Source organism: Oncorhynchus mykiss, chromosome 10 (genome assembly GCF_057628025.1).
Source record: "Oncorhynchus mykiss isolate SJ-2025 chromosome 10, ASM5762802v1, whole genome shotgun sequence".
Taxonomy (NCBI): Eukaryota; Metazoa; Chordata; class Actinopteri; order Salmoniformes; family Salmonidae; genus Oncorhynchus; species Oncorhynchus mykiss.
The window spans coordinates 34,608,323-34,666,437 of NC_143031.1; the positions used below are offsets into that span (position 1 = coordinate 34,608,323).

At 41.0% G+C, this 58,115-nt stretch overlaps 4 protein-coding genes and 1 pseudogene across 6 annotated transcripts; 3 read left to right on the forward strand and 2 right to left on the reverse strand.

Annotated features, from left to right (window-relative positions):
- The first annotated feature begins 6,062 nt into the window (after positions 1–6,062).
- On the forward strand, positions 6,063–19,184 carry hsd20b2 (hydroxysteroid (20-beta) dehydrogenase 2). Of its 2 annotated transcripts, XM_021618165.3 has the most exons (11): positions 6,063–6,426; positions 8,139–8,185; positions 8,312–8,387; positions 8,506–8,616; positions 10,349–10,416; positions 12,196–12,240; positions 14,267–14,301; positions 14,400–14,481; positions 18,004–18,069; positions 18,180–18,329; positions 18,479–19,184. In XM_021618165.3, exons 1-11 carry the CDS (start codon positions 6,258–6,260, stop codon positions 18,614–18,616), a joined length of 987 nt encoding a protein of 328 aa, XP_021473840.1. In that variant the 5' UTR covers positions 6,063–6,257; the 3' UTR covers positions 18,617–19,184. The 2 variants fall into 2 exon arrangements, with proteins under 2 accessions (XP_021473840.1, XP_090042545.1); XM_090186419.1 differs by lacking the exon at positions 18,180–18,329 and having other exon boundaries at positions 6,097–6,426.
- Positions 19,185–20,204: 1,020 nt separating this feature from the next.
- Positions 20,205–26,989, forward strand: LOC110533705 (P2R1A-PPP2R2A-interacting phosphatase regulator 1). Of its 2 annotated transcripts, XM_021618168.3 has the most exons (9): positions 20,205–21,671; positions 21,787–21,871; positions 22,069–22,125; positions 22,339–22,385; positions 22,457–22,511; positions 22,672–22,739; positions 22,858–22,913; positions 23,015–23,099; positions 23,204–26,989. In XM_021618168.3, exons 1-9 carry the CDS (start codon positions 21,571–21,573, stop codon positions 23,316–23,318), a joined length of 669 nt encoding a protein of 222 aa, XP_021473843.3. In that variant the 5' UTR covers positions 20,205–21,570; the 3' UTR covers positions 23,319–26,989. The 2 variants fall into 2 exon arrangements, with proteins under 2 accessions (XP_021473843.3, XP_090042546.1); XM_090186420.1 differs by lacking the exon at positions 21,787–21,871 and having other exon boundaries at positions 20,878–21,671.
- Positions 26,990–27,128: 139 nt separating this feature from the next.
- bacc1 (BPTF associated chromatin complex component 1) lies at positions 27,129–42,315 on the reverse strand. The gene is made up of 6 exons (XM_021618169.3): positions 41,992–42,315; positions 41,767–41,861; positions 28,673–28,774; positions 28,158–28,384; positions 27,823–27,927; positions 27,129–27,679 (listed from the first exon to the last, which is right to left on the reverse strand). Exons 1-6 carry the CDS (start codon positions 42,010–42,012, stop codon positions 27,615–27,617), a joined length of 615 nt encoding a protein of 204 aa, XP_021473844.1. The 5' UTR covers positions 42,013–42,315; the 3' UTR covers positions 27,129–27,614.
- On the forward strand, positions 42,052–57,236 carry rnasekb (ribonuclease, RNase K b). Its single transcript, XM_021618171.3, has 3 exons — positions 42,052–42,585; positions 53,049–53,131; positions 53,294–57,236. Exons 1-3 carry the CDS (start codon positions 42,508–42,510, stop codon positions 53,436–53,438), a joined length of 306 nt encoding a protein of 101 aa, XP_021473846.1. The 5' UTR covers positions 42,052–42,507; the 3' UTR covers positions 53,439–57,236.
- LOC149980002 (uncharacterized) lies at positions 54,719–55,520 on the reverse strand (annotated as a pseudogene).
- Positions 57,237–58,115: the final 879 nt, after the last annotated feature.

Genomic DNA, 58,115 nt, shown 5'->3' on the forward strand with positions numbered 1-58,115 from the left:
AGTACTGAGTAAAGGGTCTGAATACTTATGTACATGTGATATTTCAGTTTTTGATTTTTAATAAATTAGCAAACATTTCTAGAAACCTGTTTTTGCTTTGTCATTATGGGGTATTGTGTGTAGATTGATGAGTAAAAAAAAAATCATCAATTTTAGAATAAGGCTATAACGTAACAAAATGTGGAAAAGGTCAAGGGGTCTGAATACTTTCCGAATGCACTGTACCTCGTAATAACTTAATGCTGTTGTATAGGTATTGCACTGGACAGCCCAACTTGCTTGGTACCAAAAATAGTGACAGTACAAGACGGTGACTTTATACTCTGTCTCTGTGGAAATGTGCAGCTTACCTGTGCAAGCAGCAGTGAGACACTCATTATCAACTGTCCTCTGAGTGGCTAGGGAAATAGAACATTACAGTGAAGAGGGTCAGTGAAAATCAGGAAGGTCTATTGTAAGTAAAGGGCGCTTCTACTCTTTAAAACGTCCAGGAACGTGCCTTTTCATTGGTTGCTATATCATCCACATTTAAGTGATTCCTTGTGAAGATTCATACTGTTATCCTAAAAAAAACATAAGTATCTTACGAATCAAGGAACCTGGTTCAAAGATCGATTACGAACTACTTGATTTACTTAAAAAATGTATCTATCAATATGCAAGCATACCAATGACATACAATAATGTTTCATTACCTTTTAATCATAAGTCCCAACCGAAAAAAAAAAACGTCAGCTCCTCTTCCTTTCTCTGCCTAAATCCACTGTGACAGAACAATATGTTGTTTTGTTTTTCATCTCACAAAACAAGGGGAAATCCAGGACTTAAAACGAAAGTTACTTGATATGGCCATTCGATTTTCACTTTCACTTAGAACAGGGATGGGCAACTGGCGGACCCGGGGCAATTTCACAACAACAAAAAATGTCAACGTATTATTATTATAAAAAAATTTAGGAACTCAGTCGGGGTCTCAGCTTCCTGTTGAGAGTTAGAATAATAGAATACACAAGGTGCATTAGAACTCATTCAATTAGCCCATGTCAGATATTTTATTTTGGATTGGTAAATTAGTCTAGCAGCCAGCTATCTAAACTAGTAGTAAGCATGGTCGAATTACCAAGCGGGGTGGTGCCCAATGATCCTCACTTATTATATTAAAAACTGCAAACATTTGCCTCCATCCTATGGCAAAATGTGTAGAATTGCAGGAAATTAGCTGGGAAACTGCACATTTATCTCTACACCCCGTGGAAAAATAAGTACAATTCCATGACATAACATTGCTAAATCTTCTCTCCGCCCAATGGTAAAATGTTCAGAATTATAGCAAACTTGCTTTAAAATGGCAAAATGTTATCTACACCCCTGTCACGACTTCCGCGGAAGTTGGCCCTTCTCCTTGTTCGGGTGGTGTTCGGCGGTCGACGTCACCAGTTTTCTAGTCACCATCGATCCATGTTTCAGTTTCGTTTTGTTTTGTCTGTATTACACACACACATGGTTTCTATTACATATCACGTTCCTTATTTAACCCTCTGAACATGAATTGTAAAAGTGGCATTTGCTCTTTCCATGGATTTTTAAAAGCGTAGTTGCCTCTTCCTCTATGGAGACATATATTCACACTTTTTCAAAAGTTTGGGGTCAGTTAGAAATGTCCTTGTTACTGAAAGAAAAGCACCTTTTTTGTCCATTAAATTAACATCAAATTGATCAGAAATACAGTGTAGACATGGTTAATGTTGTAAATGACTATTGTAGCTGGACATGGCTGATTTTTAATGGAATATCTACGTAGGCGTACAGAGGCCCATTATCAGCAACCATCACTCCTGTGTTCCAATGGCACGTCGTGTTAGCTAATCCAAGTTTTTCCTTTTAAAAGGCTAATTGATCATTAGAAAACCCTTTTGCAATTATGTTGGCACAGCTGAAAACTGTTGATTAAAGAAGCAATTAAACCAGCCTCCTTTAGACTAGTTGAGTATCTGGAGCATCAGCATTTGTGGGTTCGATTACAGGCTCAAAATGGCCAGAAACAAATAACTTGTGTCTGAAACTCAGTCAATTCAATTCAGTCTATTCTTGTTCTGAGAAATGAAGGATATTTGTTTCTGGCAATTTTGAGCCTGTAATCAAACCCCAAAATGCTGATGCTCCAGATACTCAACTAGTCTAAAGAAGGACAGTTTTATTGCTTATTTAACCAGAACAGCAGTTTTCAGCTTTTCTAATGATCAATTTGCCTTTTAAAATGATAAACTTCGATTAGCTAACACATTGTGCCATTGGAACACAGGAGTGATGGTTGCTGATAATGGGCCTCTGTACACCTATGTAGATATTCCATTAAAAATCAGCTGTATCCAGTAATAGTCATTTACAACATTAACAATGTCTACACTGTATTTCTGATCAATGTTATGTCATTTTAATGGACAGAAAATGTGCTTTTCCTTAAAAACAATGACATATCTATGTGACCCCAAACTTTTGAACTGTAGTGTATTTTGTGTGCAGTGCATCACATACAGATGTAGGATCTTAATTTGACCAGTTTCGTCGCAGGAGTAAAATAATCCTGCAGCAGGAAGATTTGATTACTGTCAAAAAATCATTTCTAACGGGAAATCAGTTTTCATAGACTACAGTAGGTTATAATTTAGGTGTAGCCTATGGCTGTATTTTGAATACACTTGTATGTTGTAGTGGAGATCAATATATATATTGTGTGTTATCAGTGGTGGAAAAAGTAATCAATTGTCACACTTGAGTAAAAGTAACGCTACCTGATATAAAACAGAAGTGAAAGTCACCCAGTAAAATACTACTTGAGTAAAAGTAAAAAAATATCTGGTTTTAAATGTACTCTGGTTTTAAATGTAGTTAAGTACAGTTGTGGAAAAAGTAAATAGTAAAAGTAAATGCTATACATCAAATTCCTTATATTAAGCAAACCAAACGTTTTTTTTATGGACATCAGGGGCACACTAAAACAATCAGACATCATTTACAAACGCAATATTTGTATTTACTGTGTCTGCCAGATAAGAGGCAGTAGGGATGACAACACGTTATACTGATAGATGAGTGAATTAGACCATATTACTGTACTTTCTGAACATTCAACATGTAACTTGTAGGCCTACTTTTGGGTGCTAGGGAAAATGTAGTGGAGTGTAGTGGAGTAAAAGTAAAGGCTGCCAAAAATATAAATAGTAAAGTGAATTACAGACACCCCCAAAAAACGAAGTAGTACTTCAAAATATTTTTTACTAAAGTTACTTCACACCACTGTGTGTTATTAAGCTATATAAAATTATGGTTGTTGATGTGTATTGCTGCATTTCAAATACATGTTTGTACATTTGAATGTCGCAGTAGTAGGACCTACAATTGTAGGACATTTATTATGTCTGATACTTTAGCATTCGATTGAGAGAGAGAGAAAGAGAAAAAGGTTTTCACTGAATTTATGTAAATCACGAGGCTCATTTGAATTTCCTTAAGCTCAGAAAAAATCATAGTGACAACAGAGTGATCAAATTAAGATACCCCAACTGTGACAATATCTGACACCTCAACTACTGGCACCTAAACAGCTTGTTGAGGTGCCAGTAGGCTCCCTATCAGTCTCTCTGTTGGCTGCTTCTAGACTGAGGTGCCAGTAAAGGCAATTCTGCTGGCTCCCTCTAGTGTTATATAGCATATATGGTCAGATGTTTCGATTTTTTGGGGGAGTGTTAAAACATACAATCTACCTGCAGTAAAGCCGCTCAACATTTACATTACATTCAGTCATCTAACTTGACTCCAATTCAGAGCGACTCTCCCTCCATAACTGTTTTTTATTTTTATATTGACTTTATTTTTTACTTTTATCTTTGACCGTCATAATGATCTAACTTTGATTCTTATAGTAACAGGCCTACATAGCATTGTGCTATACTGTATTCATTTGACTGAACAGAGCTTCCATTTGTCATTCCATTATTTCCATACATTTATGCACACTCAATACTGCAACAACACTTGGAATGTTATGTAAAAGCCCTATCCAAACTATAGGATTGACATCTGATTGTTTGAGGGACAGGGACTGGCAGTACAATCAGATTCTATCAAATTCTCTCGCTCAACATGAACTGCTCCACTAACATGCACCTATAGGCTCCAGTAGAAGCATTGTCAAAACTTGAAGAATAGCCTTTCCCTATTCATTCTTCTTCATTAACCTTTACCCGAGTGCAAACGTTCTTTTTTCAAATATAGTCCTTAACAAATGTTTCATGTCAACCTTTTGCAGGGGGCAGAGGGTATCCATGTTTTAAAAAGATGAAACATCTCAATGATATTAGTAGGCCTACAAGTGTATTACCTTATCATAAACCAAAGATTGTGGAGGTTATTATAAAACTATGTAGATTGCATGGAGGGGAAGCACACAGTTTGTACAGTGAACAAACCCTAAAGCTATCACAGGGAATGTACATTACTGAGCAGCAGAGGAGAGACGTCACACTCTCAATTATGATAATGAACACTTACTCACGCACATTTTTAGCTTATCTATAAGCATAACATAAACATGTTGTTTTTAAACATCACCACACACAACGAGTTAATCTGCCAGTATAGCGTTTGGTCATTTATCTGCATAGGACAAGCAAGTGATACAAAGTACATAACAAGCACAGCCTCTACAATGGAGCCACGCAACTTACAGATAACTGATTGCTTGTTACACTGTATTGATAAGACTGCAATGCCAAATTGTGAACTTTTTGAACATGACATAACGTTAGCGCATTGATGCGAATCACACTGCTGCTCTCTCATTTAGCTATTTGCGCCTTACGGAGTGTGGTTGTTGTGGATGGTTCTTCACAAATCTAAATGTGTATTTAAACCCAATAATGGTTGAATTCAAGAAGTTTAAGCTGCCAATGAATCATTGTTTTTGAAACCAGTGGACAGCCAGTGAAAAATGCGATCTTGCAAGAGCTGCATAGTGCGGATCCAAGCCTATGGAATAAAAACGGGGCTTTTATTGCTCAACCTAATTCATGCTGATAACAAAAATATCCATAGGCCTAATGGACATATTCTCAAACTTGCACACTTTTGATAAACTTAAACTGGCAATCTGTAATTGCTACATTTTTGGGGGGGATTTATAAATTATATATACATTACCGGTCAAAAGTTTTAGAACACCTACTCATTCAAGGGCTTTTCTTTATTTTTTACAATTTTCTACATTGTAAACTATGAAATAACACATACGGAATCATGTAGTAACCAAAAAAGTGTTAAACAAATCAAAATATATTTTAGATTCTTCAAAGTAGCCACCCTTTGCATTGACGAAAGCTTTACACACCCATAGCACTTATTTTTCAACTCGAATCAATCAATAAGCCCAATCAGTCCTCCATGACAACAGAATCATAAACAACAGAGTAGGGCTAGCTAATAAGTCCTTCGTTTTGGGGTCATGCTCAGGTAAAACAATTTGGCTAATCTATACTTCCATATTTCCAAGTCCTATTCTTGAAGGTCAAGGGGTATAACATTTATTGGAATGACTGGAATTCTGATAGACTTAGGTTTTTAATGTAAAGATATAATTTAATCGTATGTGTAGTAGAAAGCGATGGGTTAGAAGAAGCCACATAACCAACCCATAAAGTACATTTTAACATCAATATATATGGCCAGCTATGTAAACTTTAACAGTGATTTATCCTGATTTATCCTGCAGTAGATGTTGTTCAATTGGTAACATACATTTCTTGTCTGATTGTTGGAGTGTGTCCCTGGCTATCTATAAAGTCAAGAAAACAAGAAAATCGTTTGGTTTACTTAAAATAAGGAATTTGTAATTATTTATACTTTTACTTTTAATACTTAAGTATATTTTTGCAGTTACATTTTACTTTTGATACTTAAGTATATTTAAAACTAAGTGTTTTTAAACTTTTAGACTGAAGTAATAGTTTACTGGGTGACCTTCATTCTTACTTGAGTCACTTTACGGTGCGGAAAAGCGTCATACTGCTTTTGCCTATTGATTTGCTGAGATGACGCACCAGGAAATATTCCTGACCAATGCGCCGATTAGATCAAGATTCTTGGGCGGAGCGTTGCACGTTTTATGTCTAAGTAACCATGTTTATTTCTAATTTAAAACCAGCCAAAGTTCATATTTTTGAAGAACTGTCTGCTGAAGTGTGAGTGAAATTTGCCCAGACATGGATACTGTATCAGACTCGATGCTTGTGAGGGGACTGGTGTTCATAGGTGGCTTCACAGTGCTGTATTACATGCTCAAATGGTCCTGGATTTGCTGGTGTGGATTCAGAGTGTATGTGCTGTCAAAGGTTTGGCAAACTGATTTAAAGGCATATGGACAATGGGCAGGTAAGGCAGGCTACATGCTATGTAAAGGAAGCTATTTTTACAGTAGACTGATATTTGTTTATTTATGAAAATAAATGCATTCTCTTTTTAGTCATAGTGATGGCTATTTTACATGATTCTTTAGACATTCTCTACAATATAAAAAACAAATTACTACAGTAGACTGAGGGTGGGTTAAACCAACATGTATTAACTCTTAAACTGGGTTAAATAAAAGTGTATCTATTAATATTGTTGCACCAAATGTTAAACCTAGTTTTAAATGAATCCTAGTTAAATAACATCATTCCTCTAATCTACGTTTAGTTTTCACTTTAAACCTAGATGAATTGTAAGCCTGTTGCTAAATGAATTTTTAAAAATTATATACATTTAGATTGGAGATTAATTCTAAACTGCCACTTGAGGTGGTTTAACTGATTAAATGACAGCATATCTACTGCGGAGAGACCAAAACGAGTTCCTCAGAGAATAATTAGAGACCTGTTGAGTTTTCTGATAATTAACTCATCAGTGGGCTATTTACGTGCCCATTTTGTACAACAATTGAATTGGGGTTTATGATATGCCCAGCCTTGGTACGAATGATGATGTTACGCAACATGCTGTAACGGGCCTGACAACGGTAACATTTTAGTGAAGTAGTGTAAACGTTAGTTTTAACATGCATTATAGGCATTGATATTTAACAGTTATTTATGCTTACTAAATATTGGTGGGTCAAGTTGTCCGTCGTCATCATAGGGGTTATGGAGAGGGGCAAACTGCTGAGGAATCATCTCGCATATCTTCTGGGAGGATCAATTCCATTGGACGGAGGCCCCCCTCCGGTCTGAAATAGCCCCCGCCTCTCCTCTGCCGCATCCTTTTTGGCTTTCGCCTTTAATTGTTTTCCAGCACGCTTTCATCCAATTTGGGTCCCTCTTCTCTTTAATCCGTGCCGATCCATTACATTTGTCGCATAAAATGGCCCAGGCGTCTTCCTTCTTTTTGACAGTCGTGTTGTCTGTCTTTGTATCCTCCAGTATGTTACTAAATTCCTCCATCAGCTCCGACAATAGGCGGCTAGCGGACAAATAATAAATGGGTCATTAACGTTAAGTAATGACAATAATAAATAATACAAAAAACAAAACCTAGATTAATTTAAACCATGTTGGTGCAACCCACCCGGAGTGTATCATGTTTCCCCTGTGCACATTACCCTAGCCCTGTTCAATGGAAGACTGAGAGAGGCAGGTCACATTCCAATTTACAGCTCACTATTTTGCCCTGTGCACAAGATGATATCTGCTGTTAGGTGGAACAGGATTTGTGTGGGCAATGGTCCACTTCAGTCTCATTTGGAAACTTAACTTTCCTGTTGGTTATTGCAGCACATCTTTTTTAATTTTTGGCAGCAGTTGAAGAAAAGTTGTTGCCAGTGCTTGACAAAGGCCACTATAAAACAATTTTACAAGTATCTGATGACAAAGGATAGTATGCTTCCACCGAGCAGACCAGGATTGCAGCATTCCTGCCAGCATTGTGAAAGAAAGGAAGAGAGAGAGATCCTTAAATATTCCTCCATCCTGCAGTCATACCCAATGTCCGACCTGACCTCTCTCAGAGACCTCTCACTGCAGAGGATGAGGAGACACAACAATAGTAGTAATATGTAATTATGGAAGTCTGCGGACTAACTCATTCTGACCATGATCTCCTTTCTACAGTTGTCACAGGGGCTACCTCAGGGATTGGCAAAGCTTACGCAAATGAGGTGAGTCTTTACTGATTCTCGCCTGTGTACAGACGAGATTGAAGCATGCATAAGCATGTAATTCAAGTGCTTTGTAAAATGAGTGTTTACTCACGTAACAGTTGCCTTTCTTCCTGGACACTACAGTTGGCCAGAAGAGGTCTGGACATTGTACTGGTCAGCCGGTCAAAAGATAAACTCCACATTGTCGCCAAGGAGATTGGTGAGTGAAGGGCTGAGATGGAAAAACATAACTAAATGAAGAGTTGAGGTACAAAAGATCAATATGCAAATGTAATTGTCCCATTATATGAAATTGTACGTCAATATGTTTGTTCCAGAGAGCCAACATGGACGCCAGACTCAGATCATCCAGACAGACTTCACAGAGGGCCATGACATCTACCCTGCTATAGCTGAGGCACTACGGGACCTGGACATAGGCATCCTGGGTAGGGAACCTATGGCAATGATATATAGGAGGAAGAGAACAAGGAGTCAAAAAGGGGACGACAATCAGGAAATGAAAAAGGAACTAAAGCTAGTCTGCAATTAAATGTAGATTGTGCTCTTATTACCGTCAACATACAGTGCCTTCAGAAAGTATTCATACCCCCACATTTTGTTGTGTTACAGCCTGAATTCAAAATTGATTTGAAAAAACACAATACCCCATTATGACAAAGTGAAAACATGTTTTTAGACATGTTTGCAAATGTATTGAAAATAAAATACAGAAATATCTCATTTACATAAGTATTCACACCCCTGAGTCAATACATGTTAGAATCACCATTGGCAGTGATTATAACAGTTACTTTTTCTGGGTAAAGTCTCTAAGAGCTTTGCACACCTGGAATGTAAAATATTTGCACATTATTATTTTTTAAATTCTTCAAGCTCTGTCAAGTTGATTGTTGATTATTGCTAGACAGACATTTTCAAGTCTTGCCATAGATTTTCAAGCTGATTTAAGTCAAAACCGTAACTAGGCCACTCAGGAATATTCAATGTCATCTTGGTAAACAACTCTAGTGTATATTTGTCCTTGTGTTTGAGGTTATTGTCCTGCTGAAAGGTGAATCTGTCTCCCAGTGTCTGTTGGAAAGCAGACTGAACCAGGTTTGCCAATGATAAGCATACCCATAACATGATGCAGCCACCATGATGCTTGAAAATATGAATAGTGGTACTGAGTGATGTGTTATGTTGGATTTACCCCAAACAACACTTTGTATTCAGGACAAAAAGTTCATTTCTTTGCCACTGGTTTTGCAGTTTTATTTTAGTGCCTTATTGCAAACAGGATGCATGCTTTGGAATATTCTTATTCTGTACAGGCTTCCTTCTTTTCACTCTCATTTAGGTTAGTATTGTGGAAAAAGTACAATGTTTTTGATCCATCCTCAGTTTTCTCCTATCACAGCTCCTTAAACTCTGTAACTGTTTTAAAGTCACCATTGGCCTCATAGTGAAATCTCTGAGCTGTTTCCTTTGTCTCCAGCAATGGAGTTAGGAAGGACGCCTGTATCTCTGTAGTGACTGGGTGTATTGATACACCATCCAAAGTGTAATTAATAACTTCCCCATCCTCTAAGGGATATTCAGTGCCTGCTTTTTTTGTTTAAATATCACCCATCTACCAATAGGTGCCCTTCTTTGCGAGTCTTATGAAAAGCTCCCTGGTCTTTGTGGTTGAATCTGTTGTTTTAAATTCACTGCTCAACTGAGGGACATTACAGATAATTGTATTTGTGGGGTATAGGGATGAGGTAGTCATTCAAAATCATGTTAAACACTATTATTACACACAGAGCCCGTGCAATTTATTATGACTTGTTAAGCACATTCTTACTCCTGAACTTATTTAGACGTGTCATTACAAAGGGGTTGAATACTTATTGACTTGAGACATTTCAGATTTTCATTTTTAATCAATTTGTAAACATTTCTAAAAACCTAATTCCACTTTGACGTTATGGGGTATTATGTGTAGGCCAGTGACAATGCATCTCAATTTAATCCATTTTAAATTCAGGCTGTAACACAACAAAATGTGGGAAAAATCAAGGGGTGTGAATACTTTCTCAAGGCACTGTAGCTTTTCTCTCTTTCAATGGATGTTAGTAGTGAAATCTAATACTCAATTACATAGAAATATATTCTGACACTCCTCATTTACAGTTAACAATGTAGGCATGAACTATTCTGACAAGTTGGTACATTTCCTGGACATTCCCAACCCTGAGCAGGTAGGATTCACACACACCCCCACTCACAATAATGGTCTATGTATACAGTTGAAGTCGGAAGTTTACATACACTTGGGTTGGAGTCATTAAAACTCGCTTTTCAACCACTCCACAAATTTCTTGTTAACAAACTATAGTTTTGGCAAGTCGGTTAGGAGATCTGCTTTGTGCAGGACGCAAGTAAACTTTCCAAAAATTGTTTACCTACAGATTATTTCACTTATAATTCACTGTATCACAATTCCAGTGGGTCAGAAGTTTACATACACTAAGTTGACTGTACCTTTCAACAGCTTGCAAAATTCCAGAAAATTATGTCATGGCTTTAGAAGCTTCTGATAGGCTAATTGACATAATTTGAGTCAATTGGAGGTGTACCTGTGGATGTATTTCAAGGCCTACCTTCAAATTCAGTGCCTCTTTGCTTGACATCATGGGAAATGAAAATAAATCAGCCAAGACCTCATAAAAAAAAATGTAGATCTCCACAAGTCTGGTTCATCTTTGGGAGCAATTTCCAAATGCCTGAAGGTACCACGTTCATCTGTACAAACAATAGTATGCAAGTATAAACACCATGGGACCATGCAGCTGTCATACCGCTCAGGAAGGAGATGCGTTCTGTCTCCTAGAGATGAACGTACTTTGGTGCAAAAAGTGCAAATCAATTCTAGAACAGCAGCAAAGGACCTTGTGAAGATGCTGGAGGAAACAGGTACAAAAGTATCTATATCCACAATAAAACGAGTCCTATATCTACATAACCTGAAAGGCCGCTCAGCAAGGAAGAAACCACTGCTCCAAAACCGTCATAAAAAAGCCAGACTACGGTTTGCAACTGCACATGGGGACAAAGATTGCACTTTTTGGAGAAATGTCCTCTGGTCTGATGGAAAAAAAACAGAACTGTTTGGCCATAATGACCGTTGTTATGTTTGGAGGAAAAAGGAGGGATGCTTGCAAGCCGAAGATCACCATCCCAACCGTGAAGCACGGTGGTGGCAGCATCATGTTGGGGGTGCTTTGCTGCAGGAGGGACTGGTGCACTTCACAAAATAGATGGCATCATGAGTAGGAAAATTATGTGGATATATTGAAGCAACATCTCAAGACATCAGTCAGGAAGTTAAAGCTTGGTCGCAAATGGGTCTTCCAAATGGACAATGACGCCAAGCATACTTCCGAAGTTGTGACAAAATGGCTTAAGGACAACAAAGTAAAGGTATTGGAATGGCCATCACAAAGCCCTGACCTCCATCCTAAAATTTGTGGGCAGACCTGAAAGTGTGTGCGAGCAAGGAGGCCTATAAACCTGACTCAGTTACACCAGCTCTGTCAGGAGGAATAGGCTAAAATTCACCCAACTTATGTGGGAAGCTTGTGGAAGGCTACCTGAAACCTTTGACCCAAGTTAAACAATTTAAAGGCAATGCTACCAAATACCAATTGAGTATGTCAACTTCTGACCCACTAGAGAATGTGATGAAAGAAATAAAAGCTTAAATAAATAATTCTCTACTATTATTCTGACATTTCACATTCTTAAAATAAAGTGGTGATCCAGACTGATCTAAGACGGAATTTTTACTTGGAATAAATGTTAGGAAAACTGAGTTTAAATGTTTTTGGCTAAGGTGTATGTAAGCTTCCGACTGCAACTGTATATATCATGTTTTGTGTGCCATTTTGATTCTAACAAGGTAATAATGTACTATGGTTGGATTTATAGCTTCAGTTAATAGTTGAGTTCATTTGTGTTTTCATTCCTCCCTAACACAGAGAACCACCCAGGTGATCAACTGTAACATCCTCTCTGTCACCCAGGTGAGATGATCTGTCAGGACTTATAGACTCTTATAGAAGTTCTATGCATGGTGACACGATCGTTTGTAGAAACGGACCAAGGCGCAACGAATGTTGAGTTGAATTTATTAATAGTGAAACTTAGCAAAAGCAATAAACAATAAACTAATAACGAAATGTGACGACAACGGAGTGCTGACATACAACTACCCATAATCAATATCCCACAACCCACAGGTGGAAAAAAGGCTTCCTAAATATGATCCCCAATTACAGACAATGATTACCAGCTTCCGCTAAAACAAAACTAGAACCCCACATGGAAATAATAACCTAGACTAACCCCCCAGTCAAACCCTGACCTACTCCACCATAGAAAATAAGGACTCTCTATGGTCAGGACGTGACAGTACCCCCCCCCCCCCCCCAAAGGTGCGGACTATGGCCGCAAAACCTGAAACCAAAAGGGAGAGTTAGGGGGGTGTCTAGTGTCGGCTCTGGTACAGGACGAAGAACCCTCTCATCCCGCGGATCTGCCAGCATTGGAGGCGGCTCTGGTGCGGTACGAAGAACTCGCTCATCCCACGGATCCGCCAGCATTGGTGGCGGCTCTGGTGCGGGCTAAAGAACCCGCTCATCCTGCGGATCCAGCCATGGACCCAGGCTGAACACTGTGCCTGGACTGGTCCTAGATGACGAGGAAGGCTCCTGCCATGGAGCGGACTGGGGAGGCGCACTGGAGGCCTAATGCTTGGGGCCGGTACAGGTGGCACCGGACTGGTGACACACACTTCAGGGCGAGTGCGGGAAGTAGGAACAGGACGCACTGGGCTGTGGAGGCACACTGGAGACCTGGCGCGTAGAGCCGGCACAAATTGTACCGGAACGATGACACACTTCGCATGGCGAGTGCAAGGAGCTAGCACAGGACGTACTGGGCTATGGAGGCATACATCTGGGCGAGTGCGAGGAGCAGGCACAGGACGTACCGGACTGGGGAGGCGCACTGGAGGCCTGATGCGTGGGCCTGGCACAGATTGCACCAGACTGGTAACACGCTCCTCCAAACGCCTGCGTTGCTGCATACTCCTCGCCAACTCCATTCTCTGGTATGCCTCCTCGCATTGTTCCATTGACTCCCAGGCGGGCTCTGGCACTCTCCCTGGGTCGACCTACCACCTCTCTACCTCCTCCCATGTTGTCACTGGTTCACACCTCGGCTCCGCCCACCACCCCATGTGCCACCCCCCAAAAAAAAGGTCTTTTTGGCCTTTCCTTGTGGCCGAGAATCCCAGCCTCGTCGCTGTTCTCCCTTCTCTCCTTGCGTCCTCTGTGACTCCTGCCAAGGAAGGATCTCCAGTCCTTCCATTATTTCCTCCCAGGTCCAACTTATTTTCCCCATTGTAGCACGCTGCTTTGTCCTGGTGTGGTGGGATAATCTGACACGATCGTTTGTAGAAACGGACCAAGGCGCAGCGAATGTTGAGTTCCACATAATTTATTAATAGTGAAACTTAGCAAAAACAATAAACTATAAACTAATAACGAAACGTGACGAAAATGGAGTGCTGACATAAAACTACCCATAAACAATATCCCACAACCCACAGGTGGAAAAAAGGCTACCTAAATATGATCCCCAATTAGAGACAACGATTACCAGCTGCCTCTAATTGGGAATCATACAAAATCACCAACATAGAAAAACTAAACTAGAACCGCACATAGAAACAATAACCTAGACTAACCCCCCAGTCACGCCCTGACCTACTCCACCATAGAAAATAAGGACTCTCTATGGTCAGGACGTGACACATGGTCCATGTCTTGGTTTATGTTTCTAAACTAGTGTATGGCTCATACAAAGTCATAGCTTTTAATATTTGGTCATTATGTAAAAAATATAATGCTAACATTTAGGAGATTAACGTTGGTGTTGTTGAACATGATGATCATGATGCAGATGATGATGGTGATGGGGGTGAAAGAGGATTCTAGTGATTATGGAGATGTTGGTGATGGTACTGATGGTGTTATCATTCCTCAGATGACCAGACTGGTTCTCCCACGCATGGTTGCAAGGTACATATGCATCATGGTGATATCAATGAAACGTGAATCTTATTAATGATTTCAATCTATGGAATTGTCCCTTTATTTACCTGTCCTGTCTTTCCCAGAGGGAACGGTCTGATCATCAACATGTCTTCAGAGGCAGGTGCTCAACCACAACCCATGCTGTCTCTCTACTCCGCCACCAAGGTGCCACTCCCTTTCACTTAACTTTCTCTCACTCAAGCATACACAATGTATCACACACATACACGCTCAACCTCATGTACATACACTGAACAAAAATATAAACGCTACATGCAACACTTTTACAGAGTTACAGTTCATATAAGGATATCAGTAAATTTAAATAAATTCATTAGGCCCTAATCTATGAATTTCACATGACTTGGCAGGGGTGCAGCCATCGGTGGGCCTGGGAGGGCATAAGCCTACCCACTGGGGAGCCAGTCAGAATGAGTTTTTCCCCACAAAAGGACTTTATTACAGACAGAAATACTCCTTAATTAAAACCCCCTCCCCCCTCCAACGATCACGCAAGTGAAGAAACTGAATGTGGAGGTCCTGGACTGGCGTGGTTACACGTGGTCTGCGGTTGTGAGGCCGGTTGGACATACTGCAAAATTCTCTAGATCGACTTTTGAGGCGGCTTATGGTAGAGAAATGTTGTGGAATATTCTAATCAAGTGAGAGAGACTTTGTCAGTTTTTCAAACAATCATCTTTATTCAATATCGATTAATTATTGCAATAATGAGGCTGGTCGACCCAACACCTTGAGTGTTGGACTGAGAGTCTAACCTTTACAAAAAATGCTGTTTCTTATATAGCTGACACTAAGAATGCTGGTTATAGCTGACACTAAGAATGCTGGTTATAGCTGACACTAAGAATGCTTGTTATAGCTGACACTAAGAATGCTGGTTATAGCTGACACTAAGAATGCTGGTTATAGCTGACACTAAGAATGCTGGTTATAGCTGACACTAAGAATGCTGGTTATAGCTGACACTAAGAATGCTGGTTATAGCTGACACTAAAAATGCTGGTTATAGCTGACACTAAGAATGCTGGTTATAGCTGACACTAAGAATGCTGGTTCCACACCTCCCATGCAGATTGGGGGCACCATAAGACATCTTGGGTTCATCTGGTTATCTGCACCTGATATTTGTTCTACTCCTCCAAGTTATCTCTATCTCAAGTCACACACACCACATCTTATCTATGGAATGCAGGCTGTCAGCCCAGAGACATATGTCTCACATGCACCACTAATCATAGAATGGAATGTGGCTGTTTAGTTTTCATCACCAATCAATTGTCAGCTCAAGCTATCTCTAGTAAAACCCATGTCCTCGACACCCAGACTAGCTGCAGGAAGCTAGAGTAACCATAAAAACATAGCATTAGTAGGACAGAAATGTCTTACTGTTGTTAAGTATATATTGTTAACTATTAAAATCAAACAAATCAGGTGAATACGTAATTCCTCTCATGGAAATTAACATTCAATTCTCTGGCAACAGCTTTGGTGGACATTTCTGCAGTTAGCATGCCAATTGCACACTTCCTCAAAACTTGAGACATCTGTGGCATTGTGTTGTGTGACAAAACTGCACATTTTAGAGTGGCCTTTTATTGGCCCAGGCACAAGGTGCACCTGTGTAATGAGCATGCTGTTTAATTAGCTTCCTGATATGCCACACCTGTCAGGTGGATGGACAATCTTGGCAAAGGAGAAATGCTCACTAACAGGGATGTAAACTAATTTGTGCACAGAATTTGAGAGTAATAAGCATTTTGTGCATATGGAAAATGTCTGTGATCTTTTATTTCAGCTCATGAACCATGGGACCAACACCTTACATGTTGCGATTATATTTTTGTTCAGTGTATATACAGTTGAAGTCGGAAGTTTACATACACTTAGGTTGGAGTCATTATTAATTGTTATTTTTTAATTATTTCACTTATAATTCACTGCATCACAATTCCAGTGGGTCAGAAGTTTACATACACTTAGGTTGGAGTCATTAAAACTTGTTTTTCAACCACTCCACAAATTTCTTGTTAATTATTAATTATTAATTGTTATTATTAATTATTTTACTTATAATTCACTGTATCACAATTCCAGTGGGTCAGAAGTTTACATACACTAAGTTGACTGTGCCTTTAAACAGCTTGGAAAATTCCAGAAAATGATGTCATGGCTTTAGAAGCTTCTGATAGGCTAATTAACATAATTTGAGTCAATTGGAGGTGTACCTGTGGATGTATTTCAAGGCCTACCTTCAAACTCAGTGCCTCTTTGCTTGACATCGTGGGAAAATCAAAAGAAATCAGCCAAGACCTCAGAAAATAAATTGTAGACCTCCACAAGTCTGGTTCATCCTTGGGAGCAATTTCCAAACGCCTGAAGGTACCACGTTCATCTGTACAAACAATAGTACGCAAGTATAAACACCATGGGACCACGCAGCCGTCATACCGCTCAGGAAGGAGACGTGTTCTGTCTCCTAGAGATGAACCTACTTTGGTGCGAAAAGTGCAAATCAATCCCAGAACAACAGCAAAGGACCTTGTGAAGATGCTGGAGGAAGCAGGTACAAAAAAATATATATCCACAGTAAAACGAGTCCTATATCGACATAACCTGAAAGGCCGCTAAGCAAGGAAGAAGCCACTACTCCAAAAACCGCCATAAAAAAGCCATACTACGGTTTGCAACTGGACATGGGGACAAAGATTGTACTTTTTGGAGAAATGTCCTCTGGTCTGATGAAACAAAAATAGAACTGTTTAGCCATAATGACCATTGTTATGTTTGGAGGAAAAAGGGGGATGCTTGCAAGCCAAAGAACACCATCCCAAACGTGAAGTACGGGGGTGGCAGCATCATGTTGTGGGGGTGCTTTGCTGCAGGAGGAACTGGTGCCCTTCACAAAATAGATGGCATCTTGAGGAGGAAAATTATGTGGATATATTGAAGCAACATCTCAAGACATTAGTCAGGAAGTTGAAGCTTGGTCGCAAATGGGTCTTCCGAAGTTGTGGCAAAGTGGCTTGAGGACAACAAAGTCAAGGTATTGGAGTGGCCATCACAAAGCCCTGACCTCATCCTATAGAAAATTTGTGGGCAGAACTGAAAAAGTGTGTGTTTGAGCAAGGATGCCTACAAACCTGACTCAGTTGCACCAGCTCTGTCTGGACGAATGGGCCAAAATTCACCCAACTTATTGTGGGAAGCTTGTGGAAGGCTACCTGAAACATTTGACCCAAGTTAAACAATTTGAAAGCAAAGTTACTAAATACTAATTGGGTGTATGCAAACTTCTGACCCACTGGGAATGTGATGAAAGAAATAAAAGCTGATTCAATCCATCTCTCTACTATTATTCTGACATTTCACATTCTTAAGTTAAAGTGGCGATCCTAACTGACCAAAGACAGTGAATTTTTTACTATGATTAAATGTCAGGAATTGTGAAACTGAGTTTAAATGTATTTGGCTAAGGTGTATATAAATGTCCGACTTCAACTGTATATGCCATTCAGCAGATGCTTTTGTCCAAAGCGACTTACAGTCATGCATGCATACATTTTACATACGGATGGTCCGGGAATCAAACCCACTATCCTGGTGTTGTCAGTGACATGCTCTATAACAGCTACAGAGGATCAATGTTATCCATTCTTTTCTTGGCAGATTTTTGTAACATATTTTTCCAGATCTCTGAATTCAGAGTACAAGTCACAGGGAATAACAGTTCAGGTAAAATACTGTAAGAATTTTGTATCACTTGCACTCCTGTTACAGTATCCTTCCTTGCATCTTTGTGTTTCTTCCAATCGCTTGTGCTTTCTTAATTTCCTCTCCTTTAGTGTGTGGCTCCCTTTATGGTGTCCACTAACATGACCCACAACTTGCCCCCCAACCTGTTGTTGAAGAGTGCCAGTGCTTTTGCCCGTGAAGCTCTGAACACAGTGGGTCACTCTAGCTACACCAGCGGCTGTGCCTCTCACGCTCTTCAAGTAGGAACTCCTCTTATCCACTCAAATATTCAAAACAAACTACTCTATAACGTTTTTGTTACCTTAGCCAAAAATGAGCCATGCAGAATATACTATTAGACTATTTTATGTGATTGTAAATATCTCGGTCTCTCTTTGCCATCTCACAGAACATTGCTCTGTCCATTTTCTTCCCTGATTGGCTACGCCTTTCATCCTACTGTGTGAAGCAGACAGAGAAATTTGCACAGAGCATGGAGAAGAAAATTGATGAAATGACAGAACGTTCTGCGAGCAAAGAGGACTAAGGAGTGCAAAGGAGGTTGCTACTGAAACATTTGTGGTGCTTTAAAGAGGTCATATTGGAAATTGATATGAGAAGTTTTACTTCATATGTAGACAACTAATTGATCAATGTTACTGTTTTTGCATTGACTGCCATTGAAAGGTATTGGTAATAGGAAATAGATTGTGTAATGTTGATGTGATGTAAACAAGCTGACCCCAAATCCATCATGAACTATATAGCCTGAGTGCAGCAGAGTATGATCTGTGGGAGACGCAACTCTCAAACAGGCTTCTATAGTACATATATTAGCTATATACTTATTAGGGATATAGACTACAACATTACAACTGAATGCTTGAACATATGCATGTTCTGGTTGATTTGGACTTTTAACATAGTACAATTTTTGGTATCAACCGTCACATTTTTGTGATCTTGATTTTCTTAGAAATAAATAGAAAGACAGTTACTTTTGTTTATTTTATTGCCTTTTGCCAACCCATTCACAAATGGCTGTCAAATTGTTGTTACTGAGTAACATATGTGTAAAGGAAACAGTATGTTATAAAAACACATGTTTAATGTAATTACTTTGGTTTTTGACATTTTCTATTGAGTCATTTGCTTGGACAGAGTCCTTATTAACTCACAAGCAGCCTGTCTGGCACTCACTGATCAGTCCACAGACTCTAGAGAACAGTCTGTGTGGCACAACCTGAGAACAGTACATTCTGAGCAGAGTCAGAAATATACAGTAACTTCATAGGACTGTAAAGAGGAAACTATTTCTGCTTAAGCACAAACATCCCACCACAAGTTGTGAAATATGTAAGCTTTCATATAGCGCCAACTACATGCCTCTAAATTAATTAATAGTTTTCATAGATACCAAACTCCTTGCAGTAACATTCTGTTTCCAAATCTGTCCATAAGAAAAGCATAGCAAGACAGCATAAAAATAGAAATCATTTTTCCAAGTAACAAATGAATGGCATGATCCTTAGCATTTGGTAGAAGGGTGATGCATTATAAATTAGACTACTGTATTTTCTAACTAAAAAGTATGTTATGTAAAGTAGCTCATATTGTAAACATTTAGACTGCCCTTTCTATCATGTTCAGGATGAAGTTAATTACATGACATTTTGATCCCATAAAACACACAGTGACACTCAAAGCTCAGTGCACGTGACTGGGGTGAGACCCTGAATCAAGAGTGTTGGGCCTAAACCATAAGTCACAGCTTCCAGCTGACTGAGATATGTGTGTGATTGGCTGGAGTGAGCAGGGGGGCATGGTAAATACAGGAAGCGGACAGCAGCATCAGCACTGTCCTCCTGGAAGTCCTCTGAAAGGGCCTGGGCCGGCTTCGTCAGGCCCTCCAGCTCTGGGTCCTGTGTCTGTTTCTGTCCATAGAGCTGCACCACAGAGTCCCATGGCACTATCTTGATGGAGGCCCTGATCCTCAGCTTCCTCAACAGCTCCTGGTAGGTCTCCTCTTTAACCACCCAAGCCTGGTCGCTGGATTCTGCCTCCACACACAGGAATTTTCTCATTCTTGCATGGCGCCATCTGCTGGCCATATTGATAACACACGCCATCTGCAGCAGGAAGAGACTGCACAAGTCCACGGAGGCTGCAGACGTGCTGCTCAGCTGCAGCAGGTTGACGGGCCACACTTCGATGATCCTCGCGGCCCGTCCGTCTTGGTCCCCATGCCCTCTCCCTGCAGCTGGAAGAAATGGCGGGCCAGACACACGTTCTTACTCATCTTGATGGCATCCGAGATGATTCCCACATACTCCTCTGACGTGAGCCAGCGTGGGCTCTCCACATGGCAGACCGGGGGAAGTGGGCTTGCAGAGAGGGCAGATCCACCCTAAAATCACCCCCACCAGACCCTTTTGACTCACAAAAGGCAGGGTCTTAAAGTATAATCACAGTTATCGTGAACAGTGTGGTCTATTTATTGTTTGTGTTTAACTTTATTTGTGTGATCACCAGCCAACGAAGACTGGACTTTAGGGGGAGTGTCCTGTGATAATTAGCCAATCCATAAAGAGGGTAGAATGTTAATGAACCTCCCTTTCATCTGGTCTACATACAATACTGTATGTCCTCTGACACTGCACATTGCTTAATCTGACACCCTCACACATCTTTGAACTCTGTATTCATTCACAGAACATCTCCCTCCCTCTCGTCAGAGGAGTAGACAATGTCCTCATGCAGCACTCCAGCCTTCTCATGTTGCAATGAATCCTCTTCGCGCAATATTCTATCTAGCCAAGGAGAGGCGCTGTAATCACAGATGACGAACTACCTCTAATTGTTGGATGACTATGTTGTAAAATCTTTCAATTAGTTATATTTCGATATAGTTCAAATGTTGGGAGATTTGGTCGATTGCGCAATTAACAACTTAACCGGAGGATGCACCACTTCAACGACCCAAAACCAAAGGTTATATTGTTGTTGAGGACAGTGCCGTTTTATTCTGACTGACTGGTTAGCTGCTAGCCAACAGTTGGAGTTGCTAGCTACCCAGCTAGCTAATCTTAAAAAGTCACGTCTCCAGCTAGCCTGCTAACCTAATTTACGTTAACATTTATTATAAGGGATATATCTCGCTAGTTTAGTGTTTTTCAATGCGTTGTTTGTTTAGCCTTTGTGCAACCATATGAATTGGGTTTCTAGGTGTTTTATTATAAGGTTAGCTTGCTAGCTAGCTACGAATAGTCGCTTGCAGTAACTGGAGCCAAAAGTCTGACTTCATTTAACAAAAATGAGATAGAAGGAAGACACCAAGTACATTTCCCGCTGATTTTAGCGGCTCTGAATTGGATCGAACGCTTTGTGTGTGAGGCCTGCAGGTCGGGCTTTCACCGAGCTAGATTAGGGCCGTACGCCGCCTGTGAACACTCTTAGGCCGACAGCTCGCGCTGCTAGGCTGGAGGCCGGGGATTTCAACAAATGGAACGAATGGAAGTGGACCAGTGCGCAGGCGCAACTATCGGGAGCGGAGGAGGGGCCCTTCGTAGATCGAACAGCGCCCCCATGATCACAAGTGTCAGGTCAGTGAAATTGATATTCTCTTTGAGTGAATGCAACTGTATGTCATTTTGTTTTTCATGTCTGCTTTGGAATGACTGAGTTTTATTGTATTGTTTGTTTCCCTCCGTGTAACAGTGATGGTATGACAGTGTTCAGTCCAACTAGTTCAGCCCGGTATCGGCGGAGCAGTGTCTCTGTGAATCCCAGTTGCCCTTATCGGGTGAGTGAGTGAGTGAGTGAGTGAGAGTGTGTGTGTGTTCTGTCTGACTAAGTTGGTGTTGAAATGCCTTCAGTGTTTTCTGATCTCTCAATCTCCATGTATTTCTGTCTGTCTCTGGTCGCCTTATCATTCAGTATTCTGTCAGTTACTCCGTCAAGAAGAGGCCGACAATAATACCTCCAGTCTTGTTTCCACAGACCGTCCCCTTGTCCCCTTTCTCATTGGGTGGTGAGAGACCAGACCACAAAAGGCAGGTGAGGACAAGGTTAGGGATATTTGTGCAAATGCCTGCCTCTGAGTAATGATGCTGGTTTGAGTGTTTGCTTATGCATTAGCCTGTGTGTTAGTACAGTTCTGTGTGAGGTTATCTTATGTGAGTGCTCACATTGGTGTTTCAGAGTGTGTGCAGCATGCTGTAGTATGTGTGGTGTATGACCACTGACTGGAAGTTTTTATTTTTGTTCCAGGTTGAGAATATGGAGATGACACTCAGGGGGAGTCTTCAGAGACTAAGGTATGGTAGTAAAACGCTGTACAAATGCACATACATACACACTACTATGTTTTCTCTCTCTCTTGCTGTAGTGCTTCAAACCTGGTCCCTCCTCCTGTCAGTCACTGGCATGACCATTCATCAGGGGTGAGTACTCCCTCTGTGTTCTGCATGTGACTGTAGTGCTTTGTCATACCAAAGCATGGACAGAGGTGTAATGAATGAATGATTAATAAATAGATGGAGGCTTCTGACCATTATTTATTTATTTATTTATTTATTTATCTTGGTCCTCTGTCTTTCACAGGGATTCCATTCACAGGACAGTGGTGTCACACCCAATTCGTCCCCTAGTCCAACTCGAAGGTTTAGGGGGTAAGTTGAGTTCCACGCTGTATGGCAAACTAAATTGAGTGCAGATTCATTGCCATCCTATGATTGTGGACTGACACTGTGTCCACACCATCTTAACACATAATGTGTCCCCCACCAGGCCTACAGTCAGTTCTACTGTGAGATGGCCTGCCCTGACTCCACTGAAAAGGAAAGGTAAGAACGGTGCTTCAAGAATAGTGCTTACTTTGCTCAGTCTTGGTGTGTGCGTGTGTTTGTCTGTGTCCTCTCCTCCATCCTGTTGTTCTGCCATGTAGGAGGAGTGGAGTCTGATGGCCCCCCCAAGAAGCTGTTTGTTGCCGGGGTAACAGAACCTGCTCACCGGACTAGTTACACAGTCAGGTGAGAACTAGAAACATACGCACACAAACACACTCTTGTAAATATGGTGCTAGCTGCATCTCTGTTAACCTCTTTCTATATTTCCTTCTTTCCCCCTCCCCCAGTGTGTCCCAGGCGTCAGCAGACTCTCCTACAGGTGGTGTGTCTGTGTGTGATGCCAGTCCCCAGGGTAGTCCACTGTCCCTGTCTCCTCCCCCCTCTTACCAGCCCAACATCTAGACACCCCAACACTAGGAGCCTATCATAGACCAGGACTACAGTCAGCCTGTCAGGGCCCTGGATCCCTCTCAACACAGCCCCACCCACCCAGTCCACCTACAGAGCCTGGGAATCAACTCAGTAAGCCTATCAGAACCTTAGTTTCTACGCAATTTGCCTATCAGGGAGCACTCCTCTCTCTCAAACCATCAGAGCCTTGGGGAAACATATTCCTTGGCTCCTGAAGTAATCAGATCTGGATTTGTAATCAAGATAATATCTAGATGTTATACAAAGACTGGCACTCGTGCTTTGTTAATCAAAAGGTTGCAGGAAATGCCTTGCTAAAGGAGTTGGTGACCAGCGCATTGTAAGGTATTGTCAGGGTGAAGAGATTGTGATGACAATGGGAAAGAACTTAGAAAATAATGGACTTCTGGACTCACTTTTCGCTGTAGTTGACATGTGGGTTGTGTTGTGATAACCAATGTCAACTATGGTTGTAATTTTCCTTGTTGGGATTTTCTTTTTCTCATATCCAGAGGTGTTACTGGTACTGTAAAACAGAATGACTTCCAATAGTCTTCCAATAGTCAAGGAAAGGCCTTGTCTGAAGTTGTGTTCAGGGGTAACGGTGAGGGAACGTTATATCCCACTGAACGGGACCCAATGGTCCAGTATTCTTTGATAGTCCAGAAGTTAGCGCTCAAACATGAGACATTAAGTCACCACAGCGGACTGCCGAGCCGGTGTATATGTGAATAGTGTATTGACATGTGAATATGAGGATATAACCAGGGCTGCCTTTATGGCCCCTCACTTTCTCTGGCTGTGGGGGTTTGTACTGTAAATATAGAATCCCCAAGCAAAGCTCTGCCCAGAGGACCCTCCCAATCCTGGTCCTTAAGGGCCCAATCCTAATGATTGTTCTGCGTGGATACTGGTAACTCAAATTTGAGCACAAATCTGTCATTAACATGACAGAGCAATTCCACTGTATCAGAGTGACACAAACCATGTTTCCATCCACAGTTTTTATGCCAGTAAAGTCATATTGTCTAAAACATTTTTTTTTACGGCAGCTGTGATGGTAACAGGATGTTTCAGTACAATTTCCTAAATGCCGACAGATAATTTGTTAATTCGACATGGGATCTTTTTGTCTGTAAAATAAATTATGCGAGAAATGGCTTTATGCGCTAATATTGATAAAATAACCATCATATCGAAGTAAACTTGGAGTCACACGATGACGTGTTGTCCTCCCACTACAACTCAGGGAAACAATGCAGTTTATTAGCCTACAGATGAAATAAGTTATGAACTTCACAGGGTGGGGAAAGTGCACAATGTTCCTTTGTAATAAATATCGAGAGAGTCTTATTCTGGTGACATGATGATCGATACTTGACTGCCATTTTGACAAATAAAAATATTCTGGCTCTTATCCATAATAATCTCATCATGTAGACTAGGCAACCTGCATTGTATTGGCTAGAGCGCAGGTGCCAAGACCAGAGTAGGCACATTTGCTATTTAACACAACTGTTTGTGACCAAAGTATTGGTAGAGGGAAAACTTAAGCGAAAAAGTATGTTTTGTGTGCACTGTTATCACACACTGATTATTATCGGTCAGTTTGGTGGAAACACCACCGTATTTTAGAATATTCAAATGATAATCTGTCACCAATTGGATGGAAACCTAGCTACAGACTCAGATTTTTCTATTTAAAATGTCAAACACCATACAACTCTATGCACAAGGACTACTTTGAACAATTTCACCAGAAAATTTTACAACACATTTACTTGACGAAGGAATCACCTCTTGACAGGTGTGTGTGTGTTCTTTAGTTAGATAGAAAGGACCAGGACTGGGGATCTCAGTCCTCTGGGTAGAGCGTGATATTACCCTTTTTCTATATGAGTACTTTAACAGAGGTAGTCTGTGGGGTGTTAACATACATTTTTCCCATGGATTACATTGCTGACCGGTCTTATTCAAATTCTGTAAAGTGGTATGGTTATACATGCTCAGTACCCTGGTAGATAGATAACATAAGTGACATCAAGGGCATATCATGCTGTTTGGGTTGATGTAATTTATGGGAAAGTTATGTGGTTTTTAACTGACTATGTGACCTCCAGACCTTTTGACTTGTGAAATATATAGTCTATATAAGCTGCAGTGTCTTATACAAAAACAGAATGTTATCGACAGTAACTGTAATACTCTTAATTCAAATACCCTTTCCAGAGCTGAGTTTTACTGCAAGTCTCCTTTTTGTAGACCTAATTTCACAATTTTGCACAGTATTAGTTTCACATTATTAATCAATATTGCTGTTACACGGATGGGATCATATCCTGATTTTAAGACATGCTGTTGCTTTGTATATTTTGCTTCATTTGCTCATTTCTCATCAGGTTACTGTCTCTGTCCTGTCTCAGAGATGTGCTTGGGTCAGCAAGGGTTGAGGGTCATCTGCTGATCTTAACCACTGATTTTAGATTAGGGAATTTTGTTTTTCCTTAGTGACAATCAGTGAATTTGGAGGGAAATAAAAACCTCCAGTTCAAGTTATATTCATGTTCACTTATTCTCAAGACTGTAGTTATATTTTGACTGCATACATTGTTTAGATTGACAACCAGCATCACAGCTCCATTTCTCGCCAAGGTGTATGATTGAGATCCTAGTGTAGATGATCAACTCACGTTGCCAAAGCCAAATTATTACCTTTTCATACTCATTGTACAGAGAGACCAGCTTTCAGACACATGTATTCGATACTCTTTCCTAATTATGGGGAGATATCCTGTAAATGCATACTGAGTCAAATGACATGAACATCCACAGAAGATGCTGATCTGTCTGATATAGCTAACTCCATTTTAATCTGCGGTTAACCTACAAGTAAAACTTGCAATCAAATGGCACTAACATTCAATGGTAGTTTCACCAATCCCATCCTTGTTGCAGAAGATAAACTAGAGGGAAATAAATACATTTGGACATGATCTGAAGCCAAATATAAAATATTTAAATAATCTGTTGATGTTCATTGTAGTTGACCCACAGGGTTTGCATGCCTTATCAGCAGTGTTTCCCAGTGTCCTGTCATATGAGACCACTGCCTGTAGGAGATAAGCCTGGGTCTGACCAAGGTGACATATCTAGGAGACAAACAGAAGCCACGTCTGGCCGTCTCAATTGCAATACTTCAACAAGGAGACCAGCTGGTTGTTGCGAGGTCAGTTATACACACTTGTATTGCCATTTACTGATTATTTTATTGTTTCCTTTTCATTATTGTTGCTGTTGTCATTATACAAAATATCACATTTAAAAAAAAAAATGTGAACAGCCACAATCTTAAAAATGATTGTTTTCCAAATATGATATGTCAGTGTTAGAGGGCTCCTTTTACCCTTTTTATTTTTATTTTTTTACTGACAATAGAATAAAACAGAGAGAAGTGAGAAAGGGAATTAAAGCACATTGCCAGAACATTCAGACAAGTATTTTCAAACTGTAAATAGCTTTGACAAGTCTCTACATAAAGAGAAGATTGTATTTTTATGGAACTGTAAGCACAAGAAAGTGAGAATGTACACCTTTTAAATATTGTATTATATATATATATATAAATAAATATCATGATAAAGTCACTGTATTATTTTAGAAAACTTGTGGACTTTCCTTTGTCTCCATAGATAATTTGATTTGGTCACCTGTACATTTCTGCTATCTTTTTTTTATAACAGCCACTAGATGGCAGTCAACCGCTACCCTCTATCACATTCTTCGAGCCCAGTGAAACAGACACAAGATATTAATATTTTACTACAAATCAACATAAGAGGAATCATGTCATGCACAACCATTGTGAACAAAATGAAATACCAGTAATAGCTGGATAGCTGGTGTCTTGCATTTATAAATATCAACCAGTGGTAGACAACATGTACACTCACTCTACGTTACACGATGGACATCTGCACTGAAACACCATTTCTCTCTGGAGATCATGAACAGCATATGTAGCTGCAATACACTACTTTGAAAATTAGCAGAGCAAATAAATGTTACAATCCAAAAAAGCTATACATCACAAACTAGGTTTGTGAGAAACAGCCAAATAGAAATGACTGAATAGAGAAGTACATGATGGGGAGAGGGGTCTGTTCATAAAAATACACATCTGCTTAAATGTGTCCAAAAAAGCTCTGTAACAAAGATACTAACTGTAGTCTGCTCTCTGGTGATATAGGGACCAAGTGTTTCCAACCCAATGGTACAGTGGGTTAGAGGTCAGCGAGACAGGAGAGGCAGGTCACTGGAGTTCATGATTAGGCTGGAGTCCAGGTTGAGGCTTTCTGGGAAAACAAGATGAGCCACATAGATTTAAGACAGAACTGATGAAGACACTATTCAGCTAAATACCTTGGACTTTGGCATAATGCCACAATGTGAACCATGTTGATTGAGAGCCAGTGATGGAGCAGATATTATCATTCACCTTGATCAAAGTTGAGCTTCTTGGTGTTGGAACTATCTCCCAGTCCTTCAATGTCCACCAAGTCACTGTTCACATCAGAGTCATTCAGAGCACTGAGCGTCACATCTACACACAGACAGGGAAACATGTTAGTAAACTTGCACATACATTCAAGTCAGCCAATGTTTGCGGTAAACGCATCACAAGTATTGATTCGAAAAGGGTTAGCATATTTCAAAAGAAATGTCTTTGTCTTTTGACTATGGATGAAAATCGAATAAACTAAAATCAGTATACAAGCCATATTCATTACAATCCCTGCCCAATGACGTAAAGGCCTGTATCATTCCACTTACCTGCTGTTTTCTGTTTCTTGATGGCAGTGGGCATAGAGGAGCTCTGCAGCCCTGTAGTCATGACAACCTGTGAGGTGGGCACTGCGATGACAGTGGGGGCCACGGGTGCTAGTGCGGCTGCCATGATGACTGTGGTCTTCTTGGTGATCTTTTTGGGGGAGTCGGAGGAGAGGGGCACCCTGCTGTCCTCATATAGTTTCCTCTTCACTGTTGTCTTTATCTGGGCTCTGCATAAAACAGAGGAGGCAACAGATTGGTTATGTGATTTTCATACAGGTTTAAACATAGGATGTATGGTAAACAAGGTCATTTGCCAACAGAGATGTCAGGAGTTGAAGTCAACCCCACCAGATGTCTTCTTTAGAAAAAAGGCAGTAAAGATACAAGATCAATGGATGAAAGATTGTAAGAGTGGGTGCAGTATGATGAGATAGAGGGGGAGAAAGAAAGATTGAAAGTGTGGCGGGATAGAATAAACATGGATTGCAAGAAAGAGGGGACAGAAGGATCCTTACACAGTGCGCTCCTTAATCACAGAGCTGATACTGTTCAGATCATCACCGAAGCGCCGCACAGCTGACCGCAGCATCTCGACCTCCGTCTCTGTCCATTTGGCTCTGGGGAGAGGGGCATAGTAATGGGAAGAAGAAAGGAGAAGAGTCAGTAGGAAGGTTTCCATTGACCCAGATTTATCACCCCCAAAAAACATTGCCGTGCGTAATGGAAACGGCAGATACAAGACACATTTTCTAAAGATCGGCAACATTTTATCCATTCGACGGGTGGATTTTTCCTTTGTCAAACTTTCTTAATTGCGACAAATGACGACGGAAATTGTTTTTCAAATAAATTATGATTGCCGAATCATTTTAAGGGTAGGCGGGGCATGTGATATCACATAACTATAAAGCTCCACATTTAATTCTAAAGCCAACTACTTGCAAAATCCATTTTACAACTATAAATAAATTGTTTCTTTGTAGGGCTTAAAATCTATTACGGACTACAAAAGGGAAACCCAGACGGGAGCTGCCCAGTGACGCAAGCCTACCAGACGAGCTAAATTCCTTTTATGCTCGCTTCGAGGCAAGCAACACTGAAGCATGCACAAGAGCACCAGCTGTTCTGTATGACTGTGTGATAACGCTCTCGGTAGCCGATGTGAGCAAGACCTTTAAACAGGTCAACATTCAAAGCCACGGGGCTAGATGGATTACCAGGACGTGTACTCAAAGCATGTGCGGACCAACTGGAAAGTGTCTTCACTGACATTTTCAACCTCTCCCTGACTGAGTCTGTAATACCGACATGTTTCAAGCAGACCACCATAGTCCCTGTGCCAAAGGAAGCGAAGGTAACCTGCCTAAATGATTACCGCCCCGTAGCCATGAAGTGCTTAGAAAGGCTGGTCATGGTTCACATCAACAGCATCCTCCCGGATACCCTAGACCCACTCCAATTCGCATACCGCCCCAACAGATCCACAGATGACACAATCTCATTCGAACTCCACACTGCCCTTTCCCACCTGGACAAAAGGAACACCTATGTGAGAATGCTGTTCATTGACTGCAGCTCAGCGTTCAACACCATAGTGCACAAAAAGCTCATCACTAAGCTAAGGACCCTGGGACTAAACAGCTCCCTCTGCATCTGGATCCTGGACTTCCTGACGGGCTGCACCCAGGTGGTAAGGGTAGGCAACAACACGTCTACCAAGCTGATCCTCAACACTGGGGCCCCTCAGGGGTGTGCACTTAGCACTCACCTGTACTCCCTGTTCACCCACGACTGCGTGGCCAAACATGACTCCAACACCATTAAGTTTGCTGATATCAACAGTGGTAGGCCTGATCACCGACAACAATGAGACAGCATATAAGGAGGTCAGAGAACTGGCAGTGTGGTGCCAGGACAACAACCTCTCTCTCAAGGTGAACAAGACAAAGGAGCTGACCGTGGACTACAGGAAAAGGCTTGCCGAACAGGCCCCCATTAACATCAACGGGGCTGTAGTAGAGCGGGTAGAGAGTTTCATGGTCGAAACACAACAAGACAGTCATGAAGAGGGCACGACAAAACCTTTACCCCCTCAGGAGACTGAAAAGATTTGGCATGGGTCCACAGATCCTCAAAAGGTTCTATAGCTGCACAATCGAGAGCATCCTGACTGGTTGCATCACCACCTGGTATGGCAACTGCTCGGCATCTGACCGTAAGGTGCTACAAAGGGTAGTGTGTATGGCCCAGTACATCACTGGGGCCAAGCTTCCTGCAATCAAGGACCTATATAATAGGCGGCGTCAGAGGAAAGCCCATAAAACTGTCAGAGACTCCAGTCACCCAAGTCAGGCTGTTTTCTCTGCTACCGGCAAGCGCCAAGTCTGGGACTAAAAGGCTCCTTAACGGCTTCTATCCCCAAGCCATAAGACTGCTAAACAAAATGGCCACCGGACTATTACATTAACGTCACCTCCATTTGTTTTCTACACTGCTGCTACTCGCTGTTTATCATCTATGCATAATCACTTCACCCCTACCTACATGTACAGTCGTGGCCAAGTTTTGAGAATGACATATTTTAATTTTCACAAAGTCTGCTGCCTCAGTTTGTATGATGGCAATTTACATATACTCCATGCCAACAGTAAAGCATCCTGAGACCATTCATGTGTGGGGGTTGCATCTCAGCCAAGGGAGTGGGCTCACTCACAATTTTGCCTAAGAACACAGCCATGAATAAAGAATAGTACCAACACATCCTCCGAGAGCAACTTCTCCCAACCATCCAGGAACAGTTTTGTGACGAACAATGCCTTTTCCAGCATAATGGAGCACCTTGCCATAAGGCAAAAGTGATAACTAAGTGGCTCGGGGAACAAAAAAAATGATATTTTGGGTCCATGGCCAGGAAACTCCCCAGACCTGAATCCCATTGAACTTGTGGTCAATCCTGAAGAGGTGGGTGGACAAACAAAAACCCACAAATTCTGTCCAACTCCAAGCATTGATTATGCAAGAATGGGCTGCCATCAGTCAGGATGTGGCCCAGAAGTTAATTGACAGCATGCCAGGACGGATTGCAGAGGTCTTGAAAAAGAAGGGTCAACACTGCAAATATTGACTCTCTGCATCAATTTCATGTAATTGTCAATAAAAGCCTTTGACACTTGTGAAATGGTTGTAATTATACTTCAGTATTCCATAGTAACATCTGACAAAAATATCTAAAGACACTGAAGCAGCAAACTTTGTGAAAATTAATATTTGTGTCACTCAAAACTGTTGGCCACGACTAACCTGTACCCCCGCACACTGACTCGGTACCGGTACCCCCTGTATATAGCCCTGTTATTGTTATGTTATTGTATTACTTTAGCTTATTTGCTAACTATTTTCTTAACTCTTCTTGAACTGCACTGTTGGTTAAGGGCTTGTAAGTAAGGTCTACACTTGTTGTATATGGCGCATGTGACATAACGTTTGATTTGATATGACAAGGATTGTCCTGACTTTCAAGAATACCTGAACTGCTTCGCCTTCTTTTTCTGGTCGGCTGGATGCAAGTTTCACCATCCAATTATTTCAGATCTACAGGACAGCAAGTTTTACCATGGCAGGGACCGTGGAGATATGTTGGCACATGAGAATTATTAGAATATGGCAAATTAGTCAATTCTTGCGTTCTATAAATGCTGGCGTTTGTGGGCTCGTGAAACATATACAGTGCATTCGGGAAGGTATTCAGACCCTTTGACTTTTTCCACTGTTACGTTTCAGCCTTATTCTAAAATGTATTAAATCGTTTTCCCCCCTCAATCTACACACAATAACCCATAATGACAAAGCAAAAAAAACAGGTTTTTAGAATTTTTTGCTAATTTCTATCAAATAAAAAAACATATAAAATGTGCATATGTATTCAGACCCTTTACTCAGTACTTTGTTGAAGCACATTTGGCAGCGATTATAGCCTGGAGTCTTCTTTGGTATGATGCTACAAGCTTGGCACACCTGTATTTAGGGAGTTTCTCCTATTCTTCTCTGCAGATCATCTCAAGCTCTGTCAGGTTGGATGGAGAGCATCGCTGCACAGTTATTTTCAGGTCTCTCCAGAGATGTTCGATTGGGTTCAAGTCCGGGCTCTGGCTGGGCCACTCAGACATTCAGAGACTTGTCCCGAAACCACTCTTGCATTGTCTTGGCTGTGTGCTTCGGGTTGTTGTCCTTTTGGAAGGTGAACCTTCGCCCCCAGTCTGAGGTCCTTCAGCAGATCGCTCTGTACTTTGCTCCGTTAACCTTACCCTCAATCCTGACTAGTAGCTGAAAAACATCCCCACAGAATGATGCTGCCACCACCATGCTTCACCGTAGGGATGGTGTCAGGTTTCCTCCAGACGTGACGCTTGGCATTCAGGCCAAAGAGTTCAATCTTGTTTTCATCAGACCAGAGAATCTTGTTTTTCATGGTCTGAGAGTGCTTTACATGGCCTTTGGCAAACTGCAAGCAGGTCTCGGAGCTCTACGGACAATTCGACCTCATGGCTTGGATATTGCTCTGACATGCACTGTCAACTAAGGGACCTTATATAGACGTGTGTGCCTTTCCAAATCAATTGAATTTATCACAGGTGGACTCCAATGAAGTCGTAGAAACATCAAGGATGATCAATGGAAACAGGATGCACCTGATCTCAAGTCTCATAGCAAAGGGTCTGAATACACATTAAAAATAAAAACATAACTTATTTACATAAACATGCGAATATTTCTAAAAACCTGTTTTTGCTTTGTCATTATGTGGTATTTTGTGTAGGTTGTTGAGGGGGGGAAAGTATTTAATCCATTTTAGAATAAAATGTGGAACATTTCAAGAACTTTTAAAGTTTCTTCAAGTGCAGTTGCAAAAACCATCAAGCGCTATGATGAAACTGGCTCTAATGAGGACCGCTACAGGAAAGGAAGACCCAGAGATACCTCTGCTGCAGAGTCAACTGCATCTCAGATTGCAGCCATTATAAATGCTTCACAGAGTTCAAGGAACGGACACATCTCAACATCAACTGTTCAGAGGAGACTGCGTCAACCAGGCCTTCATGGTCTAATTGCTGCAAAGATACCACTACTAAAGGACACCAAGAGAGAGACTTGCTTTGCTTTGACAATAGACTGGTGGAAATCTGTCCTTTGTTCTGATGAGTCCAAATTTGAGATTTTTGGTTCCAACCACTGTGTCTTTGTGAGATACAGAGTAGGTAAGCAGATTATCTCTGCATGTGTGGTTCCCACTGTGAAGCATGGAGGAGGAAGTGTGATGGTGCTTTGCTGGTGACACTGATTTATTTATAATTCAAGGCACACTTAACCAGCATGGCTACCATAGCATTCTGCAGCGATACACCATCCCATCTGGTTTGCACTTAGTCCCACTATCATTTGTTTTTCAACAGGACAATGACCCGAAACCCACCTCCAGATTTTATAAGGGCTATTTGACCAAGGAAATTGATGGAGTGCCGCATCAGATGACCAAGCCTCCACAATCACCCGACCACAACCCAATTGAGATGGTTTGGGATGAGTTGGACCGCAAAGTGAAGAAAAAGCAGCCAACAAGCGCTCAGCATGTGTGGGAGCTCCTTCAAGACTGTTGGAAAAAGCATTCCTCATGACGCTGGTTGAGAGAATACCAAGAGTGTGCAAGCTGTCATCAAGGCGAAGGGTGGTTATTTTGAAGAATATATTTGATTTGTTTAACACTTTTCTTTGTTGGTTACTACATGATTCGACAATGTAGGTTATTGCGAAAAAGTTTGTTTTTGGTGTGACGTCATTACATCCAGCTGTTTTTATTGACAAGACAGTTAAATGGAAATTAAATTGTTGCATCTATTTTCTATGCAATCTTTGTAAACTGACAAAAAATAAATAATAATAATAATCACTGCTACCGTTATTGCTGGACAATTCCACGGTAACAGAGTGATGCTGAGATTTTCAACTTTAAAATGTATGTCAAACAAAAACAAACGACTGCAAAGTTAAACAAACCATATAACTATGCACAACTAGCATTGGCGATTTAAGCATGTAAATCTTGGTGTGGCAAATTTTTTTAAAAGTGGAATTACATACCAGCAAAGCCACTACACAACACTAAATAATACATTAATTGCACTATAACAGTGACAAACGGTGTCCACAAACTGTTAGGGCCTACATAAAGCTGTCCCAACAACAGTCCCGACATCTTACCACTGCTACACCTGGCTATCAGCGGAGCCTTGTCTGGCAGCAAAACAGTTCATTCAGCCTCATTTACTGTCTTTTTAAAAAACATAGCTGATATGGCTGACTTGCTTAAACAAATGTGGTTTCTACTGACAATTGAGATGTACAAACAATGGCATAAGGGGACAACAAGTGGATAAAAGACCATCCGTAATTTCGATTAAGACAATGAGCGAGCTAGGACGGACGTAACGTTAGTCAATATAACTATTTGTTTAGCACTTTTGAAATGTACAGAAACAGAATTTACGACATGGGCCGTTCTTACAGTGCTCTCCCTGTACACCATGCTAGAACCGTAGGATAAATAAAGGGGGCATATAAGCAGACAATGAAAGCTCTTACAATATTCAATGATTACATTTCTCTAAAACAGGTTATAGGCTACAGAAGAACAGTCAGAACAGTAGTCGAAATTAAGAGGGGTAAATAGACCAAATTATTAGGGTGAGGCACATGGGCTACAAACATCTTACTACACAACATACACTTAGTACTACTTTCTTATCTATAGTATGCATATATCCCCGCACTACAGTATACATACACTGCTCAAAAAAATTAAAGGGAACACTAAAATAACACATCCTAGATCTGAATTAATGAAATATTCTTATTAAATACTTTTTTCTTTACATAGTTGAATGTGCTGACAACAAAATCACAAAAATTATCAATGGAAATCAAATCTATCAACCCATGGAGGTCTGGATTTGGAGTCACACTCAAAATTAAAGTGGAAAACCACACTACAGGCTGATCCAACTTTGATGTAATGTCCTTAAAACAAGTCCAAATGAGGCTCAGTAGTGTAGGTGTGGCCTCCACGTGCCTGTATGACCTCCCTACAACACCTGGGCATGCTCCTGATGAGGTGGCGGATGGTCTCCTGAGGGATCTCTTCTCAGACCTGGACTAAAGCATCCGCCAACTCCTGGACAGTCTGTGGTGCAACGTGGCGTTGGTGGATGGAGCGAGACATGATGTCCCAGATGTGCTCAATTGGATTCAGGTCTGGGGAGCGGGCGGGCCAGTCCATAGCATCAATGCCTTCCTCTTGCAGGAACTGCTGACACACTCCAGCCACATGAGGTCTAGCATTGTCTTGCATTAGGAAGAACCCAGGGCCAACCACACCAGCATATGGTCTCACAAGGGGTCTGAGGATCTCATCTCGGTACCTAATGGCAGTCAGGCTACCTCTGGCGAGCACATGGAGGGCTGTGCGGCCCCCCAAAGAAATGCCACCCCACACCATGACTGACCCACCGCCAAACAGGTCATGCTGGAGGTGCTGGAGGATGTTGCAGGCAGCAGAACGTTCTCCACTGTGTCTCCAGTCTTTGTCACATGTGCTCAGTGTGAACCTGTTTTCATCTGTGAAGAACACAGGGCGCCAGTGGCGAATTTGCCAATCTTGGTGTTCTCTGGCAAATGCCAAACATCCTGCACGGTGTTGGGCGGTAAGCACAACCCCCACCTGTGGACGTTGGGCCCTCATTTCCACCCTCATGGAGTCTGTTTCTGACCGTTTGAGCAGACACATGCACATTTGTGGCCTGCTGGAAGTCATTTTGCAGGGCTCTGGCAGTGCTCCTCCTTGCACAAAGGCGGAGGTAGCGGTCCTGCTGCTGGGTTGTTGCCCTCCTACGGCCTCCTCCACGTCTCCTGATGTACTGGCCTGTCTCCTGGTAGCGCCTCCATGCTCTGGACACTACGCTGACAGACACAGCAAACCTTCTTGCCACAGCTCCCATTGATGTGCCATCCTGGATGAGCTGCACTACCTGAGCCACTTGTGTGGGTTGTAGACTCCATCTCATGCTACCACTAGAGTGAAAGCACCGCCAGCATTCAAAAGTGACCAAAACATCAGCCAGGAAGCATAGGAACTGAGAAGTGGTCTGTGGTCACCACCTGCAGAACCACTCCTTTATTGGGGGTGTCTTGCTAATTGCCTATAATTCCCACCTGTTGTCTATTCCATTTGCACAACAGCATGTGAAATGTATTGTCAATCAGTGTTGCTTCCTAAGTGGACAGTTTGATTTCACAGAAGTGTGATTGACTTGGAGTTACATTGTGTTAAGTGTTCCCTTTATTTTTTTGAGCAGTGTATATCCCTGGTATATAACATCATTTACGAAGCAGCTTACAAAAAAATGTTGGACTCACATTGTTGTGCTTGGCTCACTTGAACAGTTGATGAGGCGGTCCACCAAGTTAAGAGTTGTTTTGAGCGTGGCACAAATCATGCTTCATTGACAGCATGGCCAATGTTGACTGTTTATCATTTTAAATTTGGAAAAGAACCCCTTAATCTCAGATTTGGCACCACACAGCCACTGTCACTGATTCCTTCCAAACCACTGAATTTGAGATTTCCAACTTGTTGTGTAATGTTTATGTCCAATGGCCGATGAGCACCGATACGTTTTATTTATAATTTCTCTTCATATGACAAGGATTAAAAAGGATTTGCCAGTAGATTGAAATAAGGTGTGGGCCAGGTAGCAGGCTGTTAGCCAGCCTGCCAGCTTAGTGGAGTGTACCACTAGCACAGTCAGTGTAGTCAGCTCAGCTATCCCCATTGAGACCGTGTCTGTGCCTCGACCTAGGTTGGGCAAAATTAAACATGGCGGTGTTCGCCTTAGCAATCTCACTAGGATAAAGACCTCCTCCATTCCTGTCATTATTGAAAGAGATCGTGATACCTCACATCTCAAAATAAGGCTACTTAATGTTAGATCCCTTATTTTAAAGGCAGTTATAGTCAATGAACTAATCACTGATCATAATCTTGATGTGATTGGCCTGACTGAAACATGGCTTAAGCTTGATGAATTTACTGTGTTAAATGAGGCCTCACCTACTGGCTACACTAGTGACCATATCCCCCGTGCATCCCGCAAAGGCGGAGGTGTTGCTAACATTTACGATAGCAAATTTCAATTTACAAAAAAAAAAAGGCGGTTTCATCTTTTGAGCTTCTGTCATGAAATCTATGCAGCCTACTCAATCACTTTTTATAGCTACTGTTTACAGGCCTCCTGGGCCATATACAGCGTTCCTCATTCAGTTCCCTGTATTCCTATCGGCCCTTGTAGTCATAGCAGATAATATTCAAATTCTTGGTGACTTTAATATTCACATGGAAAAGTCCACAGACCCACTCCAAAAGGCTTTCGGAGCCATCATCGACTCAGTGGGTTTTGTCCAACATGTCTCTGGACCTACTCACTGTCACAGTCATACTCTGGACCTAGTTTTGTCCTATGGAATAAATGTTGTGGATCTTAATGTTTTTCTTCATAATCCTGGACTATCGGACCACCATTTTATTACGTTTGCAATTGCAACAAATAATCTGCTCAGACCCCAACCAAGGAGCTTCAAAAATTGTGCTATAAATTCACAGACAACACAAAGATTCCTTGATGTCCTTCCAGACTCCCTCTGTCTACCCAAGGACGTCAGAGGACAAAATCAGTTAACCACCTAACTGAGGAACTCAATTTAACCTTGCTCAATGCCCTAGATGCAGTTGCACCCCTAAAAACATTTCTCATAAGAAACTAGCTCCCAGGTATACAGAAAATACCCGAGCTCTGAAGCAAGCTTCCAGAAAATTGGAACGGAAATGGCGCCACACCAAACTGTAAGTTTTCCGATTAGCTTGGAAAGACAGTACCGTGCAGTATCGAAGAGCCCTCACTGCTGCTCGATCATCCTATTTTTCCAACTTAATTGAGGAAAATAAGAACAATCCGAAATGTATTTTTGATACTGTCAAAAAGCTAACTAAAAAGCAGCATTCCCCAAGAGAGGATGGCTTTCGCTTCAGCAGTAATAAATTAATGAACTTCTTTGAGGAAAAGATCATGATTATTAGAAAGCAAATTACGGACTCTTTAAGTCTGCGTATTCCTTCAAAGCTCAGTTGTCCTGAGTCTGCACAACTCTGCCAGGACCTAGGATCAAGAGAGACACTCAAGTGTTTTAGTACTATATCTCTTGACACAATGATGAAAATAATCATGGCCTCTAAACCTTCAAGCTGCATACTGGACCCTATTCCAACTAAACTACTGAAAGAGCTGCTTCCTGTGCTTGGCCCTCCTATGTTGAACATAATAAACAGCTCTCTATCCACCGGATAGGTACCAAACTCACTAAAAGTGGCAGTAATAAAGCTTCTCTTGAAAAAGCCAAACCTTGACCCAGAAAATATTTTAAAAACTATCGGCCTATATCGAATCTTCCATTCCTCTCAAAATGTTTACAAAAGGCTGTTGCGCAGCAACTCACTGCCTTCCTGAAGACAAACAATGTATACGAAATGCTTCAGTCTGGTTTTAGACCCCATCATAGCACTGAGACTGCACTTGTGAAGGTGGTAAATTACCTTTTAATGGCATCAGACCGAGGCTTTGCATCTGTCCTCGTGCTCCTAGACCTTAGTGCTGCTTTTTATACCATCGATCACCACATTCTTTTGGAGAGATTGGAAACCCAAATTGGTCTACACGGACAAGTCCTGGCCTGGTTTAGATCTTATCTGTCGGAAAGATATCAGTTTGTCTCTGTGAATGGTTTGTCCTCTGACAAATCAACTGTACATTTCGGTGTTCCTCAAGGTTCCGTTTAAGGACCACTATTGTTTTCACTATATATTTTCACCTCTTGGGGATGTCATTCGAAAACATAATGTTAACTTTCACTGCTATGCGGAGGATACACAGCTGTACATTTCAATGAAACATGGTGAAGCCCCAAAATTGCCCTCGCTAGAAGCCTGTGTTTCAGACATAAGGAAGTGGATGGCTGCGAACTTTCTACTTTTAAACTCGGACAAAACAGAGATGCTTGTTCTAGGTCCCAAGAAACAAAGAGATCTTCTGTTGAATCTGACAATTAATCTTAATGGTTGTACAGTCATCTCAAATAAAACTGTGAAGGACCTCGGCATTACTCTGGACCTTGATCTCTCTTTTGACAAATATTTCAGGGACAGCTTTTTTCCATATACATAACATTGCAAAAATCAGAAACTTTCTGCCCAAAAATGATGCAGAAAAATGTATCCATGCTTTTGTTACTTCTAGGTTAGACTACTGCAATGCTCTACTTTCCGGTTACCCAGATAAAACACTAAATAAACTTCAGTTAGTGCTAAATACGGCTGCTAGAATCCTGACTAGAACCAAAAAATGTGATCATATTACTCCAGTGCTAGCCTCCCTACACTGGCTTCATGTCAAGGCAAGGGCTGATTTCAAGGCTTTGCTGCTAACCTACAAAGCATTACATGGGCTTTCTCCTACCTATCTCTCTGATTTGGTCCTGCCGTACATACCTACACGTACGCTACGGTCACAAGACGCAGGCCTCCTAATTGTCCCTAGAATTTCTAAGCAAACAACTGGAGGCAGGGCTTTCTCCTATAGAGCTCCATTTTTATGGAGTGGTCTGCCTACCCATGTGAGAGACGCAAACTCGGTCTCAACCTTTAAATCTTTACTGAAGACTCATCTCTTCAGTGGGTCATATAATTGGGTGTAGTCTGGCCCGGGAGTGTGAAGGTGAACGGAAAGGCACTGGAGCGAAGAAACAGCCCTTGCTGTCTCTGCCTGGCCGGTTCCTCTCTTTCCACTGGGATTCTCTGCCTCTAACCCTATTACAGGGGCTGAGTCACTGGCTTACTGGTGCTCTTTCATGCCGTCCCTAGGAGGGGTGCGTCACTTGAGTGGGTTGAGTCACTGATGTGATCTTCCTGTCTGGGTTGGCACCCCCCCTTGGGTTGTAGCGGCGGAGATCTTTGTGGGCTATACTCGGCCTTGTCTCAAAATGGTAAGTTGGTGGTTGAAGATTTCCCTCTAGTGGTGTGGGGGCTGTGCTTTGGCAAAGTGGGTGGGGTTATATCTTTCCCTTTTGGCCCTGTCCAGGGGTATCATCAGATGGGGCCACAGTGTCTCCTGACCCCTCCTGTCTCAGCCTCCAGTATTTATGCTGCAGTAGTTTATGTGTCGGGGGGCTAGGGTCAGTTTGTTATATCTGGAGTACTTCTCCTGTCTTATCCTGTGTCCTGTGTGAATTTAAGTATGCTCTCTCTAATGCGCTCTTTCTTTCTCTCTCTCGGAGGACCTGAGCCCTAGGACCATGCCTCAGGACTACTTGGCATGATGACTCCTTGCTGTCCCCAGTCCACCTGGCTGTGCTGCTGCTCCAGTTTCAACTGTTCTGCCTGTGATTATTATTGTTTGACCATGCTGGTCATTTATGAACATTTGAACATCTTGGCCATGTTCTGTTATAATCTCCACCCGGCACAGCCAGAAGAGGACTGGCCACCCCTCATAGCCTGGTTCCTCTCTAGGTTTCTTTCTAGGTTTTGGCCTTTCTAGGGAGTTTTTCCTAGCCACCGTGCTTCTACACCTGCATTGCTTGCTGTTTGGGGGTTTAGGCTCGGTTTCTGTACAGCACTTTGAGATATCAGCTGATGTACAAAGGGCTATATAAATTCATTTTATTTGATTTGACTTGATTAATGATGATGACTGCTAGCTAAGATTTTGAAAGTATGATGTTGACATGATCAGTCCAATCAAAACTCCTGTACATATAATATGATTTGATGTAATTTTATCTGTGGCCAATGACCTTGAGCCTTCTTGGATGGGCACTTCTATGACAGTAGCCAAAGGGCTTGAATTTTCAATGTCTCCTCTTACACATGGCAGTGACGTAAAGTCGCCATGAGTGACAGAATACTGAGCCAATCCCGACACCACACTCTGTATTTTCTGCTGGCTTGCCCCACCACCACAGAAAGCACTGACTGAGCTAGGCTAAAACACCTGCATTTTGGAGCTTTGTTACTCAAGAAAATAAAAAAAGAGACCATGTTTGTATGCGGCTCTTATTAACTAAATATATATTTCTACATTGTTCAAAACTGATATGTGACACATATTAATGCCAAAATAACATCCAAAACAGGCAAGCCGGGTCGCCACTGACTACTACTTTTAACAAAAATATATTTACTTTTAGAACATTGTTGATGGTTTGTGCTGTCATTCTATTACCAAACTTTGCATCCGCGCTATTATTCAAGTAAATGTGTTTTTGTAAAAATGTTCTGTGGAAATTGTTAAGTAGTCCTTGTGCATAGAGTTGTATGGTATGTTTAACTTAGCAATCAATGGTTTTTGTTTGACATATATTTTAAAGTGAAAATCGGAGTCTCAGCATCACTCTTATTAACTAAACCTTAATCCCCATATTGTTTTGAGTGAGTGAAAGAGTGTACACTCACCCTGCAGGGCTAGAGTCAGCTACTGGATGCAGCTGCATGGTAAGCTCACCCAGCTTGGTGAAGGCTGCTCCTGCTGCAGAGAAGATTTCTCCCACCTGTCACAGAAATAGAGACATGGAAACGTAATAATATTAAATTAGCTTAGGGCCATATCATATGACGCATTCACACCATGGTTACTAGTAAAATAGATAAGACCTATTTAAGATCTTAGACTGTTCGTACCTTAGTAGAGGCTGAAGTCATTTTGGGCTGTTACTGTAGCTTGCTATCCCAGGCAACAACAATAGCAAATGTCTTAGGGGAAGCTAACGTAAGCAGGGTAGTTACAATAAAAGGCGGCAAATTAAGCGTTTCAACAATTAAGACGCAAGACAAATTCGCATAGACTAATGCGTTTACGAAGTGTAACTTTGTCTTTTGAAAACTACATTTTTCAATTTCGCAACAAAACGGTCAAATAAATTAATAAAGATTTGTTAACTAACTAGCTAGCTAGCTAGCTAGGTAGGTAGGTGACTGTCGCGCGAGATTCGAGAAAGGGAGAAGGCGGGGCCTGACTGAGGACCCATTTTGATTGGTTTTCGTACCGAAATAGACGAACATTTACGGAAATTAACGAAGGAAACGATTGTCATCTTATGCAGTCTAGGACGACGCTCGTCCTTTGAGAAAAGAAAATACTGTTTTATATTAGTGTATCGAAATAGTTTCTTTTGTTAGAAAAGATAAAGTACAAGAATGCCATCCCTTTTATTCTGTGGTCCGAAAATGGCCGCTTGTGGAATAGTGATCAGCATATGGGGAGTCATCATGCTGGTAAGGATTAGCTGGCTAACGTTAGCTCCCACCCCATCCTTGCCAATAAAGTATCTGCTTTAGCGTTAGTTATAGGTCGTGTCAAGATTTTCCACCTTTCGATATTAGCTACTTGACAGTCATGGTTTTTGATAAGACACCTGTAGGTGATTGTGTGCTAAAGTAACTTTAGCTTTTCATTATCTGGTAATTAGAGCCAAATTGGGCAGCCGCAAGCTAGCTAGCAGCCTGGAGACATGATGTTGAATTGCATTGGATTCAACGTCGGGCATAAATGAGCATTTGGATCAGGAAAGTTTCCTCTCACGACCTCTACAAACCAGAATGTTAAATAAAATGTAATTTACTTTACCGGTGTGTCCGTTTGCAGGTAGGAATGTGTCACACTATATCCACAGGAAAGTATAATCAGTGGTCGCATTATTAGCTTTCAGAAATCTTCATTTTCAAAACTCAGACCATTAAAAAAAATGTTGCGGCTTAAACCAGTGTGCACATAGCATGTCTTCTCTTGAGAGCCAGATCTGCCTTCTGCGGCCTTTCTCAATAGCAAGGCTATGCTCACTGAGTCTGTACATAGTCAAAGATTTCCTTAATTTTGGGTCAGTCACGGTGGTCAGGTATTCTGCCACTGTGTACTCTGTGTTTAGAGCCAAATAGCACTGTAGCCTTTCTGTTTTTGTCAAGTAATGTGTTTTCTCAAGATTCGGTTGGGTCTAATTGTGTTGCTGTCCTGGGGTTCTGTTTGTTTGTGAACAGAGCCCAAGGACCAGCTTGCTTAGGGGGCTCTTTTCCAGGTTTATTATTTCTCTGTACGTTATGGAAGGTTTAGTAATTGCTTTCCTTTTAAGTGGTTGTAGAATTGAATGTTTTTTTTCTGGATTTCTTGATTTTGATCATTAGTGGGTATCGGCCTAATTCTGCTCTGCATGCATTAGTTGGTGTTTTATGTTGTACACTGAGGATATTTTTTGCAGAGTCAATTTGGTGTTTGTCACATTTTGTGAATTCTTTGTTGGTGAGCGGACCCCAGACTTCACAACCATAAAGGGCAATGGGTTCTATATCTGATTCCAGTATTGTTAGTCAGATCCTAATTGGTATGGTGGGTATAATTTGTGGAACGTTCCAACGGGAATCTATTCCAAAAACTTTGTAAAGTACAAGGTTGCCAACAAACAACACATACAAAGTAGCACGATCAATTCACCTAGCTAACTAGCTGCCGAATAGGCATCAACTCACCTCGTAGCTTGTTCTTAAACTTTGTATGCGTTGTTTTTTGGCAACCTTGTCATTTACGTTTTTGGAACAGATTCCTGTTGAAACGTTCCACAAATTATACTCACCATAATTGATATGTAAAATGTTATGTGATTTTGATGGCATAGAAGGCCCTTGCCTTGTCTCTCAGATCGTTCACAGCTTTGTGGAAGTTACCTGTGGCGCTGAGGTATATATTGTTTTGTTTTTTGTGCTCTAGGGCATTCGTGGTCCTGGGAACTGGACCTTTTTTGGAACACCATTATTTTTGTCTTCCTGAGATTTACTGTCAGGGCCCAGGGCTGACAGAATCTATGCAGAAGATCTAGGTGTTGCTGTAGGCCCTCCTTGGTTGGGGACAGAAGCACCAGATCATCAACAAACAGTAGACATTTGACTTCAGATTCTGGTAGGGTCAGGCCGGGTGCTGCAAACTGTTTTATTGCCCATGCGAATTCTTTAAAAAAAAATATATATCTATATATATATATATATCATGTTTGAAGAGGGTGGGGCGTAAACTGCATCCCAGTCTCATCTCCCAGCCCTATGGAAATAAATGTTTCTATGGCAATTTTAACTGCACACTTGTTTGTCTACATGGATTTTATAATGTCGTATGTTTTTCTCCCAACACCACTTTCCATCAATTTGTATAGCAGGCTCTCATGCCAAATTCAGTCGAAAGCTTCTTTTTTTTAACCTCTTGGAACTACCCATACCGGATCCGGGAGAATTGTCATCAACTACACTAATTAGTATAGCGCAACAGTCAAAAAATATTACTAGAAGATATTCATATTCATGAAATCACAAGTGAAATATAGTGAAACACAGCTTAGCCTTTTGTTAATCACCCTGTCATCTCAGATTTTGAAATTATGCTTTACAGCCAAAGCAAGACAAGTGTTTGTGTAAGTTTATCGATAGCCTAGCATAGCATTATGTCCAGCTGGCAGCAGGAAGCTTGGTCACGAAAATCAGAAAAGCAATCAAATTAACCGTTTACCTTTGATCTTCGGATGTTTTCACTGACGAGACTCCCAGTTAGACAGCAAATGTTTATTTTGTTCCAATTATATGCATATTCTAGCACCTGGTCCTGAGAAATAGGCGGTTTACTTAAAAATAGTGCCCCCTAGTTTCAAGAGGTTTTAATCAACAAAGCATGAGAAGACTTTGCCTTTGTTTTGGTTTGTTTGTCAAATATGGTGTGCAGGGTGAATACGTGGTCTGTCGTACGGTCATTTGGTAAAAAAAATGTTGGGACATTTTGCTCAGTACATGGTTTTTGCTGAGGAAATGTACAAGTCTGCTTGATAATCATGATGCAGAGGATTTTTCCAAGGTTGCTGTTGACATGTCCCACGGTAGTTATTGGGGTCAAATTTGTCTCTACTTTTGTGGATTGAGGTGATCAGTCTTTGGTTCCAAATATTGGGGAATGTGCCTGAGCTGAAGATGATGGTAAAGAGTTTAAGTATAGCCAATTGGAATTTGTGGTTTGTATATTTTATCATTTCATTTAGGATACCATCAACCCCACATGCCTTTTTGGGTTGGAGGGTTTGTATTTTGTCCTGTAGTTCGTTCAATATAATTGGAGAATCCAGTGGGTTCTGGTAGTCTTTAATAGTTTGTTCTAATACTTGTAATTGATCATGTATGTTTTTCTGTTTGTTCTTTGTCCCTCTCGCTTTACCTCTTCCTCTCGGTCATGTCTAGATGGCATCCAGCTATGGTCAAATTTACTCTGGGTTTTTTTTTTTTGGGGGGGGGGGCGTTGCATTTTAGCTAACCCTAACCCCTTTCCCCACCTTAGCCTAATTCTCCTAACCAGCTGTGCAATTTCTGCTAAACCTGTTATGAAAAGTAAATCCTGACTAAAGCTAGAGCCCTTCTAGCCATGACCCTTCTTCTCTGGTGAAAGCAGATTTTTATAACTAACCCAATGTAGACCAGAGCCTGCCGTTTCCATTGGGAGTAAATTAATCATAGTGGGCAGAACAAACAATGATGTGTGCAGAGCCAAGCACGAGCTAGTGAGATCCTATTGGCACGTTCTAGCATTTATTTGGTTCATGGTTAGAATGGTTCATCCATGAGAATATGAACAGAATGTCTGCCAAAATCCATCTCGCTCCATCTCCTCCCATTGCCAGCCACTGGGCTTCCTCACATCACCATATTTGGTAGTGAGTGGAAACGCCAATCAGATGCTTCCCTTATCTACATTGAAATATAATTTCAGTAGTCCTCTATTATGATTACATTTTTCTATCTCGCATAGCTCATTAATATGCCCTTGTGTGTGGGTGTGTATATATTTTTTATTTATTTATATATATATATATATATATAAATAAATATATCTATATATTATTTTTATATAAATAAAAACGCCCCCTCCGATTGGTGTTTTATATTTATAAATATATATATTGTGGGTCCAAGGATACAACGATGAATAATGTGGAACAAATAAATACCAACAAAGGATAACTTACAATCATGAACACCTTATGGAGCAGCTGTAAACCTGGCAATATTAAATATTTTAATACGTAACGGTACCAAAACCTATCAAAGTTCGTCATTAATTTATTTTCACATTTTTTTTACACTCACATGGCAATCAGACTAAAATACTGAATTCTGATGTGTGGAATATAGAGGAGGTGGTTGCTGTGTCGGTGAGAGGTTCTGCCAGTCTCAGAAGGGGGACTTGAAGAAGGGGGACTGCAAAGTCCAGGCACTGCTGCTCTCTTTGTTCTGAGTGTTTGCAGTGCTAGTGTTTTTAATCTGTGTATTTCACATATTTACAGTGCCTTGCGAAAGTATTCGGCCCCCTTGAACTTTGCGACCTTTTGCCACATTTCAGGCTTCAAACATAAAGATATAAAACTGTATTTTTTTATGAAGAATCAACAACAAGTGGGACACAATCATGAAGTGGAACGACATTTATTGGATATTTCAAACTTTTTTAAAAAATCAAAAACTGAGAAATTGGGCGTGCAAAATTATTCAGCCCCTTTACTTTCAGTGCAGTAAACTCTCTCCAGAAGTTCAGTGAGGATCTCTGAATGATCCAATGTTGACCTAAATGACTAATGATGATAAATACAATCCACCTGTGTGTAATCAAGTCTCTGTATAAATGCACCTGCATTGTGATAGTCTCAGAGGTCCGTTAAAAGCGCAGAGAGCATCATGAAGAACAAGGAACACACCAGGCAGGTCCAAGATACTGTTGTGAAGAAGTTTAAAGCCGGATTTGGATACAAAAAGATTTCCCAAGCTTTAAACATCCCAAGGAGCACTGTGCAAGCGATAATATTGAAATGGAAGGAGTATCAGACCACTGCAAATCTACCAAGACCTGGCCGTCCCTCTAAACTTTCAGCTCATACAAGGAGAAGACTGATCAGAGATGCAGCCAAGAGGCCCATGATCACTCTGGATGAACTGCAGAGATCTACAGCTGAGGTGGGAGACTCTGTCCATAGGACAACAATCAGTCGTATATTGCACAAATCTGGCCTTTATGGAAGAGTGGCAAGAAGAAAGCCATTTCTTAAAGATATCCATAAAAAGTGTCGTTTAAAGTTTGCCACAAGCCACCTGGGAGACACACCAAACATGTGGAAGAAGGTGCTCTGGTCAGATGAAACCAAAATTGAACTTTTTGGCAACAATGCAAAACGTTATGTTTGGCGTAAAAGCAACACAGCTCATCACCCTGAACACACCATCCCCACTGTCAAACATGGTGGTGGTAGCATCATGGTTTGGGCATGCTTTTCTTCAGCAGGGACAGGGAAGATGGTTAAAATTGATGGGAAGATGGATGGAGCCAAATACAGGACCATTCTGGAAGAAAACCTGATGGAGTCTGCAAAAGACCTGAGACTGGGACGGAGATTTGTCTTCCAACAAGACAATGATCCAAAACATAAAGCAAAATCTACAATGGAATGGTTCAAAAATAAACATATCCAGGTGTTAGAATGGCCAAGTCAAAGTCCAGACCTGAATCCAATTGAGAATCTGTGGAAAGAACTGAAAACTGCTGTTCACAAATGCTCTCCATCCAACCTCACTGAGCTCGAGCTGTTTTGCAAGGAGGAATGGGAAAAAATGTCAGTCTCTCGATGTGCAAAACTGATAGAGACATACCCCAAGCGACTTACAGCTGTAATCGCAGCAAAAGGTGGCGCTACAAAGTATTAACTTAAGGGGGCTGAATAATTTTGCACGCCCAATTTTTCAGTTTTTGATTTGTTAAAAAAGTTTGAAATATCCAATAAATGTCGTTCCACTTCATGATTGTGTCACACTTGTTGTTGATTCTTCACAAAAAAATACAGTTTTATATCTTTATGTTTGAAGCCTGAAATGTGGCAAAAGGTCGCAAAGTTCAAGGGGGCCGAATACTTTCGCAAGGTACTGTATATACCCAGTATAATAGAGCAAAAACTTTCTTAGCAGAGAATGACAACAGTAGCTGTAGATGATGTAATGAAAAGTTGGAGGGTGGTTGGTATTGGAGTACATCCGGTGCATCCACATCTGGGTGTTGGACAGAACCCCTAGGTCCTGGAGAACAGGAGCAGAGTTAAAGGGAACAGGGTAGGAGACAGATGTAAACAAGCAAACACACAGGTTACACTTTACTGTGAGAAAATGTGATGGATTAGTGCAGTGTTATAAATGGGAGATATGTACCGTACAACACTTTTGGAAGGTACAGCCTACCTCAAGCTGGTCCCCCAACCACTCAGAGCACAGAGAATCAGACTGATCCGAACTCACTGGTTCTGGTGGCCTGGTGCAGGTCTACAATAACTCCTGGTCCATTCACCAAACCTGGAGGAGGGGGTAGGAAAGCAATATCTATTGACAATGTAAGACATTGAAGTATGTCTTATGTACCATGGAAAAACAAATTGTAATAAAAAAGTATATAAACAAGCCATTGGTGACAGAAAATAACCGGTCTGGCTAGCTAGCCAGCTCCTGTAGCTGGCTAAGCAGGCTGAGGTATATAAGTAGAGTAGCTAGCAACATCAATCTAAAAACAGCTTAAATTATTTGTTCCTATTTAACAATATGTACTTAAATACAGTGGCTTGTGAAAGTATTCACCCCTCTTGGCATTTTTCCTATTTTGTTGCCTTACAACCTGAAATTAAAATTGTTTTGGGGATTTGTATTATTTGATTGATGCAGCATGCCTACCACTTTCAATATACAAAATATTTATTGTGAAACAAATGAAATAACACAGAAAAACAGAACTTGAGCGTAAAAAACATAACTATTCAGCACTCCCAAAGTCAATACTTTGTAGAGACACCTTTTGCAGCAATTACAGCTGCAAGTCTCTTGGGGTATGTCTCTATAAGCTTGGCATATCTAGCTACTGGGATTTTTGGCCATTCTTCAATGCAAAACTGCTCCAGTTCCTTCAAGTTGGATGGGTTCCGCTGGTGTACAGCAATCTTTAAGTCATACCACAGATTCTCAATTGGATTGAGGTCTGGGCTTTGACTAGGCCTTTCCAAGACATTTAAATGTTTCCCCTTAAACCACTCAAGTGTTGCTTTAGCAGTATGCTTAGTCATTGTCCTGCTGGAAGATTAACCTCAGTCCCAGTCTCAAATCTCTTGAAGACTGAAATGGGTTTCCCTCAAGAATTTCCCCGTATTTAGCTCCATCCATCATTCCTTAAATTCTGACCAGTTTCCCAGTCCCTGCCGTGGGGAAAAATCTCCCCACAGCATGATGCTGCCACCACCATGCTTCTCGGGGTGATGAGGTGTTGGGTTTGTGCCAGACATAGCATTTCCTTGATGGCCAAAAAGCTCACTTTTAGTCTCATCTGACCAAAGTACCTTCTTCCGTATGTTTGGGGAGTCTCCCACATGCCTTTTGTCGAACACCAAACGTTTGCTTATTTTTTTCTTTAACAATGGCTTTCTTCTGGCCACTCTTCCGTAAAGCTCAGCTCTGTGGAGCCTACAACTTAAAGTGGTCCTATGGACAGATACTCCAATCGCTTCTGTGGAGCTTTGCAGCTCCTTCAGGGTTATCATTGGTCTCTTTGTTTCTTCTGATTAATGCCCTCCTTGCCTGGTCCGTGAGTTTTGGTGGGTGTAGTGGCAAATTGGTTCAAATATGACACAACCAAGAACTTTGTGAAAATCAATATAGACTTTTAATACAACAGTATCATAAGCCGGAGCGGTCCGCGGAACACACACACTTTTTCAGAGCCCCCGCTCTGAGTTATACACCTACCATATAAGTCCCTCCCATATGCAAATTAAGTTACATCCCAATCCGTGCTTCCTGCTTGTTCAACCCAATAACGCCCCCATCTGCTTTCCATTAGATCCTAATGGTGACAAGACCCTTGCTTTGACCCTTCACTCAGCTTAATGCGTTCTCCTGTTTGTGTGTTATCTAGGGTCAGCAGACTATGTGTCTCTTCTGTTTTTAGCATGCTCAGCTATACTAAAAATACTATACATTCCCCTTTCCTGTGGCCTGTGTTCATACCCTGTAATTAACTCCATGTGTCCCTTTTGGTGTCTTTCATCTCCTTTAGCTTTAGGGTGCCTAGCTGTTCTGGTCGCCTTCTCTTCATATGGTTGTCTAAGATCAAACAGACTTGTCTCCTGTGATGTGATTGATGTCTGTAATCCATCAATTGGTCCTTTGGCTGACCCCCTCCTTAGATAACCTCTGACCTTTGTATGTCCAGCTGCCCTAGGTGTTGCCCTCTCCCATGGCCCCACTCTGGCTTCCTGTCCTATACAATAGACAATGTACCTTACCAGAATGGCAAATGCCATTATATAGGACAATATATTTATCCATATATGTACCTAATTTCTCCCACATGGGCGGCCCTCTCTTGCCAGGTTTGTTGTAGTGCCATATTCTTTCCATTTTTTAATAATGGATTTAATGGTGCTCTGTGGGATGTTCAAAGTTTCAGATTTTTTTTTATACCACAACCCTGATCTTCTGTTCTCCTACAACTTTGTCCCTGAACTGTTTGGAGAGCTCCTTGGTGTTCATGGTGCCACTTGCTTAGTGGTGTTGCAGACTCTGGGCCTTTCAGAACAGGTGTATACAGTGGGGCAAAAAAGTATTTAGTCAGCCACCAATTGTGCAAGTTCTCCCACTTAAAAGGATGAGAGAGGCCTGTAATTTATCATAGGTACACTTCAACGATGACAGACAAGATTAGAAAATAAATCCAGAAAATCACATTGTAGGATTTTTAATTAATTTATTTGCAAATTATGGTGGAAAATAAGTATTTGGTCAATAACAAAAGTTTCTCAATACTTTGTTATATACCCTTTGTTGGCAATGACAGAGGTCTTCACAAGGTTTTCACACACTGTTGCTGGTATTTTGGCCCATTCCTCCATGCAGACCTCCTCTAGAGCAGTGATGTTTTGGGGCTGTTGCTGGACTTTCAACTCCCTCCACATATTTATGGGGTTGAGATCTGGAGACTGGCTAGGCCACTCCAGGACCTTGAAATGCTTCTTATGAAACCACTACTTTGTTGCCCAGGCGGTGTGTTTGGGATCATTGTCATGCTGAAAGACCCAGCCACGTTTCATCTTCAATGCCCTTGCTGATGGAAGGAGATGTACACTCAAAATCTCACGATACATGGCCCCATTCATTCTTTCCTTTACACGGATCAATCGTCCTGGTCCCTTTGCAGAAAAACAGCCCCAAAGCATGATGTTTCCACCCCCATGCTTCACTGTAGGTATGGATGCAACTCAGCATTCTTTGTCCTCCAAACACGACGAGTTGAGTTTTTACCAAAAAGTTATATTTTGGTTTCATCTGACCATATGACATTCTCTGACATATGGACATGTACTGGCTTAAGCAGGGGGACACGTCTGGCACTGCAGGATTTGAGTCCCTGGCAGCGTAGTGTGTTACTGATGGTAGGCTTTGTTACTTTGGTCCCAGCCCTCTCAAGTCATTCACTAGGTCCCCCCGTGTGGTTCTGGGATTTTTGCTCACCGTTCTTGAGATAATTTTGACCCCACGGGGTGAGATCTTGCGTGGAGCCCCAGATCGAGGGAGATTATCAGTGGTCTTGTATGTCTTCCATTTCCTAATAATTGCTCCCACAGTTGATTTCTTCAAACCAAGTTGCTTACCTATTGCAGATTCAGTCTTCCCAGCCTGATGTGCAGGTCTACAATGTTGTTTCTGGTGTCCTTTGACAGCTCTTTGGTCTTGGCCATAGTGGAGTTTTGAGTGTGACTGTTTGAGGTTGTGGAGAGGTGTCTTTTATACTAATAACAAGTTCAAACAGGTGCCAGTAATACAGGTAACGAGTGGAGGACAGAGGAGCCTCTTAAAGAAGAAGTTACAGGTCTGTGAGAGCCAGAAATCTTGCTTGTTTGTAGGTGACCAAATACTTATTTCCCACCATAATTTGCAAATAAATTCATTAAAAATCCTACAATGTGATTTTCTGGATTTTTTTTCTAATTTTGTCTGTCATAGTTGAAGTGTACCTATGATGCAAATTACAGGCCTCTCATATTTTTAAGTGGGAGAACTTGCACAATTGGTGGCTGACTAAATACTTTTTTGCCCCACTGTATATACTGAGATTGTGACACTTAGATTGCACACAGGTGGACTTTATTGAACTAATTATGTGACTTCTGAAGTTAATTGGTTGCACCAGATCTTATTTAGGGGCTTCATAGCTAAGGGGGTGAATACATATGCACTCAACACTTTATTTTATATAATTTTTTGAAACAAGTAATTTTTTTTGAATTTCACTTAGTAGTTAGCATGTTGTCACTGTCAGAAACACTGTCCTTGGAGAGCAAATCTGAGGTAATCATTTTGCGAGGACTAGGTGAGGTGAACTGCCCGCATCCTCCTTCGTAACTGCTACGAGGTAAAATGGAGCCAAGCAACCAGCATAGCAACGGATGCTTTGGTTCATTACTTAATCCGGTCAGAATGTTGCAAGTTTTGGCAACAGAAGCTAGAACTCATCGAATCCCGTAGAGGGGGACACTATTTGGCATGACAGGCCCTAATTGGCCCCGTAATACAAACCCCTTTACTCTCTGACTACACTGAATGTGCATAATGCATAACATATGTATTCTCTTGTTGTATTGTAGGTGATGTTGGGGATCTTCTTCAGTGCAAAGTCTGCTGTATTGATTGAGGACGTGCCCTTCACAGAGGAGGACATCCGCAATGAGTAAGTGGTGTGAAGAAAAGGAACCATTACTCTTACCATGAACTGAGTTTCTCTTCTAGTTTAGAACCCTTTTGAATTCACCCTTAGAAAACCATCCCATGTTGTCTCTCTTGGGTTTTCCCCCAAACTCAACTGTTTTTCATCTCTCTCTCTGCCCCACAGTAAGAACCCCCCGGGGACCATATATGGACTCTACAACCAGGTGGGCATCAACTGCTTCATCGCAGCAGCCATTTATGTTGCAGTGGGGGCGGTGTCACTCTGCCAGGTTCGACTCAACAAGCGCCAGGAGTACATGGTGACCTAAGTCCCCCTGCAGCATCACAAGATTACACACACACACACTATTTCAAGTTCTCAAGGGAAGCAACCTTATAAAAAGCTATTTATTTGTAACTTCAGAGTAAAACATTCAACATAAGTCATGTCTGTTTATATGCTAATGAATCATTCCTTGTATTTGCATACAACTATTTATTGAATTGACCAAAAATGCAAACTGTCAATTGATCATGGTGAATAAAATTGTAAATATTGTTCCCCTCAAGGACCATTTCAGTGCATACATCATGTGTGCTAGATAACTCAACACACATTCCTAGATGCAACAGACAACTACAACGTTTTTAAAAAAGATATAGAACGATCTGTTTCAATAGAGCAATCGTAGTTCACTGCAAATTCATAATGGTCAATGTTTGTCAAATCAAGAGATATGTCAAAAATGGTTAAATATGTACATTTTGTGTACTGTCTTTCGTGTTTGCTGTTGTGAATTGTATGCTGTTGAGATATAGCTCTTAATTTGTTAGTCACTTATGTAGTAGTTCCTCAGAAAAATATGGTGCACCAAATGTTTGAATGAAGTATTTATTTCATGTGTTTGTTTTCCTGAGTGTAATGATGTGAAAGGATCTATCTAAATGGTACTTGATGTGAAGGACCTCAATCTCTTGTAGATGTTCCCTGCAATAAACTGGAAGGATAAAAAGGAAATTGGTTCCTTGATGATACATGTTTGACAAAAGGCCATAGCCAAGCCTCCCCGAAAAGAAAACGTGGTAAGGATAAAACATTGGGGTATGATGGGCTCTATTAAAGCCCAATTGAAATTTAAAGGCAATGGTCCCGCGTTGACGGTAAACGCTGCATATGTCTGCTCAATTGGAAATTACCATTAGATTTTTATTGCGCATACAGATTGAAATAGAGCCCTATGTACAGTATTTATAATACAGGCATCAATCAGCCAGGTCTCTTTCAGCTTCTAATAAAAGCAATTTATTTTAGCTGAATACATTGTGTATAATAGTTTAACAATAGAAACCCATTACCCCTCTCTTACCACTGGTGAAATAATGGTTTTACATGCGGAATTAAACTGAAATCAGACAAATCTTGGATTCAATTATATTTGTTTGCGGTGTACCACTTCAGCTCAGTTCATTACTAAATGAAAAAGTTCAAGTAAAAATACAAATCAATACATTAACAATTATATTCTAGCTCAAGTAATTGGTTATGTGGCCAAAGTTGCCAGTAATCCAACTTTTCATCCACAAAACCTTTTATCATTCAGGATGGACTTCAATCTTTGAGAGTCGTAATTCTATTGCCTTGTATTTTTGCCTCTGCAAAAGGCGGCATTATCTTAAGAAGCCTCTTCAAAGTCTCCCTCAAGTTTAATGCCATAGGTCTGTACCAGGATCTCCGATGCTACAATGAAGGCTCAGCTTTCCATCTGTCTGTTTCCATGGTCACCCCCATCTTAGTACACTTTTCAATTGCTTCAATAGACAGCCTCACAGTCTCCAAAGTAGCAGGCTGGACCTAATTTACACCACAGAGAGAGAGACCATAACATTTATAGGTTTTATATGAATATCATCACTAGCCTGCAATAAAGAGCTGATCATCTATTTGAAAAGCAGAGGCAATGGCAGACCACCTGGCCCTTAGTAACAGGACCCACCTTATAAACCCTGGTTCTTCCAGTTGAGTTGAGAGAAATACTGTCAAAGTACTCACTGGAGTACACATTGGTCACTCTTACGGCATCTCCAACCAAAGCACTGCAGTTGCGGGCCTGCTCTCTCCAGAGACAGACCTCAATCATGGAGCAGATTGGATGCTGGGCCGGTTCAATGAGCATTCTTGCCTCCAACTCCAGCCTCTGAGGAACTTCTAATTGGCTTGTTTTGGACACTTTTCCTTTTTTTGTGACCTTCACTATATCCCCTTCCACAAAGAAGACTTTGAACTAGTAAAAGCTTCCCTTTTGAAATAAGTCATATCACTCCTTCCCATATACAGTGACTTTGATACTGGCTGTGTCATCAGTCAGACCCACATGGAAAATAATTAGTTTTTTCTTTGCCTTTGTGTCATAATATATCAGATCAGATTTTTAAAAATGTTTCATGTTATCGCTTTATCGCCAAGTCCTCCCAGGTTTTTCATATCTGCGATGGTTAGCATCTGACAAACACAGTGTAGAAGAGGATCTGTCACACAATTTATAACCACATGTAATATCCAATTGACTCTATGTGACCAATCAGGTATTTAACCCTTGACTGTAGGCGTCTGTGTGACTCAAGCTCTGGGACCTAATGAGTCTTCAGGTTTCAGAAAAGGATAGGCTGAGTTTACACAGGCAGACAGATTCTGAATTTTTTTCCCAATTATTGGCTAAAGAATTTATCTGATTGGTAAAAAACAAAAACAATAAGTGAAACAAATATCAGCATTGGGTTGCCTGTGTAAATACAGCCAAACTTACACAGGAGTTGGATTTGCACTTGGAAGAGGGGGGAGGATTACCCTGAGAAAGTAAAAATATGTGTGGTTCTGTCATATAAACATAATGGGTAGAACATACATAAATATTACTGTAATTATATGGGGGATTTAGTCAAACCATCCTCACCTATACAAGTTCAAAGTATCTGTATTGCTAACTTCAGCTTGTAAATGGATTGCAAAATGTGCCCATACCTTGTTATTTTCCCCTTGCACCTTGTTCTCTGGACCTTAAAACAAATTAGTCACAATGAATTCTGCTCAAAATTGGCATGACAAAATTAAAATAATAATTGTCAAGTGAACATCTACAGTTCAAGTTGGAAATTTACCTACACCTTAGCCAATACATTTAAACTCAGTTTTTCACAATTGCTGACATTTAATACTAGTAAAAATTCCCTGTCCTAGGTCAGTTTGGATCACCACTTTATTTTAAGAATGTGAAATGTCAGAATAATAGTAAAAATTATTAATAATAATTTGTTTCTTTCATCACATTCCCAGTGGGTCAGAAGCTTACATGCACTCAATTAGTATTTGGTAGCATTGCCTTTAAATTGTTTAACTTGGGTCAAACGTTTCGGGTAGCCTTCCACAAACTTCCCACATAAGTTGGGTGAATTTTGGCCCATTCCTCCTGACAGAGCTGGTGTAACTGAGTCAGGTTTGTAGGCATCCTTGCTCGCACATGCTTTTTCAGTTCTTCCCACACATTTTCTATGGGATTGAGGTCAGGGCTTTGTGATGGCCACTCCAATACCTTGACTTGGTTGTCCTTAAGCCATTTTTCCACAACTTTGGAAGTATGCTTGGGGTCATTGTCCATTTGGAAGACCCATTTGTGACCAAGCTTTAACTTCCTGACTGATGTCTTGAGATGTTGCCTCAATATATCCACATATATTTTCTGCCTCATGATCCCATCTATTTTGTGAAGTGCAGCAGTCCCTACTGCAGCACAGCACCCACACAACATGATAAGTGAAATAATCTGTCTGTAAACAATTGTTGGAAAAATTACTTGTGTCATGCACAAAGTAGATGTCCAACCCGACTTGCCAAAACTATAGTTTGTTAACCAGAAATTTGTGGAGTGGTTGAAAAATGAGTATTAATGACTCCAACCTAAGTGTATGTAAACTTCTGACTTCAACTGTATGTAGAATATAAATGACCCCCATAAATTGATTGACTGAAACTTGAAAACATATTCTTTAGAACCTGGTTCTGACTCCTTGTCCTCTGATTCGCTCATATATTTCCTCTTCTGTCCTGAAAAATAAATGTATTTTCTATCAAATAATACTTGTATTGTTGTTTTTATGAATATTGTTTTTCCTTCATCTCAATGTCCTATGCACAACAGAAATGTACCACTAGACTAGAGCAGTGGAAATCCGCTTTAAATGAATTTCCTATACCAACAGTTCAAGTGATCTCATCATTCACACACCCTGCAAGATGTTACTAATTTGAATGGACACTGGACCAACGGAGAAAATTCATGTAGTCAAAAACACTATCTTGAATAAAATAAATTCAAACCAGTGGCTGCAGGTATCTCTTCCTCAGCCTCAAATCAGTTATGCGGTTCTTATGCAGTCCTACAGGGATGGGAAAAACAAACATAATAATTAACAACCCAGTGGGCATTTGACATGATAACGACGTCTTTTACTTGTTGAAATCTGGTCAGGACGTTTTATAACCAGACCCCAACCAGATTAAGACGCAAAAGACGTCTTGCAAAATACGCTTGATTGATATTTGATTGATATTTGGTTTTTGGTTGAAATCTGATTGAACTACTGACCAGTTATCTAAATGCTACTCAATTAATATACACCAGTCTATATAAACATGTGCGTAGTGTTTGTGGGCCATGCAACCATTGTATATAATACACTAGAACCATTACAATTATTACAATTAATGTAATGTTCTTTTTCTGCAGGGTTTGCATGATTCAGCTTAGCACACAATTAACTTTTTCAGGAGTAGGGCCATTTGAGGTTTTTATTCGGCAAAATACCAATTTAATAAACAAAGAAATTTGACATATTTCACCTCAAAGTCATCAAATTTGCTAGGTCATTAAAAACAACTATTTGTGATAGCTATCAGAGATGGTCCGTAATTAAAGAATCTCCGATGCTATAAATGCTTTTGCTTTTGCTAC

Coding starts and splice junctions, on each gene's coding strand:
- hsd20b2 (XM_021618165.3), top strand. CDS start 6,258: ATGGATACTGTATCAGACTCGATGCTTGTGAGGGGACTGGTGTTCATA. Junction 8,617..10,348: donor CCTGGACATAGGCATCCTGG/GTAGGGAACCTA, acceptor CCTCATTTACAG/TTAACAATGTAGGCATGAAC. Junction 14,302..14,399: donor CTCCCACGCATGGTTGCAAG/GTACATATGCAT, acceptor TGTCTTTCCCAG/AGGGAACGGTCTGATCATCA.
- LOC110533705 (XM_021618168.3), top strand. CDS start 21,571: ATGGAACGAATGGAAGTGGACCAGTGCGCAGGCGCAACTATCGGGAGC. Junction 22,386..22,456: donor GGGAGTCTTCAGAGACTAAG/GTATGGTAGTAA, acceptor CTCTTGCTGTAG/TGCTTCAAACCTGGTCCCTC. Junction 23,100..23,203: donor CGGACTAGTTACACAGTCAG/GTGAGAACTAGA, acceptor CCCCTCCCCCAG/TGTGTCCCAGGCGTCAGCAG.
- bacc1 (XM_021618169.3), bottom strand. CDS start 42,012: ATGACTTCAGCCTCTACTAAG. Junction 28,385..28,672: donor GTGATTAAGGAGCGCACTGT/GTAAGGATCCTT, acceptor TGTTTTATGCAG/AGCCCAGATAAAGACAACAG. Junction 27,680..27,822: donor GAAGCTCAACTTTGATCAAG/GTGAATGATAAT, acceptor TTGTTTTCCCAG/AAAGCCTCAACCTGGACTCC.
- rnasekb (XM_021618171.3), top strand. CDS start 42,508: ATGCCATCCCTTTTATTCTGTGGTCCGAAAATGGCCGCTTGTGGAATA. Junction 42,586..53,048: donor TATGGGGAGTCATCATGCTG/GTAAGGATTAGC, acceptor GTTGTATTGTAG/GTGATGTTGGGGATCTTCTT. Junction 53,132..53,293: donor GAGGAGGACATCCGCAATGA/GTAAGTGGTGTG, acceptor TCTGCCCCACAG/TAAGAACCCCCCGGGGACCA.